The 61,465-nt window shown below is 42.2% G+C and overlaps 3 protein-coding genes across 3 annotated transcripts in view; 2 read left to right on the top strand and 1 right to left on the bottom strand.

The window, feature by feature from the left end:
* Positions 1 to 1,559: 1,559 nt before the first annotated feature.
* itih5 (inter-alpha-trypsin inhibitor heavy chain 5) lies at positions 1,560 to 22,259 on the top strand. The gene is made up of 14 exons (XM_034163151.1): positions 1,560 to 1,698; positions 1,774 to 1,818; positions 2,446 to 2,609; positions 2,722 to 2,820; positions 3,833 to 4,113; positions 4,181 to 4,353; positions 4,893 to 5,009; positions 12,305 to 12,476; positions 12,562 to 12,877; positions 14,597 to 15,273; positions 16,376 to 16,429; positions 18,580 to 18,696; positions 18,787 to 19,164; positions 19,246 to 22,259. The coding sequence occupies exons 1-14, from the start codon at positions 1,600 to 1,602 to the stop codon at positions 19,503 to 19,505; spliced, it is 2,952 nt and encodes a 983-aa protein (XP_034019042.1). The 5' UTR covers positions 1,560 to 1,599; the 3' UTR covers positions 19,506 to 22,259.
* A 21-nt stretch (positions 22,260 to 22,280) lies between these two features.
* Positions 22,281 to 41,247, bottom strand: tmem110l (transmembrane protein 110, like). Its single transcript, XM_034163172.1, has 8 exons — positions 41,044 to 41,247; positions 35,279 to 35,327; positions 33,318 to 33,413; positions 33,117 to 33,238; positions 30,800 to 30,912; positions 29,704 to 29,787; positions 29,062 to 29,190; positions 22,281 to 23,195 (listed from the first exon to the last, which is right to left on the bottom strand). The coding sequence occupies exons 1-8, from the start codon at positions 41,204 to 41,206 to the stop codon at positions 23,076 to 23,078; spliced, it is 876 nt and encodes a 291-aa protein (XP_034019063.1). The 5' UTR covers positions 41,207 to 41,247; the 3' UTR covers positions 22,281 to 23,075.
* Positions 41,248 to 57,501: 16,254 nt separating this feature from the next.
* sfmbt2 (Scm like with four mbt domains 2) overlaps positions 57,502 to 61,465 on the top strand; it is a 74,972-nt gene continuing 71,008 nt past the window's right edge. The window contains 1 exon segment of the mRNA XM_034163179.1: positions 57,502 to 57,686. The gene's annotated coding sequence lies outside the window, so the exon portion shown is untranslated.

Here is a 61,465-nt window from a genome sequence, read left to right as displayed (position 1 = left end):
AAGCAGAAACATCATCAGCTGAAAACTTGAACAGATATTTACTTAAAGTATGTGTTTGGACAATATCGACGTCTGAGGGTTGATATCTTATAAGAGTTATTTACTTTTATGTCATAGCTAAAAAAAAAAGAATAATGCAGCCAAATAAAACCACAGTGTTAAAATTTATTTTTAATTTAATATTAAATGTTTGTAAATGGAATACACTGCAAACATGAGCATTAATTTGTGATTATTGAATGACGTCACGAAACAATTATGAAGTGTAACGTCACATCACGTCCACACGGTGGCGACAGAGTCTGCGTGACGAAGTCTCACATGCTGACTGAATTTAATCATTTAGATCATTTTTATTTTAGCAAAGTTAATATTTTGGTCAGTGGAAGAAAAAAAAAGTCCGTCAGACGTCACCATCAAAGTGTTTTGAAACAAATTACTTTCTGGTGGAAAAGCGTTTCTTAAGTTAATTTTCTGAAACTGGTTCATGAAGTTTAAAGTTATCGAGATGCCACAATGTGTCATAGCTAATTAGCATGTAGCTAACACAAAAACATTGTTTACATGAACAACAAATTCAGCTAATAAACCAATTAGCTAAAACTAAGCTATTTTATGACCCTTTGAGGGAAGCTTTCTTCAGATTAACAGAATCTAAATAAATTAATAATTAATTTACAGAATCCATTTGCTTATAATTAGTTGTCATAGTCGCCATTTTTGGTTGGAAACGTCATGATTCCCCAAAAACAAGCAGATAAAAATGTTTCTGTGCCTTGTTGGTTAAGAATGATGCAAATTATTGGTTAAGAGCATTTTAAAAAGGAATAGTTTGTACCATCTGTCATGCTTAGTCACAGGGTAACATATGTCACACGTCATAGAATCCAATGGGCGTCAACCTTGTTTGACCTTTACTTTGGAGACCAAGCATTCAGCTATTCCATTTATTAATCCTTTTATTTCAACCAATAATTTGCATCACTTTTTACCAAAATTGGAGCAACTTTACCTTTTGACCCCTGTACAAACTGAAATTCATCTTTGTCACCATTCTTGCTGTTTTTACCACATAACTCCTGAACATTTAGTCATAGATAGTCCAAACTATACCTTTTTGGAATCGTTATGATCAGACAAACAATGATGGAAGGATTTTTAAATTTTGACCCCTGTGTAATTCTTCATTGACCCCTGTAGCTCATTAGAGGTCAGCTCCAGGATAGCTCCATATCTGGAAATAAACTTTAGTTCATTTAGAATGTGTGTGCCAATTTCCATGCTTTTATCACAAAAACAGTTGTTTTGCTATGCCGCACCACTGTTAGTCAAATGCACTATGTTGGTCAAGACTCAAGACTTTGTCATGATGACATGACTCCACTCTCATCAGTGATTGGTGAAACAGGTGTTCTTGGTTTGTTTCCACAGTCCCAGCCTCCCCTACACCTCCTTTCTGTAAACGGTGAACATTTCAGTTTGTAGGAGTGAGGGATAATTCCGACGGCCGTGAAGGCAGCAGCAGCAGCATCGTGGGAGTGGGTGTGTCCAGTCACTTGAGCTCCGTGGACTCGCTGAAGTTTGCAGACAAGACTGAAGATGCTGCTGCTCGCTGCGCTGATCTGCTTCAGTTTGGGAGTCCTGGGACAAGTGGACCAGAACCGGTTTGGAGAGGAGAGTTTTCCAGACCTGGACATGGTGAGGCGTTTAAAGACCCTCTGCTTTTATTTCCTAAGTGTGATATTTTGTCACTGAACGTTTTGTCATCTTCAGGCTACGCGCAGAATCATCAGGCAGCTCAAGACCATCCCGACCAAGGTACCCCCATCACTTTAATCCAGTCTGAAACCGATTCAACGGTTTTAAAACATCCACTCAAAGATCATTTTACATGTTGATGGTGACCTTTGACCCACTGATCTTAACCTGTGCATGAGCCAAAGGAATGAAAATGCACAAGACTATAAAAATTAAAAACCTTCATCTGTATTATAAATGATAAATATATGATCGTGTTTCAAAGTGGTTTAATGTCACTTAAAGTCTGGACAGTGATTTTAAATGGGATTATCTTCACTTCGTGAGGACAGTTTCAATGATTTTTAAACAGGTTTGAAACAATTTAACGGTTTATTATGGGTGTTCAGTCAAAGTACAGCATTTAAATCATGTTTGAAGAGGTTTAAAACACTTTATACTGCCTGAGTGAAGCCGTTTGAAACCAGTGAAACTCTGTGATCATCTGTAATTTAAACCCACCTTGAGACTTTTAATATGAGATCCAGTGTAAAACTGAAGTTTAAAAACACTTCCTGTTTCGAGCAGTTTGAACCAGTGAAACTCTGATTGTCTTGAATTGAATCCGATTTGAGGCGTTTGTGTCCCGGCCGTCTGTCTGCTGGTGACGTTAGTGGTTCTGACATGTGAGCTGTTTCTTCTGAGCAGGAGACCAAACCGCACATCCAGGAACTGTCCATCAGAACCACCATCATCTCCCGTTACGCCTTCACCGCCGTCTACTGCGCCATGCTGAACCGCCACTCTGCCGCCGCTCAGGGGGTCTTCCAGTTTCCCGTCCCCGTGGACGCCTACGTCTCCAACTTCACCATGTAAGAGACAATGTTAAACCGACTCACATCTACAAAACAGGAGCTGATGAACAAATGAATGTTTTAAAAGTCACCCAAAATATAATCATTGACCTCTGACTCTGTGAACCAGGATCGTCGGAGGACGTGTCTACCAGAGTGAGGTCAGGCCGAAGGAGAAGATCAAGAAGGAAAACGACAAGCAGAAGAACAAAGAGTCGAGTGATGAAAGGTCAAAGAAAAAGGGTTGCCTCATAATTACACAGAGCCTAAAGCACTAACCGTCTCCTGTGTCTTAACTGAAAAAAGTACAAAAAATAAGAGACAGAAGTATGACCTTGAGCTTCAGCAGCCCCCTTTTTATCCAAACATTTTTACTAAGAAACACCAACTGCTTCCTGTCTTTCTAACTGAAAAAAGTATGAGATCAGAAACAGAAGTATGACCTTGAGCTTCATTAACGCACTAATTTATTCAAACATTTTATAACTTTCTAAAATAAAGCAACAGTAACTTTATTTCATGTGTCCTTGAACTGAAAAGTACCAGAGATCAGAAAGAGAAGAATGACCTTGAGCCGTAATAGCATCCTAGTTTATCCCAAGATCCTTAAACTTTTTTTACTAACAGTTTTTGTCCTAACTGAAAAAAGTACAAGACACAGAAGTATGACCTTGAGCTTCAGCAGCACCCTAATTTATCAAAACATTTTAAAACTTTTTAAATGAAGCAACAGAAAATTTATTTCATCTGTTAGACTGAAAGAACTAAGTGATCAGAAACAGAAGTATGACCTTGAGCTTTAGCAGTACCCTAGTTTATGCCAACGTTGTTAAACCTTTTTTTTTTTACCAAGCAACATTATCTTTGTCTCTCTTGTGACCTTTAACAGCAGAACAGGTCACAAGGTTAAAGGTGCTGTAGGTCAGAAACAATGGTTTGTCCATGTTGAGCTTTAACATTGTCCTAATACCTAGAAAATAAAGGCCAAAACTAGCAGCATGACCATGAGCTTCACCTCCATCCCTGTATACTCAAAATATGTAACCATAAACAAAGTGATTTATTTTTTTAAGGATAAAAAGGGCAAAAATTGCTTATTGTAGGCGGGGCTAATCTTCCTTTTAGGGGTTTGAGTCGACATTCACATCACATGGTTTTAAAATGAGACATTTGTGCTAAATTTAAAATAAATGAATACAAATGTATTGTACTAGTTTCTGTCACCGTGTCGCCCCCTGCAGCCCTGAGTCGGAGGTGGAGGTGTTCAGGATGGCGGTCAGTATTCCTGGGCGCAACCGGGCCCTGTTCCTTCTGACCTACGAGGAGCTTCTGCAGCGCCGGCTCGGGCGCTACCAACACGTGACCAGCCTGAGGCCACTGCATCTCGTCAGCCGGCTGAGCCTGGACGTCACCATCATCGACCACGCCCTCATCACGCACCTCGAGGTGCTACCACTCCGCAACGGCAGGACCAACAGCGCCACCAACAGTCCATCTGGGTCTAACGCACCCAAGGCTGCAGGTTTATAGATTTGTTAATATGTCATCATTTTCAGTGCACAGATCAAAGCACTTTTGTCTTTGTGCAGCAGCCAAACCTGAGCCGCCCGTAGGCACTGTGATTCAACAGGAAGACAACATCTGCAAGATCACTTTCAGCCCCAACATCGTCCAGCAGGCCAGGATCGCCACCAACGGCATCCTGGGAGACTTTGTGGTCCGCTATGACGTCTACAGGGACATGGGGATAGGGGACATCCAGGTGAGCGCACCTGTGATGTCATCAACAAGTCATCTGCACATGTTTAACGTAATGATGGACAAAAACAGAAACCATTGAGGTCTTCTGTTGCACCCGCCCACCTGTTAGTCATTTCTTCTCTCGCTCAGCTGCAGCTGATCGCACACCGTCATTTACTCCAACTGCAGTCAGACTCTAAAATACCTCAGAATGTTTTTAGCACCAGAACCACCTGCTGATTTGCACCATTAACTATGTCTACCTCACCTTTTTGTGCTTTATTACAGTTTTTCCTGTGCAATAATTTTATCATTTGTATACATACTTATACTCACTTATATTCTATTTTCGAATAATCTGTTCGCACCAGTTTTTATGCACCCAGCAAACACTGCAGTTTACTTTAGTCAACTTTCTTTAATCTACACGTTTCTCATTACGACTGTACGACTTTTGCTGCTGCAACAAGTGATTTTCCCCGTTGTGGGATCAATAAAGTTGATCTTATTTTAGCTGATCTCACAGTCTGCTGCATAACTGCAACTTCTCATCTTTTTTAGGTTCTAAATGGACACTTTGTGCACTACTTTGCTCCCAAAGACCTTCCTGTGGTCCCGAAGAATGTGGTGTTCGTCATTGACACTAGCGCCTCCATGCTGGGGACCAAAATCCGACAGGTACCCAAACCCGTTTCCTTCAGGGTGTCGCTCAGAATAATCAATCAATCAATCAATCAACTTTTTTTTTATATAGCGCCAAATCACAACAAACAGTTGCCCCAAGGCGCTTTATATTGTAAGGCAAGGCCATACAATAATTACGAAAAACCCCAACGGTCAAAACGACCCCCTGTGAGCAAGCACTTGGCAACAGTGGGAAGGAAAAACTCCCTCTTAACAGGAAGAAACCTCCAGCAGAACCAGGCTCAGGGAGGGGCAGTCTTCTGCTGAGACTGGTTGGGGCTGAGGGAAAGAACCAGGAAAAAGACATGCTGTGGAGGGGGGCAGAGATCGATCACTAATGATTAAATGCGGAGTGATGCATACAGAGCAAAAAGAGAAAGAAACAGTGCATCATGGGAACCCCCCAGCAGTCTACGTCTAAAGCAGCATAACCAAGGGATAGTCTAGGGTCACCCGATCCAGCCCTAACTATAAGCCTTAGCGAAAAGGAAAGTTTTAAGCCTAATCTTAAAAGTAGAGAGGGTGTCTGTCTCCCTGATCTGAATTGGGAGCTGGTTCCACAGGAGAGGAGCCTGAAAGCTGAAGGCTCTGCCTCCCATTCTACTCTTACAAACCCTAGGAACTACAAGTAAGCCTGCAGTCTGAGAGCGAAGCGCTCTATTAGGGTGATATGGCACTACGAAGTCCCTAAGATAAGATGGGACCTGATTATTCAAAACCTTATAAGTAAGAAGAAGAATTTTAAATTCTATTCTAGAATTAACAGGAAGCCAATGAAGAGAGGCCAATATGGGTGAGATATGCTCTCTCCTTCTAGTCCCCATCAGTACTCTAGCTGCAGCATTTTGAATTAACTGAAGGCTTTTTAGGGAACTTTTAGGACAACCTGATAATAAAGAATTACAATAGTCCAGCCTAGAGGAAATAAATGCATGAATTAGTTTTTCAGCATCACTCTGAGACAAGACCTTTCTGATTTTAGAGATATTGCGTAAATGCAAAAAGGCAGTCCTACATATTTAATATGCGCTTTGAATGACATATCCTGATCAAAAATGACTCCAAGATTTCTCACAGTATTACTAGAGGTCAGGGTAATGCCATCCAGAGTAAGGATCTGGTTAGACACCATGTTTCTAAGATTTGTGGGGCCAAGTACAATAACTTCAGTTTTATCTGAGTTTAAAAGCAGGAAATTAGAGGTCATCCATGTCTTTATGTCTGTAAGACAATCCTGCAGTTTAGCTAATTGGTGTGTGTCCTCTGGCTTCATGGATAAGCTGGGTATCATCTGCGTAACAATGAAAATTTAAGCAATACCGTCTAATAATACTGCCTAAGGGAAGCATGTATAAAGTGAATAAAATTGGTCCCAGCACAGAACCTTGTGGAACTCCATAATTAACTTTAGTCTGTGAAGAAGATTCCCCATTTACATGAACAAACTGTAATCTATTAGACAAATATGATTCAAACCACCGCAGCGCAGTGCCTTTAATACCTATGACATGCTCTAATCTCTGTAATAAAATTTTATGGTCAACAGTATCAAAAGCAGCACTGAGGTCCAACAGAACAAGCACAGAGATAAGTCCACTGTCCGAAGCCATAAGAAGATCATTTGTAACCTTCACTAATGCTGTTTCTGTACTATGATGAATTCTAAAACCTGACTGAACCTCTTCAAATAGACCATTCCTCTGCAGGTGATCAGTTAGCTGTTTTACAACTACCCTCTCAAGAATCTTTGAGAGAAAAGGAAGGTTGGAGATTGGCCTATAATTAGCTAAAATAGCTAGGTCAAGTGATGGCTTTTTAAGTAATGGTTTAATTACTGCCACCTTAAAAGCCTGTGGTACATAGCCAACTAACAAAGATAAGTTGATCATATTTAAGATTGAAGCATTAAATAATGGTAGGACTTCCTTAAGCAGCCTGGCAGGAATGGGGTCTAATAAACATGTTGATGGTTTGGATGAAGTAACTAATGAAAATAACTCAGACAGAACAATCGGAGAGAAAGAGTCTAACCAAATACCGGCATCACTGAAAGCAGCCAAAGATAACGATACATCTTTGGGATGGTTATGAGTAATTTTTTCTCTAATAGTCAAAATTTTGTTAGCAAAGAAAGTCATGAAGTCATTACTAGTTAAAGTTAATGGAATACTCAGCTCAATAGAGCTCTGACTCTTTGTCAGCCTGGCTACAGTGCTGAAAAGAAACCTGAGGTTGTTCTTATTTTCTTCAATTAGTGATGAGTAGAAAGATGTCCTAGCTTTACGGAGGGCTTTTTTATAGAGCAACAGACTCTTTTTCCAGGCTAAGTGAAGATCTTCTAAATTAGTGAGACGCCATTTCCTCTCCAACTTACGGGTTATCTGCTTTAAGCTACGAGTTTGTGAGTTATACCACGGAGTCAGACACTTCTGATTTAAAGCTCTCTTTTTCAGAGGAGCTACAGCATCCAAAGTTGTCTTCAATGAGGATGTAAAACTATTGACGAGATACTCTAACTCTCTTACAGAGTTTAGGTAGCTACTCTGCTCTGTGTTGGTATATGACAATAGAGAACATAAAGAAGGAATCATATCCTTAAACCTAGTTACAGCGCTTTCTGAAAGACTTCTAGTGTAATGAAACTTATTCCCCACTGCTGGGTAGTCCATCAGAGTAAATGTAAATGTTATTAAAAAATGATCAGACAGAAGGGAGTTTTCAGGGAATACTGTTAAGTCTTCTATTTCCATACCATAAGTCAGAACAAGATCTAAGATATGATTAAAGTGGTGGGTGGACTCATTTACATTTTGAGCAAAGCCAATAGAGTCTAATAATAGATTAAATGCAGTGTTGAGGCTGTCATTCTCAGCATCTGTGTGGATGTTAAAATCGCCCACTATAATTATCTTATCTGAGCTAAGCACTAAGTCAGACAAAAGGTCTGAAAATTCACAGAGAAACTCACAGTAACGACCAGGTGGACGATAGATAATAACAAATAAAACTGGTTTACTTACTGGTTTACTAATAATCAGAGTCTGAGTACTTTGGGGAATTGGGGGGGTAATAATAATTTGTTATTTTTGGGGATATTGAATTTAAATCTTTTGTTTCTTTGTACAAGGTTTATTTTTTTATTGTTTTGCTGTTTAATTTCAAAGTGAAAAATTTCACATAACTTTAGAAATTTCCCTTTTTTTTTTATTAAATGTCATAATTTTCACATTTGATAGCCGTTTTGCTAAAGTGATGTAGTTTATCTGCAAAGTCTTTTTTGTCATTTGTTTTTGTGTTTCGTACTTAAATCACGTAGCGTCATGACGACTGTGCAGTTTTTAACATTCGCAGTTTTATAAAAGTCAGCTTTCCATTAAATACTTCTTGTGTTCCAGACGTGGAACATTTAGACACTGAAACACTTTCTATAACACATTTGGCGACTGATAAGCCATATTTAAAAAATGCTAGCATAATTAGCATATGTGGTAACGTGTTAGCAGTTAGCAAGAGCTTCTGCTGTTAGCATAAGTGACTGAACCCAGGGCCGTATATAGGAATGTGAAAGGGGGGTTCAAATCCTTGAGTTGGGGGTCCAGTGGGCCGCAGGGCCCCCGGTGGGGTCGAGGGGAAGCAGAAGCTTTTTGAGGATTTCGAGGGGTAAAAAGTTACATAAATTTCATTTGAAACCCAAAATGTATCATTTTAGGAAATACATTTTTATATACAAATAGTCCTTGCTTGGGACTGGATCAGTTGCCATAAGAACCACCCAGGAAGAACCAAGATAACATTAATGCAAACTTTATACCTGCCTGTCAGTTGCGAATGATGCAGCCGACAGGTGTGAAAAAACTCACGCATGCGCACGAAGGTTCAAGCTTGGCTGATGCAAGCGCACGTGATTCAAATCCATATAGTTTTTGCAAAAAATAAAAAGGTTGGATAGTTTTCTAACAGACCTCGTATTTAGCGGTATTAATATTCACGTTTACATTATGAATATGTACGTATATGTACGTTATGTATTAAAATAGCGGTATTTAATTTGGCGACCTTGTTTAACTCGCGAAATTCGCATAATAAATCCCACGCGAATATTTGCACCTTTACAGTATTTGCAACAGGAAGCAGAAGCTCCTTTATTTCTCAGCTTATACATACAAACATGTTTTTACAAAGCAGACAAGTGTAATTGTGTGTCTACATGGGTATTTACAAGCCTATTAATGTGTTTGATATCAGAGGAGGACAGGGACCAGGGAGCAAAAATTCTCAACCCCCATGGGAAAAGTTTATCTAGCAGTTTCCCCTTTCATCACTTAAGGGATTACTCTGGCAGAGGAAATTGAAACTTGAGGGTGTGTGATAATAGCTGTGTAACAGTTAGTGCTTGTTGCTTATTATCAATGAAAAGAAAATACACAACGTTGATATCCAGATCAGAAAAAAATCAGCAGAATTCCTGGGGGGGGGGTGTTTCAGTTGAACCCCCTGAACCCCCTCTATATACTTTCCTTTTCGCTAAAGCTTATAGTTAAAGCTTATAGTTAGGGCTGGATCAGGTGACCCTGAACCATCCTTTAGTTATGCTGCTATAGACTTAGACTGCTGGGGGGTTCCCATGATGCACTGTTTCTTTCTCTTTTTGCTCTGTATGCACCACTCTGCATTTAATCATTAGTGATTGATCTCTGCTCTCTTCCACAGCATGTCTTTTTCCTGGTTCTCTCCCTCAGCCCCAACCAGTCCCAGCAGAAGACTGCCCCTCCCTGAGCCTGGTTCTGCTGGAGGTTTCTTCCTGTTAAAAGGGAGTTTTTCCTTCCCACTGTCGCCAAGTGCTTGCTCACAGGGGGTCGTTTTGACCGTTGGGGTTTTACATAATTATTGTATGGCCTTGCCTTACAATATAAAGCGCCTTGGGGCAACTGTTTGTTGTGATTTGGCGCTATATAAAAAAAATTGATTGATTGATTGATATACAGGCATGGAGCTAAACGAGGTTGATGCTAACAGCTGCCGTTTTCCTGTCAGCCGTCAAACGCACCACGTCAACAAAATAATATTAAAGGGACTAAAATATTCAGCCGCAGCTCGTTCGCGCTACGAAAAAAGACTGCTTTAAAGTCGTAGTTTAGAAATGGCAAGAAGGAACTTAGACTGGAACTGCAATTAGTTCCTGGTGTAGTTTGGTTCACTGGGCAAGAGAAAGTACTGAAAACCAGTCTCCCTTTGCAAAGTGTGTTTGAGTAAATCTGAGAAACCAAAAACCACAAGGGAGCTGAAAGCTCAGATTTGAGGGTTAGCGGTCATAAGATGGTGCTAGAAACACCTCAGATTATCTTTCCTTCAGATCTCATCTGAACCGATGAAGTCAATGTGCGTTCAGTGGTTACAATAAAAACACCTCTCAACCCTTTCTGGATCCAGTTCCGGACCGCCGCCTTCAGGTTTCATAGAAAGCAGTTTCGGGAGCATTTATCTGGTTTTGTAGGAAATGCGACACCGGCCTCTTCACGCTCTCAGAGCTTTTCCTCCATCTGGACCACGGCGGTAATCCCCTCCAGGCCTCGGCACTGAACTCTGCAGCTGCCGTCAGGCCAGAAGCAGAAACTGAAAAACAGATTTGGAAAACATAGAGCACAAGGCTGTGCTGTGAGGGAGGAAGGTCAGAGCAGATGGGTAATGGAACGTTAGAGACAACAGCACCCTCGACCCCTCGGACCGCCCCCTCCCAGCCAGCCTCCAGCCCCCAGCAGTCTTCAGCAACAGAGCAACAAGTGTGTTTGATGCAGCTCCACAATAGAGGATTTGACTGCAGGTCAGTCAGTGGTTCTGACCCCCACGGGACTCGGATCAACCCCCCAGCACCAAGTCGTAGTTCAGCCCACAGGAGATGCTACGATAGCAGAAAGCTTCAGGACGCAAAAGCAGAAAGAATTCAGAGCCCAAGCAGAAGTCTTTTGTTGGATTTTGCTGCTGCGGCTGAAGAAGTCATCGTCTCCACAGATGAATATTTTTGGGTTTAAATCCCTTCATGCCTTAATCACAGTTTTAAAACCAAAAGTCCTCACTGGACTTATTGGATAATTCGACCCAATCCAAAATGTCCTCAACCAGTCAGAACTCCACCAAAGCTAACGTCTACTTACAGTTTCATCCAAACACGTCTGTTTTTCCTGTTCACACTCACCATTAAATAGGTTTTCCATCAGTGAGCCTCGTCAGCTGGACCAACCTGACTTTGGTCCCAAGTTGGGTCTCTATGTCCAGGAGTCTCACGACCTACAACAGAAGGCGCTGACAGGAAGTTAAATCCAGCTGGAGATCTGGAAGGATGTTCTGGTGCCACATTCACCACACTCCAGAACCACTGTGGGTCCTGGATGGCAACCAGCCAGGCAGACAACCAATCCATCCACGCTTCATAAAAGTAGCTAACCAGCTGTTGCCAGGGTCCTCAACAATGAGGCACTCACGTGCTGGATGATGCCCAGAGATCTGATGCTCCCTCAGTGTCAGTATTGCACCCCATCTTGGTCTCCCTCAGGAACCAGTTGTTTGCCACAAAGTCATTCTAGTGGTACTCAAAGATCCTCCATAGAGACCTAGTAGAAGACATCTAAAACATCTACAAGACAAAGTCATCACCAGTTAGTGCCCAAGTCTCACAACCACAGAGTAAGACTGGAGGCACCAGGACCCTAAAGACTTGGTCCTTCAGTCTTCTGCAAACATATCATCATCACCAAACACCTGTGTCCAGGAACTCAGGGATCCAGAAGCTCTTCCCAGGTGTCTGATTTCTAAAGAAACCTGACCTGAAATCAGTGAATCTCTATAAGAGTTTGACACTTTAACCACAAACGGACACAACTGACAACTGAACCAGAACCCAGGAAGTCACTGAAAGCTGCATCTTGTAAGTTTTAGCCACATCAGATCTTTGTGACATCATACAGCTACAAAGAGAATTCTACTGGAACAAAGAAAAACCTGTCGAGTCAGACTGAGGTCAACTCTTTACTTGAAAACCAGTTAGACACAAAATCCAGTCATTCATTGTAAGCTGGAAACCATGTTTCGAGTTTCAGTATCTCGAAATGGCAGTAATCACATGACAACCACATTTAATTTAAAGAGAGTCTGAAGTGACCCAAACCTGACCTGTAATCCAACCTGAGTCCTTGTTGAAAGCCGATAGTTAACCTGTAAGGTAAACCTGTTGACCGGTCACAGGCTCTGAAGGAATCAGCCCTCTGAGGTGTTCTGGGGTCTTTCTCTCTCAGACTAAAGAGGCTCTGTTCACCATTCTGAAAGACCTGCGTGCTGGTGATCGCTTCAACTTCGTCAGCTTCTCCAACAGGATCAAAGTTTGGCAACCAAATCGTCTGGTACCGGTTACACCACTCAATGTTCGAGACGCCAAGAAGTTCATTTTCATGCTGGTGCCCACTGGAGGTGAGACACTTTTTTCTTTTCTTTTTTGCAGAAATATAAATGAATGTTCTTCAAATATTCATACAAGCAACAATTTCCAATGCAGGAACGAATATCGACGGGGCCATCCAGACCGGCTCCTCGCTGCTCCGTGAATACTTGTCTGGTCCAGATACCAGCCAGAACCAGAACAGCGTGTCCCTCATCATCTTTCTAACGGACGGACGGCCAACAGTGGGAGAGGTCCACTCCACTGCCATCCTGGGCAACACTCGCTTAGCTGTGCAAGAGAAGTTCTGCATCTTCACCATTGGGATTGGGAATGATGTGGATTACAGGCTGCTGGACCGCATGGCTCTGGAAAACTGTGGGATGATGAGACGCATCAATGAGGAAGAAGATGCCAGCGCCATGCTCAAAGGGTAAGAGCGGGTTTCCGGTTGGCCATTGTCTCTGGATCAAGACCACATTGAGAGTTTTTGCTTGTTCACAGACCAGTCCTAGGATCAATCCTAGGACTGGTCCTGTTCCTAGAACTGGTCCTATTCACCAAGCTTCTGTCAGGTTCATTATTGAAAACTTTTTTCATACAATTTGCTAAAACTACCCATTGTTGGAAACATGAAACACTTTAAGGAGTCAGACGTTCCCAGATATCAGTGAAGAACCAATTTGTCTATTGCACTCCAAAAGGAAATGACCGAAAACCGTCCTTGCAATCATAAAGCAGGATGGCATCACATTGACGTCAAGGAGAATAAAAAATGTTTATTTTCACTTTGATGACTGAAAGTAAAATCTAGAAGTGAGGAGATACTAAACAGGTCAGAGTTCAGATCTCGAGTCCTTTGTCCCCAGTACGAAAGGAGTCCAATTAGCTGCAATTAATCCCTTGGCGTTCCCTCTCCGGCACGTCACTCCATCTCTCATCTCGCTACGAGCAAAAGCAGACTGCAAATGTGACCGCGATGACAACTTCACGTTAATCATCAGCCGCCCTCTCCCCCCTCCAGACCTTTACCCACAATCCCCCGCTTTCTCTTCCGCACACGGACACATGAAGTGTTTGTTCAGTTCAGCAGGAATGCCTCAGTGTTGTGAAACCACGTTTGATTATGTGGGCGTAGTGAGCAGATCGACGGCGCACATAATAACCGCGGCCTTGCTTGAACAAACACGTAGGTTTTAGAGGTGAAGAGGTTCAGATGGCGAGAGGACGGTCGGTAGCCGAGCAGGTTCACGGTCCAAAGGCGGCTCGTTTAAACCAACACAGATGTTTTCTGGTCATTCACACACGCAGCAAAAGAACGCAGTCGCTCCAAGCTAATCATCTTTAAACGTACTCCAGCACCAATTAGACAGAAAGCAACAGGTAACCAATAACAAGCAGATCACAACTGTGACAAAAGTGCAGAAAGTGTTGTTTAGCATCCTCACTATCAACAGGTTTTTACTCCTACAAACAATTAGCACAGAGCTAGAAATGACGCACCAGAGCAAAAATGTTATCCGTGTATTTTGTCACGGTATGACTGTAACCGGACTCCTGTATCCTGTGTCACTGCACTGTCAATACAATAACATTCCATTTTTTGTGATCGTGACCCGACAGGCTGCATGTGCAAAAAAACTGGAAACTGCTGAAGCTAATCACTGGATAAAAACAGTTAACATCCCATCTGCTAATTTAAACAGTTTAGTCAAATGCAGTCTGTGTGTTGGAGCTTCAGATCACCAAACCTGATGAACTCACATCACAAAACATCGATTATTTACTTGCAAATGAGCTCAACTAGCTTTTGAGTTAGCTGCATGCTAAGTAGATAAGCTAGCTGGCTTGGTGAGCGATTGTAGTGACTTGGCGCTTTTAGCTTGCTTGCTATCAAGCACATAATTAGAAAATGAAGAAGAACCCAAGTCCTACACAGGCCCTGAGGATCGTTGGTGCAGGTAGCTGTTTCCAGACTGTCGCGTAAACCGGATGAGGGTCTACGACCCCCCCTGGAGGAGACGCCAACCCAACGCAGGTTACTTCCTCCTGATACGACTGCTCCTTTAGAGACATCGCAAAAACACTTCTGTTGTAATGTGATGGTTACGAGTGCAGCCGTTAACCGCTACAGCTCCTTCTTGCTTTCTAGGTTCTATGATGAAATCGGAACCCCTCTGCTGTCCAACATCAGGATCAACTACACCGAGGACTCTGTGGAGTATGTCACGCAGCATCTCTTCACCAACTACTTCAATGGTTCCGAGATCGTCATCGCCGGGAAGCTGACCAACCAGAGTGCCGACTCGCTCCACGTCCTGGTTACAGCCACCAACAATGACAAGAGCGTCATCCTGGAGACCGACGTGCCGCTGCGGCACAGACAATCGGAGACACAGAAGCACGTCAAGGAGGCGGCTGCAGCGATAGCAGCCAGTGCCAAGGCACTGGGGTCAGAGGTTAGGCAGAGTTTAGGGATCACTCTAAACTCAATAGCACAAGACTTTGTGGAGCGCGTCTGGGGATTTCTGAGCATCAAGGAAGGGCTACGGTCACGCCTACGCAGCCAAACCAGGAAGGAGAGGGAAGACCACACCCAGCAGGCTACCAATCTGTCTCTGTCCTACCACTTCCTCACCCCCCTCACCAGCCTGGTAGTGGAGAAGCCAGAAGTTCTGGATGAGGGCACCATGGCTCAGGAACCCGCCCTTCAACCATCCACTGATGACACCGCCCCGTCAGCCAATGAGGTACCAGAAGACCTGGTAGAAGGAACGCCTCAGGAACTTGCCGAGAAGAAGCCAAGTTCAGCCCCAAGCAACACAAAGGGTGAGGTGACGTTCTGCCAGGTCTGGTTATTTTCCTTAAGCCCGACTAGATCTCTGGTAAAGAGGCTGCAACAAATACACAAGAACTAAACCCGAGCGTCCGTCACTCTGTTCATAGACTCCTGTAAGAAGTTAGTACTAATAATGACAAAGGCTTGATTTTTCAGTATACTAGTGACAGGAACTTCCAAACTAGTTAAACAAAAAAAAAAACATGACTTCAACTCTGGAAAATACGGTAGCAGTCATACTGAATAAAAGTGTTGAACTCCATGAAAATACAAACATTTCAGAATTAACTTTCAAGACTCCAGTCGTGTCCGAGTTCCTTTTCTGCAGCAGGTTGAACTCTAATGTTCTAAAGTGCTTCTACTCAGAAAAATGTAGACAAGTTCATATTTGCACAGCGAGCGAACGGCTTAGGATTCATTTGATGTATCAACGTGTCTGAGGCACATTATTGAGATATCAGAGACGTTTAAGGACCATTTCAACGCACACTGTAGTTTGTTGTGTGTTGTGTTTGAGTTCTGGAGATGGGATTGTGAGGGGACAATACAGTTCCTGGGATCCACAGTACTGCAAACAGTTGACTTTAACCTTTTGACAGACAGCTGGGAACACGTGAGATTTAAACACTGAGTTTGAGAAGAACAGTAAAGGACACAAAAACGCAGTGAGAAGCATTCTTCAGGAGAAACCCATCAACAGACGTCTGACAGAACAAAGGTGATATTTTACCTCTCGTTGCTGCAGTTTCTCATATGGAATTTAAGAATTTAAGAGGAAGTGTTGAACAATGGTAGCCAAGTGACTTAGGGGAGGTGATGGTCTAGTGGTTAAGCGTTGGGCTTGAGACCAGAGGATCCTCGGTTCAAATCCCAGCCTGAACAGAAAATCACCAAGGACCCTTGGGCAAAGTCCTTAATCCCCTAGTTGCTCCCAGTGTGTAGTGAGCACCTTGTATGGCAGCACCCTGACATCGGGGTGAATGTGAGGCATTGTTGTAAAGCGCTATGAGCGTCTGATGCAGATGGAAAAGCGCTATATAAATGCAGTCCATTTTACTCATGGAGGAAAAATAAATATTAATTTCCTTGCAGGTAAAGTTGAGAGGAGACCAGTCAAGAAATCCATCACCATCTCCAAAACATCAGGTGACCTCATCGACACTCACATCGATATTATAATAGCAGAGTGGCTCCTCTCTCTCTCTCTGTGTGTGTGTGTGTGTGTGTGTGTGTGTGTGTGTGTGAGTGTGTGTGTGTGTGTGTCTTTAATCATGCAGAAACTGGAGAGAGCTGACATTTGCCGTTTGCTGTGCTTATGTATTTTGGGTCAAGGATGAACACTGTGAAAACAGAAAGTTGATAGGACTAATACTTTTGGAGAAATTAGCCATTTTAACTAAGTAGTAAACAATAGACATTGTGATACAATGCACCATGGGAGTTTGGGGTTTTAAATGTTATTGTGGTTCATGTTAAACACTCTTGTTAGTGTTATGATTTGTTGTGTTTTGTAGTTCAGTTGATTTAGTCAGTTTAGTTAAGTGTCATGTTGCCAGTACCATGAGTGAAACGTGTATTGTGTTTGATGTCTTCCTCCACAGTCTCCATTTGTGTCTAAAAACAGAAGCACCTGCTTGCGGCAGAATGCAGAAAAAAACAAGAACCTCTGTGTGTGTGTGTGTGTGTGTGCGTGTGTGTGTATAACTTCAATCTCGGACAAACAACACAGCTGACATTTGCTGTTTGGAATGTTTATGTATTTTGGGTCAAGGGTGAACAGCACCAAAACGGAATGTTAACAGTACAAATATTTTTGGAGAAACAAAAGATATTAACTAACATTGCCAATTACTTTCTGGACTTGCACGCATTCCAGCAGGGGGCAGTAAATCATCTATATATTAAAAGCGCGAGTATGTGCGTGATTTTATTTAGTAAGTTCAATGAAAGTACATAATATAATTGTAAATACATTAAAATTACATGGATGGCACAAGAAAGTGAAAACATTTATTTCCATTGTGGTCCATTTAAAAATCAAATGATGAAATAATAAAATATAATAACTGTGTATATGATAAGAACCTAAACAATTTATAAATACATTAAGAAAGTAAATTAACATTAAAAAATTATGTAATTAACAGGAAATAAAAGGGTTGAGTTCTTCCTCTAAAACCTGTTGAGGTCTAAGGTTCTAAAAACATTCCAACTCCCTTGAAAAATGTCAGCTACCTATTTTATAAAACACGACCCAATCTAGAGCTTGTGGATCCCCACGGACAACACGCTAGTATGAGTTATTCTCTAAACATTTATAAGTCATGTCCCTCTGTCACGAGCACAGTGAGTGATGAGGTGAGCAGGAAACGTCCGAGTCCTTCGCTGTGGACAGTCTGTAATTTGGACGTTAATCAGACAGGTGGCAGCGATGACACAGATGGTGAGGAGAAGAAGGTGGAACGCAAAGGGTCTAACTGAAATACCAACACGAGAACTACGTGACACTTAAGTATTCATGCCCACGCTGATGAAAGAGTGTGCACGCACCAACATGCTTCGGAGGCTAAAGACAGGCACAGATATTTGCTAATGGCCCCGTCATTACCGCTACTCTGTTATCTTCTCTGAACATCTCAGCTGCTTCTCACAGGAAAGTCCAACTCGAGACAAACAGAGAAGATCTGCAAGCAGGTTATAAATCTGTGTGTGCAAAGTCGGCAGAACTCAGGATGTCAACATTTACACACATTCAAATTTGATAGTTTCCACATCAAGGGATTTTGTCAGTTACGAGCACTTCAGAACGTGGCCCTCACCACGTGTGTCAGCACGGACCCACTTAAATCACCAAGTAAAACTCGCTGCTGCAGTGTCACCTTTTCTAAAGTTGTACCTGTGAGATAGAATCATGAGCCCCCCCCATAAAAGTACATGTACAAAGAGTGATTGAAAAGTTTTGAGCCCGACCAAGAAAAAAACCCCACAACTCACTTCACAACAGGTCTCGTTTTTCAACATAATCCTGTGGGGGTCCACCCACTTTATCGGGTATCGCTGCAGGGACTTAATGCCGTCCTGGAGAACCACACCCTATTTTTTCTGGGTCAGGCAATGCCAGGGTAAAGCCACACCCCAAATTTGAAGGCAATGAGGCACAAAGTAAAAAAAAAAAAGCAGGTGGATTTAAACCATTTGATTCTTGTAGGATCAATGTCAAGGAAAAGCTGTTTGTTAGATTTCAACAGATGCACAATGAATGTTCTCTAAAAGGTCTTCAACTGCCCCTCTCACAGTGGACGGAGATCCTCATTTTGTCGTTGAGGTCCCCCTCAGTAAACTGACCGTGTGTTTCAACATCAACGGCGAGCCCGGGCACATCCTCCGCCTGGTATCTGACCACGAGTACTCAGGTGAGTCTGGAAGCGCCACTCAACACCTTAAAGCATCATTGCGCTAAATCAAGGTTAATTAAAGTCTCCGTTTCTGTGGTGCTTCTCCAGGGGTGACTGTAAATGGGAAGCTAATCGGAGCTCCGCCCCCAGTGGGCAGTCACAAGCAACAGCGGACCTACTTCAGCACCATCACAATCGTGGTCGATCGTCCCAAACGAGCTTACATCGAGGTGGCCCCAAAGAGAGTCGTCCTGGACGGGCAGGATCGCATGGTTCTACCTTGTCACTCCACGGTTGCCGTGGAAAGCGGCGCGCTGTCGGTGGCCATTGTGGGGAAATCCAACGTGACCGTGAGCATCAACGGGAACATTACCTTTGTCATTCTGCTGCACCAGTACAAGAATCCAGCTCCCTATCAGAGAGACCATTTAGGATTCTACATCGCCAACAGCAAGGGGCTGTCGCCCAACTGCCACGGGCTGCTGGGTAGGTTTTAATGGGGGGGTTTGTCATTTGTTACGTCAAACCTGAGACTAAAGTAAAAATTCTATTTTCTTCTGCTTTCAGGTCAGTTCCTCTATGAGGTGGTCGGACGGGCAGAACATACAGAACCAGGAGATGTCAAACTGTCGGCGTTTCTGAAGGTTAAAGACCGTTCGGTGCCCGTGACGCTGAAAAACAGGCGGATTTATGGCGGAACAAAGAATGTGGACTGCTGGTTCGCCAGGAACAATGCAGCCAAACTGATAGACGGACAGTACGAGGACTATCTGATGCCACATATGTTTGACACAGGGGCATGGCCACACAGTACAAACCAGGCGTGAAACATGACCTCCATGTTTAAAAAAATAAAACAAAGGTCATGTCAACACATCTAAAACATTTCAGTTACTTCAACAAAGTTTAAATATATTTTTGTACCATTTGTTGGCCTTTTTCCTCTGTTGTACCTTTAAAAACTTTACACAATGCAGGTGGTCAGTATGGACAAGTCGTCCTCCAGGACCCACTGGACCAGGGGCCTCATGTACAAAGCGTGCTTACACACAAAAACCTGGAGTCCGTCCGTCTCCATGTGCAAATGTATCAAAACTAATGTGAGCGTGGAAATGTGCGGTGCCTCACGCAAAAATCCTGGCTGTCGAACGCACATTTCTACAGCTATTGCTCCAACGCCAACTCGTAGAGGTGATGCTGGGAACAGCTAATAGTGTGACAACATGAAGTCATCAGAGTGACATGCACATCAGAGACACACTGATGAACAATTAACACACCCACGTGTTTGCAGTTATGTGGGTGGATATAAAAACATGCGCAGCGTGATGTGGAAAATGGCGCTAACAGTGACCGCGTTAGCATCAGAGAACCTTCTAAATGGTGCAATCCAACGTGAGCGTGTATTCAGGGAACGCGACGCTTTACTTACAAATGACAAAAATTGGCTCACAAGCTGATTAACTTTACCAAGGCCACTGTTACTGGAGTTGTGCGCAGAACTGCTGCTGGCCCAGAGCACAATACAGCAAGGAGCCAGGGGTTGTCTGTGCCCACACAGGTGCTGCCCATGCTGGGTTTCCTGGCAACAAGGGCATTCCAGTGGGAGCTGGCCAATCAGTCAGGAGTGTGCCAGTCAACATTGAGCTGAGTCATGCCAGCTATGTGGAACACAATCATCCGACTGTCATCCAGGTACATCACATTCCAACATTAAAGCACAATTTGCAGTGAGAGACGGTTTCCCTCATGTGATCAGAGCTATTGATTGCAAACATATTGATATAAAAGCACCATCACATGATGAATTTTTTTAATAGGAAACATTTTCATTCCATCAATGTTCAAATCATATGTGATGCACAAATGCGCATCAGGCTGGAGGCTGCACAGTGTGCAATAGTGGGGGGGGGGGGGGCGCGCTTGGTGGTTAAGTAATTTATTCGCGTAATTGTTCCGAATAAAAACCAGCACAAAACACATTTGGGCATGTGCCTGTTAAAATGTTTTTTATTATTAATTATTAATGTGTTCTTTTTCATGATGGTGGAACTTGAGATGAGCTTCTTAACGAGGCCCCGACTGTGTTCAGTATTTGTCAATAAAAGTGTGTGTAATGTTAATGTCACACACTCTCAGCCACAGTGCACCGAATATCTTTACTTCAGTGTGTGTGCAGCTTAGTTCAGCATTTACACACACAAACGTACTTATTTAGTTTCTGTTTTACATGACAGCGAGCTGAGAAAACAACGATTTAACCACAGCTTTGTTTTTGCACGTTGTCTCTGAAAGTTTAATTTTTACACAAAACAACACAGAGACGATGGCGGGTGTCAAACACACAACACTCCACACTTACGGTGAATACATTTGCATATTCAGATAGAGGAGTTTGGTGCATATGCGCTAAATTCCATGTTCAGTGGGAAGTACAAACCGAACATGCGTGGATTCATGCCTACGCACACTTTGATACATCTGAATATATTTGTGCTTACGCCAGATTCAGGGTTTTGGCGAACGCCAACTTTTAGTAGAAAGTCAACGCAAGTCTTTGTACATGAGGCCGCTGGACTCCGTGTGAGACTGTGACATCAACACAGAACACAACATAACCCAGTGAGCAAGGTCGATCATTACATCACCGTGAGAGTGGATCTGGTCTCCTTCACGTGTCACGGCGGGAAAATGATGAGTATGTTATTACTTTGTACTTGTAAATAAAACATTTTATTGTACCTTTTGAGGGGTTTTGCATCATTATTTTTTATTATTCTCTGCCGATCCGGGTCGTGGTGGCAGTCGACCAGTCAGCTCAGTCCACACTTCCTGATCCTGTTTATTCCTGAACTCTTGCTGGGGGATCCCAAGGCGTTCCCAAACCAGCTGGGAAATCTAATCCCGCCATCATGGCCCGGGTCTTCCCCAAGTCTACAACCATCAGGCTCCCCCCAAAAAATGTGGACTCAGTACAGCGAGTGTACAGGGTTCAGTCCTCTGTCCAACGGGCTGGGGATGGGGCAGACGTCCACATAATTATAGTTGGAGGACAACATTAGATTTTCACACACCGCCAACATGATGTCACGTGTTGAAGGTGAACTGGAGATGCACCTGGTTACCATAGAGACCGTCTGGGTTAACCAACCTCCTGCTGCCCATGTACACACACACACACACACACACACGTCAAACATAAACAGAGCTCCACAGTCTTGTTATCAGTGGCCCTGCCCACACAGGTGCGCTCCCGGCCAGGTCGTCTGTCATCACGCTGCCTCGTCCGGCCGCCGCACGAATTTAACACCAAACACCTGCTCGTATGTCAACTTTATTGGCAGCACAGATTACAGATACATTCATTAAGAAGCACTGTGACAGCCTGCAGGGGGCGCTGCACCGTCTCAGTCTGAAAGACTTCATTTATATAAAATGTATTTTACACAGGATGTTTGAATAAAACAAAACTGTCACAAACAGCTTTTAAACCAGGAGAGTGGAGAGGTGTTCCGGGCACGACCCACTGGGAGGAGGCCCTGGGGAAGACCCAGGACACGCTGGAGGGACTACATCTCTTGGCTGGCTTGGGAACGCCTTGGGGTTCCCCCGGAGGAGCTGGGGGAGGTGTGTGTGGATCGGGAGGTCTGGACGGCTTTGCTTGAGCTGCTGCCCCCACGACCCGACTCCGGATAAAGTGGAAGAAAATGGATGGATGAAAAATACATTTAACAGCTGAAAATCACTGATGTGTTAAATCAACACGCAGCTGCACACCTGCTGAGTGAAAACCAGAGACGGTAACGTGACGGCTCTGTTCTCGGAAACAACACCCCCCCGTTTGGACTTGGCTGTAAAACGTCCTGCACCCCAACATCAGCTAATCCAGATAAAATAAATGTGCCGTATGTTGTCAGAATAAACATGAAAGTAATCAAACATCAGCACCTTCTAAAAATCAAGATTTCTTTATAATGTGAATCACCTTAAAAAAAAAGGCAGCAAAGTGCAGCAGCCAAAAAAAACGTGCAGGAAGGACGGTCAGCATAAAAAACCAGTGCAGTCTGTTTGGACGTTCGCTCTCTCTGGATCAGGATACTTGATAAATGAGTCTGTGGAGCAGCATCAGGCCAAACCCAGTTCATCCTATTTTCTTCTGCACTTTGATCCTGGTGCACCTGCTCGCGTCCTATCAAAGACATGAGCACTGCTTTGAACCATCAACACCTTTATGGATCGATGCAGCTGTGCTCGACGCGTCACATCCTCAGGTTTTTTGAAGTCCTATAATTCTGTCTTTGGGCAGCAGTAATCAGACACGCTGACCTCCAGCTGGTTCAGGGTTTCAGCCATTTCTGCCTGTGAGGTTCTTGTGTGTTGGTGTTTGTCACCTGGGTCTAAACCGCCACCCAGCTCGGCCGCTCTGGTCCCAGTGAATGCTGCACCTGGACGACCGGTCCCACACCCAGCTCCTCTTCCCCCTCTGAAGCCTCATCCGTCTCCGTGGCCAGCAGGACCTGAGAGGAGGACGAAGACTGTCAGATGCAACAAACCAAAGCTGAACTTCTGCATTTTTAACCTGAAGACATGAAACTTTAAATCCTGGAAGAGCACCACATTTATTCCGTGGATTCTGCGACAATGTGACCTGCTGCAGGAACGCTGACGTCACACCAGAATTCATTTGGGAAAAGATTCATTTAATTTTCAACCTGATTTGGGCCAACTGTGGCACACATGTAAGTGAATTCCAGATTTGCCAAGGTGCAAAGAGGTCAATCATTTGGGTGAAGGCCAAGATCACGGGGGTCAAAGTGCTGCAGCCCTTATGGTCTTCATGCCCTGGCTTCTAGTGTTACAGTACTCGAGTCTGGTCTTTGTGAACTGAATAAAGTGACCTTCATGTTCCCACCGTCAGGAACCAGAGTGGGCCGTGGCTGCAGCTTCGGACCTTCACACCCAGTAAGACTCATCATACGAGCCGCTGCTCCTCCTCTGCTTTCCATAACATCAGCGGGTGCACACCGATCTCTAAATGTCACTTTTATTCCCGGGATGAAGGCCTGATTCATGGCTGCCTGGCAGACGACCAGTGACAAAGACATGAGTGGGAGGGAGGGCGGCACAACCCCCCCACTCGCCGCACTGTGACCCTCAGTTTTCTTTGCTGCAGAAAGCAGCCAGAAGCCCGAATCACAAAACAGAATGATTCATGCGTTCAGATAAAAGCATGAAGGAGAAAAAACGGCACCAACACTTGACTCTTCAAATACTCCCATCATGAGGTCACTAAAGTTTTCATGAGCTAAATTCTTCCCACATCTTCATTATGGTCATGATGTCATAGAGGAAGTGCACGAAGTGAATCATCCACTCAGGCAGAGAAGTTCTTCAGCCGCCACCAGACAACCTGCAGGAACTTTAAATCTGAATATGTTTCCATAAGTGTGGATTGTTAAAAATAATGTACTTTGAAAGTTTGAAATGCGTTAATGACTCATGTGACTTTGATCTCTGGGTGCCGGCGGTGCAGCGGGATACACTACATGTGGGTCATGTGGGCACAAAATGGCAAACAGTTGAGCAGATTTTCACCAAATCTGGGTGGAACGTCTCCAGGTCAGTAACCTGATCAAAAGGTTACCAAAAATATACACATAAAAAAAAAACCCCAACAACATTTACCAGGATCTCCCTGCAACAAATATGTGAAACCAGTAAGGCGACATTAACAACACACAATACTGCTGCTGAGATATGTAGAAATGACTATTGTACTCAGACAGCACAGTATCAGAGACATGCACAGCGTACACGTCACCCCGCCAATGACCTACAGCATCTGCTCAGGGACCAGGGGCCTCATGTACAAAGCGTGCATAAGCACAAAAACGTGGCGTACGTCCAATTCCACGCCAACGTTCAGATGTATCAAAGTGAAATGAGCAGTGCGTCACACAAAAATCCAGCCTGGCGTCTGCAGGTTTCTACAGCTACTGTTCCTCTGCTGACATGTAGAGGTGACGCTGGGAACCGTTAATAGTGTGAAAACATGAAGTCATCAGAGTGACGTGCACAGCAGAGACACACTGATGAACAACTAACACACCCACGTGTTTGCAGTTATATGGGCAGATATAAAAACGTGCAAATAAAACTTTTTTACACAGTGATACATTAATTTGAAGATGGAAAGACACAGCGAGTCAGACACCAGAAAAACTTCAATTATTAAGTTGTCTGCTTTTTGTGAACAAGCAGGAGAAATTTCTGGGATTGTTCCAAAATCATGACACTCCAACTACATGAAGCTCGGCATTTTGAAGCCCATCATCCAACTCAACCACTCACTTATGGTGTCATATTTCATAACGTAGACATCAAAAACACCTACGGACACAATTTTAACAAGATCTAAGAAACTTCAACATGTTCACCACAGCAGTAGCATAAAGTTGTGATGGGTCCAGCAACACCGATGCGTCAAGCTCATGGAGCAAAACCCCATGTCGGCACGCATACCGCTTTAAGAAAGTCATGTGACAGATACAGGAACTATTTTGAACTGACAGTGACGCACCAAAGTGTGTTTAAAAGGAAGCGTATCTGTCAACACTTCTAGACCCCTGATTTAAATCACTCGGGTTCCACAGTTCCTCCAAGTGCAATGAGGCCACCAATAGACTGTGTTCAGAATGAGCCCCAGCCGGGACCATCTGCACCCACTTCAGGCATGTTATTCAGCATTATTTGTTTGTTGTTTGGAAATCATGTACTAAAAATGCCAATTTTTTGGTTAGATGACCTTTGGTAACATCTCGACATCGAAGTGGGCAGGCAGACCAAAAGTGCCACAGCTGATGCCATCCAGGAGGTACAGAGATACCTGGCAGGATCCTCAGATACTGGGACAACCAAAAGACAATCTATCCAAACCTCTTCCGGCTTTCTTTACAATTTCTCTGCACTCCAGCCTCATGTGTGCCATGTGAGCGGGTGTTTTCTACAGCTGGTGAAATTGTTTCACAAAAGCGTAACAGACTCAATTTCAAAATGTTAGCAAAACTTACTTTTTTTTTGAATAAAAATCTGTAAAACATAATCCCAGTCCACAAGCATCCTCATTCACAACACCTTCACTACCTTCACTTAGATGTTCACATTATGATACATGATCACATTATTTATTGACTGTATCTAAGAATATCAAAGATTTTAAAATTACATGAAGATATGAAATAATACAATGACTTAAATTATATTATTGTATATACAAGGTCATCAAATCAGTGTCAGTTGAGAGTGTCAACTAGGTTGCCTGTAGGGATTTTTAAGGTCCAGCAGGTGTCAGTATTCAGTGACAGCATCAATACAGTTTGGCAATGTGTCGAAACACTTCATGATGCCTCGTCGACCCATCACTAGCATAAAGTATTGTAAGCTACAGAATAAGGACATTTATTTATCAGTATATTTTACCCAGAATGCACTGCATTGGAAAAAAAAAAAACGCACGGCGCTCTACAGGGCTGAAGGGTGGGTTGCACATTCATGATAAGTTTATGGCAAATAAAATCTCCCTCTCTGATATTTCCCAGCAACTAGGAACTTTGACATGATGGAACCCTTGCATTGATATCTACTATCTGTCGCATTATGTGTGGCGCACAGTTATCACTAAGCTCAAGCGTTATCCTGGTAACAACCAGATGAGTTCAGAAGTAGAAGTTACTACGGTAACAGTGAAATTGATGTTAGTGACATTGTTGGAATGGAACCCTCGCTTAGAAAGTTGCAACTTGTCAAAATAAGCGACGATTTGGCTTTATTGCGTTTGCTGGAATACCCCTCTGGACATGTTGAGGTAAAAGTTGTTGTTTTTGACTTTATACATGATTTGAACTGTGGTGTAATCAACCAAGTCCCAGAAATTGAAAATATGTCAGACAAATAATGGGGTTTGTTGGTTCATGGTCGGGTTTACCACTAATAATTCTTATGGCTTTCTTTTACAGTAGAAATATTGGTTTTGTATTAGTTTTGTGTGCGTTTCCCCAAACCTCAAATGAACAGGTTAGATATGGAACAAGTAATGAATGTTGCAAGAGGAATTCTTTTGCTTTAGACGGGACTGCAATGGCTTTAGACATTTTAGATTTAACATAACTGATGTGTTTTTCAGCTTAATTTGTTATCAATAAAAACCCAAGAAAATTTGTTTCAGTTACAAATTCAATTTCTGCTTAAATTCCTGGACTTATTTCCAAATATAGTACGCTTAGTTTGACCAAAATGGAGCGAGTTTTGTTTGAATCAAACCATTGTTTAAATTTCTTTCATTTCTTCTCCATCATGTCCAAAAGCTGTCCCAAATGATCCCCACTACAAAATACAGTTGTATCATCACCAAACAAAATACAAGTCAGGAACTTGGAAACCAAACATACATATATATACATTACATTATATATATATATATATATATATATATATATATATATATATATAAGAAACAACAATGGACATGTGATCTTCAAAATTTATCCCACATAAATAAACATACTGATACCTATTGTATAAATAACTATCCACTTATATGCCAACCCCCCAATACCATACTTCTGCAATTTATTCAATAATAAGGCATGATCTATGTTGTCAAATGCTTTTGTAAATAAAGTATTTCTTATTCTCAACTGCATTTGTAATTTGTTCAATAAACTCAATTAAAGCCAATGAATCAAATCAAAATCAAATCAATTTTATTTATATAGCGCCAAATCACAACAAACAGTTGCCCCAAGGCGCTTTATATTGTAAGGCAAAAGCCATACAATAATTACGTAAAAACCCCAACGGTCAAAACGACCCCCTGTGAGCAAGCACTTGGCGACAGTGGGAAGGAAAAACTCCCTTTTAACAGGAAGAAACCTCCAGCAGAACCAGGCTCAGGGAGGGGCAGTCTTCTGCTGGGACTGGCTGGGGCTGAGGGAGACTAAGTACATGATGTTTCGCTATGAAATCATTCAACCACCTTGCAATTATCTTTTCCAGCATTTTAGAAAATTCTGAAAACAGTGTACAAATGGAACATGCTTGGATCCATGCGTAGGCACACTTTGATACATCTGGATATTTTTCTGAGTTTTAGCGTACTCTGTGTTTCAGAAGGAAATCCACATCTTTGTATATGAGGCTTCTGCTCTGACAATATTTAAAAAGCTTGTCCACTTGAAGAAAGAAGTCAGTCCGATACGATCTGATCAGTCTGGTATTTATCCCTGGATGGACGGGACACCAGTCCGAAGCCGCTTACTTTCCCAGCTATGACCAGTAGTCATTTACAGACGGGTGGACTGGGACACTGCAGATGAAGTGTTGTGTACAAGGACACGGACGGAGTTACTGCAAACCTTAAAATTTCTTCCACTGCCACAGTAAAGGCGTCTGCTGAGAAGCACAACACAAGCTGTTCTCTTAAAAAAAAAAGAAAAAAGAAAAAAAGACTTACTGTGGCAACAAGTAGAACCGAGTCCAAACTAATAATAAGACGCTCAGATTTCTCACAGTCATCAGAGGGAGTGAGAAACTTCCCTTAAAGAGAAAGTTAACTAACATTACACACAAGTCAAACCCAGTTCCCAAAAGTGCAGCAAATATCACAAAAACTGCACATGAAACCAAACTCACAGTATCAGAGTTCCAGAATGGGTCATTTGGGGCCAAAACCATCAAAAATGAGGAAACTGGAGTCTGTAGGGACTAAAAGCAGAGGAACCGTCTGACTCAGTGCTTCCTGGACTTGGTTCATGTCGCTCGTTCCACGTTTGATCAAGTGTGAACAGAAATGATCCGTATGGTGCCTCCACCAAAACAACAGGTGCAGCTGGAACCCAGTGAGACCGTTCGGGTCCGAGACCAGAACAAAAACAAACCCTGAGCATGGGGGAGGTCTACTCTGGGAAGCTGGACCGAGTCTCCAGCCCTGACAAAGTTCTCCACATGTACCTGCTGGAACCACAGCTGGTTCCTCAAGTCTACGGTGTCACAGCTTTTGATTGGCTGAGCACTCCTGACTTGGTCAATTAGCAGTGGGCGGAGCATAGAGTTTAAACATGCAGAGCAGGTGATCTCCTGGAGCACGTCTACTGGGAAGTTACTGTCAGAACCTTTGAAAAATGTGACACTGGGTCAGAACACAGAGTGCTCGTGTTCAAGTCTCGTTTGAGCATTTCAGCAAAACAGTTTTTGGTTGTTCTTCAACAGAAGACACAGAGATCTAAAGTGGGAGGAGTTCTGATGACATCACGTCAGAGACAACCTGAACCAGAGCGTTTATGTTCCGTGTGCAGTTCTACTACAATGGAACCGCTGTGTTCTTACCTGTGATTCTTCACCCGTCACGCAGGGCAGCGAGCTGGCCTTCATGGCACCATCGCACGAGTCCTCCAGGTACTTCGTGGTCTTGTACCTTCTCATTGTCAGGCTGTCCACGACCCAGAACATGATGGCCTACAGGGGGTGCCAGAGAGCTGCTGATTTTCAGGAGTTTCAAACCGACATTTTCTGATTTGCAGCAGAATGAATCAAACTGCATTGTCCAGATTGTGCAGATAAAATTAAATTCATTTCTTATACAATAACAGAGGACAAAAAATATTAGTGCCAAACACACAGAGGACGCGTGTTCTGAAACCCGTTAATCTTAATTTGGTAATTCTGTGACTCACTTTCTCAACACAAATGTTAAAACCCTATTTTTAACTAATTAATACCATTAAATTATACAGATGATTGAATGTGGAGACTTTTTCCAGTGAGCACAAGAAGGTGGTGAGGTCTCTGCAGGTCTCACAGCACCTTCACAGTAGAAACGTTAATTCAGCTTTCACCACGTTTCATACGGTCAGAAACTCTCATGAGGCTCTGCAGCGCCCTCTAGTGGATGTTTTGTTTAATATTCACGGATGGATTCACAGACAAACGAATGTGCGTTTCCTACAGCAGAGACGTGATCCGACTTACGTTGACCATGAAGGGCACGACGAGCATCACCAGCACCAGCTCCACCTGAGGGTCCGCGATGTAACTCAGCAACACCTCCTGCAACTACAACAAGAAGGAAACGCACGCGGCTTCAGCATCTGGACCGACACCAGCACACAGAGGCCACGTAGAACTAAAGCAGGTTTTAATCGGAGACACAGAGGTCGTCAGCGGGTTATTAACACCAACAAAACATTTATCTAACGAGGCCTCGACCGGGACCGTAAGGTCCAAAGCTGCAGACACGAACCAGTTCTGTCAAAAACAGCACTATTATCGTCAACCCAAATATTTAGAATCAGTTTACTGAGACTTCGGTTCCTGCCAAAGCGCAGAGGTCAAAGGTCGTGGAGTCGGTCACTGAACAACGCCAGGTCAAAAACAAAAACCACTTCCATCTGGGAATACCAGAGGACACAGAATATAAACTGCCTTTATGTATATTTGAAGGACACCTGTTGCCATGGTAACGGGGCATTCCAAACAAATATGACCCAGAAGAATTTCATGAAACCGCAAACTTTCTATTAGGTCAAAAAGCTGCATGATGCCAAAAACATTTATCTTCCACTTATTTATTCTGCTGCTTAAATTTTTTTTTTTTTTTTAACATTTAAATGCCATAATAAAGACTAGCGTTGCTAATGCTACGAGCTCAGCTCTTCATTTCAGGAGATTCTTTTTTTAATTAGTGTAAACGGTACATTTTTTAAAAAAAAAGGCCTTTTTTGAGTTCAGAAACTGTGTATTTGTTCACTGATATACAGAGTGTGTTTATCACATTTTGGCTGTGCCTGAAAATTTGGAAAGAGAAGTACAATATTTGGAAGGGTTAGCGGAAAAAAAAGAGCTGATTTAAGATGAACGGCGCCCCCTGTCACTCATACTGACAGTAAGCCCACAAGCAGTATCAAATTACAGCATTAATCTCAAAAATCAATCAGCAGAATAATCAAAAGTTAAAAAACTCCACAACACATAAGTAAACATTTTAGGCAACATTTTCCACGGCAGCGGGTACGATGATGTCACCAGATGCCATATTTCCCATAGCTCCTGAACACAGCAGTCTTACTTTGGTCCATCCGGGGACGAGCAGCACCAGGCTGATCACACCTTTCTCCAGAACCATCATGAGCAGGTAGATGCCGCACTGACCGAGCCACGCCCCCGCCTGCGGAGGGTCACCTGGGGGGGGGGGGGGGGGACATACCAAACCACACAATCATCAACGCATTACTCTAAATTAAATGTCAGCATTATATTCTCAACTTTTTAAAATAAAGTTATAAAGTTATAATAATAATAATAATAATAATAATAATAATAATAATAAAAAAATGGTCTGAGCTGGAAGTCAAATTATGAATAAGTGGGTGGAGCCAAATCATAACACTGGGGTCATGTGCTTTAAGGCTTATCTCAGCATGATTACCGAGAGACAAAAACCTCAAAACAAAGGCTGATTTAAGAGTTCAGCTCGGCAGAGGTGGTGAAGTGGGTTTAGGTTTGGAGACACCGACCCTGCACCAAAACATCAGGGATTCGATTCCTACTTCAGACATTTGCTGCACTCGTGTGCTCACTTGCCATTCTCCATTTACTCTGTTGAGTTTTTTTTATATTAAATGTGCTGCATTTTAGGTGGATTCCTCTCATATTTGAGTTCTCTGTAATAATATAAATCTAAAGGCAGAAGAAACTGACAACTGTTAAAGAAGGACGAGGACAGAAACAAAAAAAAAAAAAAGAACACAAGTGTCTCCAGAATCATCATCGGACTCCATTCTGTCCTGAACACAATATTTCAAAAATAATGTTTCTGTGAGAGAAACTTTTAAAGGATGATAAAGAGTAAAAACAAAAGCCCCACAGTGAGAGCGTCTAATCACCGACAGAGTTCATCCGTGTCCAAATCCACCGGGAATGTTTCCCAACTGCAGATGGAATTTCTGGCTCGTCTCCTTATGAATGTCCAGTCAAACAACAGCGCCCCCCAGTGGAAGAACACCACACCCACACTACTGCTTCAACAGACATTTAAAAATGTAGTAAACTAAATTAATAAAGAAGTGTTTTCACGATGCCACGTGTGAACACCGCCAGTGTATTTTACACCACAGGTCAGTGTGTTTGGAGCATCAAAGCTCAAACTTTAAGGACTTTGTCCTCACCGTCCTTGCTGATTTGCAGGATGGTGGCATCTGACGTTTTCAGGTTGAGCTTTTACACGTTATGTGCTGAGACATTTCCTTTACGTCTTGGAATAATTTAGTGAATAAAAACTTATTTAACTTCTTGAAATGTGATGATCTGCTCCCGTTTTAATTTGAAGTTGAAGATGTTTTACACTGACAGCAGACAAGTTTAAAAGAGGTTCCACTGAGACAAAAAAAAAAAAAAAGACTTTCCAAACTAATAAACTGAGTAAGTTTAACTTGGTTATCAAGAACCATGTAAATAGTTCTGAACTTTGAACTGTTTGGTTATAAACTTGAAAATTAATATGCAACATAATTTGAAGACTGAGAAGCTTTGAAGTTATTTTTTGCATTTTGCATTTTTTTTTTTTTTTTTTGATTTTGTGCCAAATCAGTATCTGCTCTTGTGTTTGGGCCAAGCTGCCATTCTCCTGTTAAATCGTCATGCAGCAAATCGAGGACGTCCACATCGTCCACACTTTCAGCTCATTACAAATAAAAGCATCCCTTCAGGGGAGACTTGTGCATAAAGTTACTACATTCACAATACAATAAATAAGTGTACAGTGAAAACAAAACCACAGTAAAACCAGAAGACAAAAATATTTTCACAGTTATAGGCAAAAAAAAAGTATTTCTTGGATTTCAAGTATCATCCATTATTCTCTGTCCTGCTCTGTCCTGTTAAGGATCACTGGAATCTCTCCCAGCATCTACTGCTATGAGCTACAGGTTCATCATCACATCCACAGCAGCCTGAACTCAGGGTTCTTAATCAGAGTAATATCTCCACCTGCTGAACATTTACCATTAATGCAGGTACAATACAATTTTACCATCAAACAGATGTAGAGTGCATCCTCCAAGTCGCCCCACCCTCCGACCGGTTAATTGTAAAGAAAATTTATTCCAAAGCTCAAGAATCTAAGCCTGGGTCCAGATGTTGTCTTTGAGGCAGAACAAGCCACAGTGATACCTAATGTTTAAACATTCCCATCAGTCGAAAGTGAAATGCAGAAAAAGATCCATCAGTCATGAAGAACATCTAAAAATGATGACATGTCAGAGGAGGACTAAGCAACGGGGACATCTCGGTTAGCAAGTCCCTCCACATGAGACAAAACCGTGCATCATCACAGTTCTGGGGGAAAAAAAACAAAAAAGTTTTCAAAAAGTACCTTTCTCACTCACCGTATTCACCGAAAGTGAGCAGCGTCCACTGCTTGAGCTCCACCAGCTTGGACACCAGCTTGATGGTGATCCAGATGACCAGCATCCCCAGCGTGGCGTCCAGCAGGAAGTTGATCAGGTACCTTTAGTAAAAGAGCAAACGTGTTCGTTATGTGAGGAGCTGCAGCTCGCGGCGGCGCGTCTGTGCTGTTGGCGACTCACAGGGAGCACGAGTCCTCTTTGGTGAGCGTGGACAGGAAGACGTTGGCGAAGTGGACAAACAGAGCGCCGATAGCCTGCTTGGACGTGTCAAAAAGCCTGTGAAAGATTAAATGAATGCGCTTGAATCCAAAGTGGACAATTTTACTACAAGTTCATTTCAAAATGTCCCAACAACAGAACAAAACCTCAGCGTGCGTGAACAAATCGTCATCAAGAGCAAACTGGCCAAAACCAGACAAAAGCCCTGTTTCTGAAACTATGGCTGTGATGTATCATTATCATATGAATAAGATGGTCAACAACGCAGGAGTATTTTGACACTCAACTCATACGAGTCATCAGGGCCCCACTGCACAAAAAGGACTCGGTCATCCAGGATCAATGACCGAGCCGAGTTCAACAAATCCAAATCAGGATCAGTCAGGCTCAACCGGCTGCTCAGAGACCAAGACAGGATGAGCGGACACCCAACCAACGAGCCAGGTGACACCAAGCCTGGGTCAGGACCCCGACATTGATCACAGATTCACCGATACAACCAGAGTGGCGTACTTCTCCCCAGCAGGAGACTGAAGTCCTCACAGAGGCTGAAGAGGACAGAAAGGAACAAAGAAAGAAAGACGACACCGCCACAGTTATAAGACAACGACAGAAAGCAAAGTAGTGCACAAATACACACCCACTGCTCCACTGAAACCACAACAGTTACAAACCAAATAGTTAATGTGTATTTTATATGTGGTCTGTGGGAACCTGTAAATTATCTGATAATATTCTAAAAGTCACCATTTACCTAAAATAACTGGACTTAGTGATCACAGGTGTTTAAATGGTGACTTGAATGTTGATAACAGTGTGCAGTGGAACAACTACTGGTTTCTGTTTGAGGGACGACGGTGTCAACTTCCAAAACCTCAATGTGCCGCAAACTGTGAATTATCAACAAACCATTAATAATTTTGCCACAAACTGTTAATAAAATATCCCACAAAACGTTCAGTTTAAGTCCTTTACGGATGTCAATTTACGGATTAATTACTTCAGGAAATCTCGATTGCAAACCTGATCTCAGCAGACGTACTGTATTTTCTTTGGGGGGGCACGACACTCGGTGAGGTGAGATCGGAGCGAGCTCTGGCTTCTTAGTGTCAAGTGGGCATGACCCACTCTAGGGACCGCGGCAAGTGGGGAGTCTGACTGGGGCGGTCCACCTGTCAAACAGTAACGCGCTCGAGTCGAGGGGTGGTGGTGCGAAACCCCGCGGTGCACTGACAATGAGGGAGCGCACTCATGATCCCACAGATGGAAGCTTCACACCACTGGTTCCTCAGCCAAGCGCATACAGCACCAACCATGAAGAAATTCACATTTTACGAGGCCCGTGTTCACGTTTTGCAGTATTCACATTTTGCAAGTCGCGGTTTGCAGGTAATTCACAATTTGCAGCTGATTCACGTTTTGGGGGTTAACAGAATTAAACAGGTCCTGGCACAGCCTGGTCTGGAGCAGCTCCACAGACTGAATCTCCGTGGAGTCTTATGTCAAAACATATCCCACTTTCCACTATCCTGCTTTTGTGCCACCAGATCACGGATACATTGAGCCAGGATAACCACAAAATCCCAGCTTAATCCCTTATCCTACATTTGTGCAAAGGGGCCCAGATCTCACTTTAGCCTTGAATGTAAACAACCTCCCTGCAGTTACATCCGGCTACCACCAGATGGTGCAAAAAGCACTTAAGTTAGCAGAAAACTGACATGTTCATCATTACAATCATACAATCCTAATTTGAAAAGTATCACTTGAATAATTCTTGTAAATTTAACCACAAAAATTTTACAAAATTTGGAGAAAAAATAAGACATTTTTCCTCATTTGTGACAATGGTGTTTATTCCAACAACGTTTTCTAAATGATTAAGTTCAGTGTTAATTTCTAAGAGAAGAGATCATTCTGACCAGATCTTCCACGGCCGTCTGATTCCTACAGGCTCCCGAAACCGCTTAACTGGAACAAACACACAAAGATCAAATCAATCAATCAATCAAGATTACAACAGAGAAACACGTGAGCATCTGTGCAGTTTGACCTCTGCGTGGGGCGCCGTACGTCCCACAGCAGCAACGACGACGACGTCACGTCATCATCGTTTCACGCTGCTCCTCCCTCAGCAACCCCCAAGGTCAAACTGTGTGAACCCGTACAATGGACCCAGATCCAGGTTTGTGCTAAATACGCATTACAGCTGAAACCTTTAACCTTCTCACGGGTATTAATGTGGGAGTTCATCTTTTTCCAAACAACTTCCTGACTGCTGCCAAGGCTGGTCTGATTTTACCCACAAGTCTGTCGTTGGATTGTTCTAAATCTAACATCAATCCACACAAAGTCTGAGAATTTTGAGTCTTACCCGGAATAAAAACCATTAAAGGTCCAGTCACATGGCATTTAACGAAGGGCAACGAAGCCCAAACAAAACAAAACAAGGACTTTCATTGACCTTGAAGGTTTTCATTGAACCTTCGCACAGCTTCGTTCCTGCAGCTGGCGTTTCAAAAATTTGAACAAATGACACGTCCGTATTTCGTTTTGCTGTTGTTCTTGATAGGATTTTTTTTTTTATTGTTTGCTTAGTTTTTGTAACGTCAGCGTTTAGTTTGACTTCATTCAATCATCTGAATGTTTTCAGACAGCGCAGAAACCGATTTGTGAGTGCTGCTGCTGCGTTCGTTTACCGTCGGAAATTACAGGGCAAACTCAGCGTGTTTGCTTGGATTTTGTTTTTTTTAATCTGGGTGGGTGGAGGGGTCAGCTTCACTGGGCTCAGGCACCTTATATAAGCCAGAATTAATGTTGTGTGGATACAATGAATTATTTTACCAAAAATAAAATGAGAGCTACATTCCTGCTACAAGCAACTGCTGAATTTGAAACACAAACGTTGTGTAATTTCTGACGGTACTTGAATGCAGCGTCAGCAGCAGCTCCTGCATGTGCTTATTTTTTATTAAACAATATGAGTGTAGGAATGACAGTCCAGCCCTTCTGTACATGTGCAACAGGTAGATGATTCAGATGATTATATAAAGAGCTGTTCTGGAAGATAGAATTCACACTGTGGATCAGCTGCTATTTCTTATCCTCTGCTCAAATAAAATAGATGATGATGAGATGATGATGATCATCCACCAGCTTTTTTTTTATTATTAATTGGCGCAAGATGAATCGCGCAGCATGTCGTCAGTCTGAACCAGACAGTGAGGATTCTGATGATGAGGGAGATGATCCCTCTTTTGTTCTGGACAAGCAACCAGAGCAGATGGATCCACAGATGTGCACACAGATCTCCACAGTGGGTCAGATTGCGTGCTTCTGTTTGCAGTTTCTCCAGGGCTCAGGCGCTATGAGCTCCGTCCCAGCGCCAAGTCCTGGAACACAGAGATACAGACACACACTGTTCCAGCAGTGGCTCCAGGTGCGTTCTGTTTAAAGCGTGAACAATGTTAGCATAAAGCAGCAGACAAATGTGGATTCTGCAATCAATGTGGGCCCTTCCTCTCTAGTGGGCGAGCTATTTATGCTCAACATTAAATGCAGATATGCCTTACATATTTATGCCCATGTTCCACAAGTTATGAATACAGACAAAACATAGTAACAACATTACGGAATCCTCACCAAAGTCCAAGTGAGACACAAACCGAAGCAACAAAGGCCAAGACAAAGATGATCAGGATGATGCAAGAATACATCTACAAATATAAGCAACAGGTTGGCCATCATCGTGTCCCACAGCAGCCTGTACTCAAGGTTCTTGAAATTAAGCAATATCTCCACCTGGTGGACATTTACCACACAGGTACAATCAGATTTTGCCAACATCTCCACTGTATGTGTGTTGTGTGTGTGTGTGTGTGTGTGTGTGTGTGTGTGTGTGTGTGTGTGTATATATATATATATATATATATACACACACACACACACACACACACACACACACACACACACACAGGAGATGTTGGCAAAATCTAATTGTACCTGTGTGCAGGTATGTTGACTGCAGGAATGTCAAACAGAGCTGTTGCCTGTGAAGTGAATGTTCATTTCAGTGTGTGTGTGTGTGTGTATATATGTATATATGGACCAGGATGAGAGAGGTGGACTCGACCATGACCGTGTTCAGGGCTGAAGGACTCTGCTGCACAAGCGTGTGCGGTAACCACAAACAGCAGCTCCATGCGTGACGTGCATCAAGGCGCTTTGGGGGTTTAGTTTCTCGTTAATAAGTGACAGAGTTGACGTTGGATCTCATTGATCTGAGTCTTGGTCTGTTTCTAAAATACTTTGCTGCATCAGCCACAGTGACGTCTGCTGCTTGATTAACGCTGAAACTCAGTCAACCTTTTAATCGACACACAAACTAGTCATCAGGTCAGACTGCAACCACACACGTACTTCTGTCTTCACACTGTGTCATGAAGTCAAACAAATGAGGACATTTTTGTGCCTCCGTTAGCAGATTGTCTCACAGCTTTTTAGCTGCAGCTATTTATTTATTTATTTTCAGTCCAATTCGATGGAATCTGCAAATTTAGCTGAAGAATCGTTCAGTCACGGTGAGGAAACATCAAGTGCCAGACTCTGCGATACCTGCTGAAGAACTGTTGATTTCTTAATTCAAGAATAACTTTTTCTGTTGCACGAACTCCAAAATATCTGACTGTGACACAAACAGGTGATCACATGACCTGTGAGATGAAAGCAAAAAAAAGTCAACTTTAATACAGGTTCAACATCAAACAAAGAGCCACGGGCCGCTCCAGTTTCTGGGGTTTGTACGGACTCATCACACCTTTAGAATGTTTCTGCAGCAGCAATGGATAAACTGCTGAAATCACCAACATTCCCGAGTCAGCTGACCCCAAGTCACAAGATCGTCATCATTCAGGTCTGCTGCTCCAGAAAAACAGCTGCTGGATACAAACACTCAGCCTCTGAGGGAATTTGGTCTTTTTAAAATCACTCTTGTCTGATTTTTTTCACTTATATGTGAATTTCTCTTGTTCATGTCATTTTGTAGAAATGTGCTTTTTGATTAGCCAGATGACATCCAGCAGCTGCTGCTCAAACTCTCTTAACTGATGTTCACCAGTTCAGTGAATCTTCACCTCAGCTTTCAACAAACAGAAAGTCGTGTTTACAGCTGTTTTCTACCTGTTACACGTTTAGTCAAGAAGTAATAAAAGTGTAAAATTTCCACATCTGAGAAGCCAATAATGTTTGAAGACTCTGAAGGCCTGTGTGTTAAAAGACAAAATAAACAAACAAACAAACAAACAAATAAATAAAGCCATCATCATACGTTGATAAACGTTGAGGCAGAAATAAAGTGGTTCAGGTTGGTTTGTTGTCTATATTAAGTTCCATCATGTTCTTGTCATGACAAAACTGTAAAATACTAACAGTCATTATGGAAATTGGTGTAAATCTGTCAGAGTGGGAGATCTTTTAGGTTTATCCCGAATATAACTGATTAGAGCCACAAATAAAACCCCAAGTTACATCAAGGTACGCTGACGTCATGTAACTTAATTTTATTTATTTTTTGAACAGCAAGAAAATTTGAAACTGGCGAATTTTGCAATGGAAAAAAAAAAATCCCCAAATGTCGAAAATAAGAAGAATTTGAGTAGTTTTTTTATGTTGAAAGTAGCATTTTCTCACACAAAGTGCACATGTTTTTAAGGTAGTTTGATGGGCTAATTAGTCACATCTTATACTTAACATGCCCATATATAGAGGGGGTTCAGGGGGTTCAACCAACCAATCCCCCCGAGAATTCTGCTGATTTTTTTTCCTGCTGATTTTTTTCTGATCTGGATATCAACGTTGTGTATTTTCTTTTCATTGATAATAAGCAACAAGCACTAACTGTTACACAGCTATTATCACACACCCTCAAGTTTCAATTTCCTCTGCCAGAATAATCCCTTAAGTGATGAAAGGGGAAACTGCTAGATAAACTTTTCCCATGGGGGTTGAGAATTTTTGCTCCCTGGTCCCTGTCCTCCTCGGATATCAAACACATTAATAGGCTTGTAAATACCCATGTAGACACACAATTACACTTGTCTGCTTTGTAAAAACATGTTTGTATGTATAAGCTGAGAAATAAAGGAGCTTCTCCTTCCTGTTGCAAATACTGTAAAGGTGCAAATATTCGCGTGGGATTTATTATGCGAATTTCGCGAGTTAAACAAGGTCGCCAAATTAAATACCGCTATTTTAATACATAACGTACATATACGTACATATTCATAATGTAAACGTGAATATTAATGTTGTGTGGGCTGCCAGAAGAGGAGGTACTGCTGGCCCACCACCAGAAGGCACCCTGCCTGAAGTGCGGGCTTCAGGCACGAGAGGGTGCTGCCGCCTCAGGAACAAGCCGTGGTGACAGCTGTCACCCATCATCCGTGACAGCTGTCACTAATCAACACATCTGGTATAAAAGCAGGAAGACACCTCCACCAAACTGCCGAGATATCATCTTCATCTGGAGGTAATATCCTCAGCCTTTTGTAAATCTGTTTATTGTGAGTGTTTGCAGGAGAACCGGTCATTTTTGAGGAGGCTGTGCAAGACGGCGCTCCTTTTCAGCTGAGACCGCTGCAACGCGCTGAGTGAGAGGTGGAGGTGGCATTCCCACCAGTGTTACTGGGTGTTCACACACCCACCCTTTGACTGTCTTTTGCTTTCTGCCAGCAGTACCAGATCCGACACGCCGGGAAGGTGGCCACCTGGGGACTCCGGGACTTGGCGGCTCCAGTATTCCTCGGGTTCAGGTGGCGGTGGAAATTGTGTGGTTCCGGTTCGTTTCCAGACGGGCGTCTCCTATCGTCAAGCCTGCCCACACGACACCTTTTATTAATTGACTGTTGCACATTCTGATTCTGCTGTTTGGTTGTGACATTCACACCAGTAAAGTGTTATAATTTGACTCCTTCCATTGTCCGTTCATTTACGCCCCCTGTTGTGGGTCCGTGTCACTACACTTTGCCAACATATTAATACCGCTAAATACGAGGTCTGTTAGAAAACTATCTGACCTTTTTATTTTTTGCAAAAACTATATGGATTTGAATCATGTGCGCTTGCATCAGCCAAGCTTGAACCTTCGTGCGCATGCGTGAGTTTTTTCACACCTGTCGGCTGCATCATTCGCAACCAACAGGCAGGTATAAAGTTTGCATTAATGTTATCTTGGTTCTTCCTGGGTGGTTCTTATGGCAACTGATCCAGTCCCAAGCAAGGACTATTTGTATATAAAAATGTATTTCCTAAAATGATACATTTTGGGTGTCAAATGAAATTTATGTAGTTTTTTACCCCTTGAAATCCTCAAAAAGCCCCCCACGAGAGCGTTTCCCCCCGATCCCACTGGGGGCCCTGCTGCCCACTGGACCCCCAACTCAAAGATTTGAACCCCCCCCTTTCACATTCCTATATACGGCCCTGCTTAATTAACGTAATTACAGAAAAACAAACTACTTTCGAGACAAAATGACAGTCTGAAGTTTTACGTTTGACCAAAACTGCGATAAGCGAAAAACTTAATTATCACATTTATTAACGGGATTCAACGGCCACGTGGACACCGGCAGCTTTTAACAAGTTACTGACTTTAAAGAGAATTAACGGACTTTGGGGTTTAGATACTCACACATCAGCGTGCTGAAGGCGACCACAGCCAGCAGAGTCTGGATCAGAACCCCGAACCGGTCCGTCAGAGCCCCGTTATCACAGCCGTGAGGTCCCACGGACCCGGACACGTTCGACACGTCAAAAAGTCTCTTTACAAAGAAAACCCCGCTGTGCGTGTCCATAGTGACACGAATAAAATGAAACAAACCCACCGGAGACTAAACGGTTCTCTGCAACTGTGGAGGGAAAAAAAAAAAAAAAAAAAAAAAAACCCACGCAGAATTTCAGCCAAAACACGCTGTGCAGAAAAACAGAAAGTCACGATGCGAAAACAAAGCAGCTACTTATCAAGTTACCACTTTTAAACGAGAAAAAACACACTTCCTGTGGACGTGTTTCAAAATAAAATACTTCCGATGCAGCATCGAGAATAACTGGAACAAAAAGGCTCCAATCTTCTTTTTTCTCTCAGATAATTTGGTCTATTTTTAAACATTCCCCTTTAAGATCCTTTTAAATAACAGAATATTTTAGTATGTCATTTTAAGGAGTCACATCAGTTTTTTCAGTAAACTAAAATAAAATCAGATTAAATCTGGTGTCCAGAAATATAGAACGATATATACAATGAGGTGGCTCATACAGTCAGTCGATCAATCGATCAGCTATTCTGTGAATCTGCACCTGTTGCTTCAAATGTAAATGAGCCTCACAGACAGTGGAACACTCAGTGGGCGTGTCTCACAGCGCACGTAGGAGTCCATAAAAGGACTTCCGTGACATATGTCACAGAAGTCTAAACCAACCTCTTACTGGCCTAATTGCTGATAATCTTGCAGTATTTTCCTGATGTACACAACCTTGATGATGTCCAATATAAATCAGCTGGATTTATCTCCAAAAGGTAAAAACTAAAAATATGACCACTTTCAAAGGACATTTCATACTTATTAAAAAACAAACAGGTGCTGTCTTTTTCTGGCTAAAAACATAACTATCTCACGCTGCAGTTAGTTGTTATCTGAAGGTCTGACTGATGTTAAACTGAGCCAGTCTGTTTTTAGTGTAAAATAGTGTCAAGCCGGTTAAGAGCAGAGAGTTTTAGTCACTTTGATGTTTTTGTTTTTTTAAGTTGAGGTAAAAACAGGGGATCCCAAGTAGAGTCAGCTGCTTGAGACCCCCCAAGCTCGCGGCGGCACGACTCCAGTTGCAGCGGCCTTCATCCACTTTACCTCAATTCGGATGACGGACTGCTTCAAATTTAGTGCACATAAACAATGTCAAATGTATATGTGTTGTCTTTAATCTGATGTGTGCCATTATTACAGTAAACAAGTAATAATTGTGGATTAATTGCTGTATCTTGTCTGAGGTAATTGGAGTGTAAACAGAATTGCTCTTTTTTGGGATCAATAAAGTTATCTGAAGTACTCGTATAGTGTCTTAAAACCATTTAAACCTGAATATCAGACAGTTTGAAAGCTTGCGACCGCTTCATTAATTCACAACTAAAAAACTCAAACCAGAAAATATCGAAACCAAGATCAAGTAAATTAAATAAGCACTTTATGTTGCAACATAATCATTTAAATTCTTCTCTGAATTTATCCTCACAGGCATCATTTTGTGCCTTGTGTGTCACAGAGAGAAGAGGAGGAATAATCCTCCAGCTCCAAAAAGATCCTTCTTCAGCAGATTAATGGAATAAGACTTCAACCATCTGCTCCACAACCACTGTCCCCGTCAGTCCTCCTGCCTCCATCAGGCTTTGATCTGGTTTTAATATCAAACAGAGAATCCAAAGTGCAGAATGAAATTCACTTTTACACCCCAAAATATATCTTCTCCTGCTCTGTCTCATCATCACATGGTGGCCAGGGGGCCAAATGTGGCTCCACAAAGTGTTGATTTGTGGTCCTAACATGTTTTCTTGCTGTGTTTCTCCAGAATTTTTTATAGTTACCATAAACGGGTGATTCTTTAACTACAGGCACTATTGGCCTTGTAAATGTAATTTCCACCACACCATTGCCTTACAATATAAAGCCCCTTGGGGCAACTGTTTGTTGTGATTTGGCACTATATACATGTGCTCTGATGTCACTGTTTATCTCCATAGAAATTACAGTGTTGTGGTGGAAATTACGGCAATAGTGTGGGACAACTACATTTTGTTTAAAAAAATCACAACAGTTGTATGACATTGAATACCCCAATTATGTTTTGATTATTTTACTGATATTTTATTCAGAGATATTTTAAAACATTAAAAAAAACATTTCTTTACCATTCATTTTTATCATTGAAGATCAAAAGTCTGGGTGTGGGACAAGCACAAAACGGCAATATTTGCATATAATGATGCTGAAAAAAGGTGAACAAGTCATCATAGACTACTAGAACAAATTTCTTAACACACTTTCATTGTAAAGATAACTATAAAAGTGTGAAATTTCCCCTTTTTTCTGTTTTTCATACAATATGATCAAAGGACATAATAAGTGCCCGTAGTCTAAGAATCACCCAAATGTGGTTCCACATTTTTTTGAGCAGATTACTTTTTTAACTTAAGTTAGCAGAAAACTGACATGTTCATCATTACAATCATACAATCCTAATTTGAAAAGTATCACTTGAATAATTCTTGTAAATTTAACCACAAAAATTTTACAAAATTTGGAGAAAAAATAAGACATTTTTCCTCATTTGTGACAATGGTGTTTATTCCAACAACGTTTTCTAAATGATTAAGTTCAGTGTTAATTTCTAAGAGAAGAGATCATTCTGACCAGATCTTCCACGGCCGTCTGATTCCTACAGGCTCCCGAAACCGCTTAACTGGAACAAACACACAAAGATCAAATCAATCAATCAATCAAGATTACAACAGAGAAACACGTGAGCATCTGTGCAGTTTGACCTCTGCGTGGGGCGCCGTACGTCCCACAGCAGCAACGACGACGACGTCACGTCATCATCGTTTCACGCTGCTCCTCCCTCAGCAACCCCCAAGGTCAAACTGTGTGAACCCGTACAATGGACCCAGATCCAGGTTTGTGCTAAATACGCATTACAGCTGAAACCTTTAACCTTCTCACGGGTATTAATGTGGGAGTTCATCTTTTTCCAAACAACTTCCTGACTGCTGCCAAGGCTGGTCTGATTTTACCCACAAGTCTGTCGTTGGATTGTTCTAAATCTAACATCAATCCACACAAAGTCTGAGAATTTTGAGTCTTACCCGGAATAAAAACCATTAAAGGTCCAGTCACATGGCATTTAACGAAGGGCAACGAAGCCCAAACAAAACAAAACAAGGACTTTCATTGACCTTGAAGGTTTTCATTGAACCTTCGCACAGCTTCGTTCCTGCAGCTGGCGTTTCAAAAATTTGAACAAATGACACGTCCGTATTTCGTTTGCTGTTGTTCTTGATAGGATTTTTTTTTTATTGTTTGCTTAGTTTTTGTAACGTCAGCGTTTAGTTTGACTTCATTCAATCATCTGAATGTTTTCAGACAGCGCAGAAACCGATTTGTGAGTGCTGCTGCTGCGTTCGTTTACCGTCGGAAATTACAGGGCAAACTCAGCGTGTTTGCTTGGATTTTGTTTTTTTTAATCTGGGTGGGTGGAGGGGTCAGCTTCACTGGGCTCAGGCACCTTATATAAGCCAGAATTAATGTTGTGTGGATACAATGAATTATTTTACCAAAAATAAAATGAGAGCTACATTCCTGCTACAAGCAACTGCTGAATTTGAAACACAAACGTTGTGTAATTTCTGACGGTACTTGAATGCAGCGTCAGCAGCAGCTCCTGCATGTGCTTATTTTTTATTAAACAATATGAGTGTAGGAATGACAGTCCAGCCCTTCTGTACATGTGCAACAGGTAGATGATTCAGATGATTATATAAAGAGCTGTTCTGGAAGATAGAATTCACACTGTGGATCAGCTGCTATTTCTTATCCTCTGCTCAAATAAAATAGATGATGATGAGATGATGATGATCATCCACCAGCTTTTTTTTTATTATTAATTGGCGCAAGATGAATCGCGCAGCATGTCGTCAGTCTGAACCAGACAGTGAGGATTCTGATGATGAGGGAGATGATCCCTCTTTTGTTCTGGACAAGCAACCAGAGCAGATGGATCCACAGATGTGCACACAGATCTCCACAGTGGGTCAGATTGCGTGCTTCTGTTTGCAGTTTCTCCAGGGCTCAGGCGCTATGAGCTCCGTCCCAGCGCCAAGTCCTGGAACACAGAGATACAGACACACACTGTTCCAGCAGTGGCTCCAGGTGCGTTCTGTTTAAAGCGTGAACAATGTTAGCATAAAGCAGCAGACAAATGTGGATTCTGCAATCAATGTGGGCCCTTCCTCTCTAGTGGGCGAGCTATTTATGCTCAACATTAAATGCAGATATGCCTTACATATTTATGCCCATGTTCCACAAGTTATGAATACAGACAAAACATAGTAACAACATTACGGAATCCTCACCAAAGTCCAAGTGAGACACAAACCGAAGCAACAAAGGCCAAGACAAAGATGATCAGGATGATGCAAGAATACATCTACAAATATAAGCAACAGGTTGGCCATCATCGTGTCCCACAGCAGCCTGTACTCAAGGTTCTTGAAATTAAGCAATATCTCCACCTGGTGGACATTTACCACACAGGTACAATCAGATTTTGCCAACATCTCCACTGTATGTGTGTGTGTGTGTGTGTGTGTGTGTGTGTGTGTGTGTGTGTGTGTGTGTGTATATATATATATATATATATATATATACACACACACACACACACACACACACACACACACACACACACACAGGAGATGTTGGCAAAATCTAATTGTACCTGTGTGCAGGTATGTTGACTGCAGGAATGTCAAACAGAGCTGTTGCCTGTGAAGTGAATGTTCATTTCAGTGTGTGTGTGTGTGTGTATATATGTATATATGGACCAGGATGAGAGAGGTGGACTCGACCATGACCGTGTTCAGGGCTGAAGGACTCTGCTGCACAAGCGTGTGCGGTAACCACAAACAGCAGCTCCATGCGTGACGTGCATCAAGGCGCTTTGGGGGTTTAGTTTCTCGTTAATAAGTGACAGAGTTGACGTTGGATCTCATTGATCTGAGTCTTGGTCTGTTTCTAAAATACTTTGCTGCATCAGCCACAGTGACGTCTGCTGCTTGATTAACGCTGAAACTCAGTCAACCTTTTAATCGACACACAAACTAGTCATCAGGTCAGACTGCAACCACACACGTACTTCTGTCTTCACACTGTGTCATGAAGTCAAACAAATGAGGACATTTTTGTGCCTCCGTTAGCAGATTGTCTCACAGCTTTTTAGCTGCAGCTATTTATTTATTTATTTTCAGTCCAATTCGATGGAATCTGCAAATTTAGCTGAAGAATCGTTCAGTCACGGTGAGGAAACATCAAGTGCCAGACTCTGCGATACCTGCTGAAGAACTGTTGATTTCTTAATTCAAGAATAACTTTTTCTGTTGCACGAACTCCAAAATATCTGACTGTGACACAAACAGGTGATCACATGACCTGTGAGATGAAAGCAAAAAAAAGTCAACTTTAATACAGGTTCAACATCAAACAAAGAGCCACGGGCCGCTCCAGTTTCTGGGGTTTGTACGGACTCATCACACCTTTAGAATGTTTCTGCAGCAGCAATGGATAAACTGCTGAAATCACCAACATTCCCGAGTCAGCTGACCCCAAGTCACAAGATCGTCATCATTCAGGTCTGCTGCTCCAGAAAAACAGCTGCTGGATACAAACACTCAGCCTCTGAGGGAATTTGGTCTTTTTAAAATCACTCTTGTCTGATTTTTTTCACTTATATGTGAATTTCTCTTGTTCATGTCATTTTGTAGAAATGTGCTTTTTGATTAGCCAGATGACATCCAGCAGCTGCTGCTCAAACTCTCTTAACTGATGTTCACCAGTTCAGTGAATCTTCACCTCAGCTTTCAACAAACAGAAAGTCGTGTTTACAGCTGTTTTCTACCTGTTACACGTTTAGTCAAGAAGTAATAAAAGTGTAAAATTTCCACATCTGAGAAGCCAATAATGTTTGAAGACTCTGAAGGCCTGTGTGTTAAAAGACAAAATAAACAAACAAACAAACAAACAAATAAATAAAGCCATCATCATACGTTGATAAACGTTGAGGCAGAAATAAAGTGGTTCAGGTTGGTTTGTTGTCTATATTAAGTTCCATCATGTTCTTGTCATGACAAAACTGTAAAATACTAACAGTCATTATGGAAATTGGTGTAAATCTGTCAGAGTGGGAGATCTTTTAGGTTTATCCCGAATATAACTGATTAGAGCCACAAATAAAACCCCAAGTTACATCAAGGTACGCTGACGTCATGTAACTTAATTTTATTTATTTTTTGAACAGCAAGAAAATTTGAAACTGGCGAATTTTGCAATGGAAAAAAAAAAAATCCCCAAATGTCGAAAATAAGAAGAATTTGAGTAGTTTTTTTATGTTGAAAGTAGCATTTTCTCACACAAAGTGCACATGTTTTTAAGGTAGTTTGATGGGCTAATTAGTCACATCTTATACTTAACATGCCCATATATAGAGGGGGTTCAGGGGGTTCAACCAACCAATCCCCCCGAGAATTCTGCTGATTTTTTTTCCTGCTGATTTTTTTCTGATCTGGATATCAACGTTGTGTATTTTCTTTTCATTGATAATAAGCAACAAGCACTAACTGTTACACAGCTATTATCACACACCCTCAAGTTTCAATTTCCTCTGCCAGAATAATCCCTTAAGTGATGAAAGGGGAAACTGCTAGATAAACTTTTCCCATGGGGGTTGAGAATTTTTGCTCCCTGGTCCCTGTCCTCCTCGGATATCAAACACATTAATAGGCTTGTAAATACCCATGTAGACACACAATTACACTTGTCTGCTTTGTAAAAACATGTTTGTATGTATAAGCTGAGAAATAAAGGAGCTTCTCCTTCCTGTTGCAAATACTGTAAAGGTGCAAATATTCGCGTGGGATTTATTATGCGAATTTCGCGAGTTAAACAAGGTCGCCAAATTAAATACCGCTATTTTAATACATAACGTACATATACGTACATATTCATAATGTAAACGTGAATATTAATGTTGTGTGGGCTGCCAGAAGAGGAGGTACTGCTGGCCCACCACCAGAAGGCACCCTGCCTGAAGTGCGGGCTTCAGGCACGAGAGGGTGCTGCCGCCTCAGGAACAAGCCGTGGTGACAGCTGTCACCCATCATCCGTGACAGCTGTCACTAATCAACACATCTGGTATAAAAGCAGGAAGACACCTCCACCAAACTGCCGAGATATCATCTTCATCTGGAGGTAATATCCTCAGCCTTTTGTAAATCTGTTTATTGTGAGTGTTTGCAGGAGAACCGGTCATTTTTGAGGAGGCTGTGCAAGACGGCGCTCCTTTTCAGCTGAGACCGCTGCAACGCGCTGAGTGAGAGGTGGAGGTGGCATTCCCACCAGTGTTACTGGGTGTTCACACACCCACCCTTTGACTGTCTTTTGCTTTCTGCCAGCAGTACCAGATCCGACACGCCGGGAAGGTGGCCACCTGGGGACTCCGGGACTTGGCGGCTCCAGTATTCCTCGGGTTCAGGTGGCGGTGGAAATTGTGTGGTTCCGGTTCGTTTCCAGACGGGCGTCTCCTATCGTCAAGCCTGCCCACACGACACCTTTTATTAATTGACTGTTGCACATTCTGATTCTGCTGTTTGGTTGTGACATTCACACCAGTAAAGTGTTATAATTTGACTCCTTCCATTGTCCGTTCATTTACGCCCCCTGTTGTGGGTCCGTGTCACTACACTTTGCCAACATATTAATACCGCTAAATACGAGGTCTGTTAGAAAACTATCTGACCTTTTTATTTTTTGCAAAAACTATATGGATTTGAATCATGTGCGCTTGCATCAGCCAAGCTTGAACCTTCGTGCGCATGCGTGAGTTTTTTCACACCTGTCGGCTGCATCATTCGCAACCAACAGGCAGGTATAAAGTTTGCATTAATGTTATCTTGGTTCTTCCTGGGTGGTTCTTATGGCAACTGATCCAGTCCCAAGCAAGGACTATTTGTATATAAAAATGTATTTCCTAAAATGATACATTTTGGGTGTCAAATGAAATTTATGTAGTTTTTTACCCCTTGAAATCCTCAAAAAGCCCCCCACGAGAGCGTTTCCCCCCGATCCCACTGGGGGCCCTGCTGCCCACTGGACCCCCAACTCAAAGATTTGAACCCCCCCCTTTCACATTCCTATATACGGCCCTGCTTAATTAACGTAATTACAGAAAAACAAACTACTTTCGAGACAAAATGACAGTCTGAAGTTTTACGTTTGACCAAAACTGCGATAAGCGAAAAACTTAATTATCACATTTATTAACGGGATTCAACGGCCACGTGGACACCGGCAGCTTTTTAACAAGTTACTGACTTTAAAGAGAATTAACGGACTTTGGGGTTTAGATACTCACACATCAGCGTGCTGAAGGCGACCACAGCCAGCAGAGTCTGGATCAGAACCCCGAACCGGTCCGTCAGAGCCCCGTTATCACAGCCGTGAGGTCCCACGGACCCGGACACGTTCGACACGTCAAAAAGTCTCTTTACAAAGAAAACCCCGCTGTGCGTGTCCATAGTGACACGAATAAAATGAAACAAACCCACCGGAGACTAAACGGTTCTCTGCAACTGTGGAGGGAAAAAAAAAAAAAAAAAAAAAAACCCACGCAGAATTTCAGCCAAAACACGCTGTGCAGAAAAACAGAAAGTCACGATGCGAAAACAAAGCAGCTACTTATCAAGTTACCACTTTAAACGAGAAAAAACACACTTCCTGTGGACGTGTTTCAAAATAAAATACTTCCGATGCAGCATCGAGAATAACTGGAACAAAAAGGCTCCAATCTTCTTTTTTCTCTCAGATAATTTGGTCTATTTTTAAACATTCCCCTTTAAGATCCTTTTAAATAACAGAATATTTTAGTATGTCATTTTAAGGAGTCACATCAGTTTTTTCAGTAAACTAAAATAAAATCAGATTAAATCTGGTGTCCAGAAATATAGAACGATATATACAATGAGGTGGCTCATACAGTCAGTCGATCAATCGATCAGCTATTCTGTGAATCTGCACCTGTTGCTTCAAAATGTAAATGAGCCTCACAGACAGTGGAACACTCAGTGGGCGTGTCTCACAGCGCACGTAGGAGTCCATAAAAGGACTTCCGTGACATATGTCACAGAAGTCTAAACCAACCTCTTACTGGCCTAATTGCTGATAATCTTGCAGTATTTTCCTGATGTACACAACCTTGATGATGTCCAATATAAATCAGCTGGATTTATCTCCAAAAGGTAAAAACTAAAAATATGACCACTTTCAAAGGACATTTCATACTTATTAAAAAACAAACAGGTGCTGTCTTTTTCTGGCTAAAAACATAACTATCTCACGCTGCAGTTAGTTGTTATCTGAAGGTCTGACTGATGTTAAACTGAGCCAGTCTGTTTTTAGTGTAAAATAGTGTCAAGCCGGTTAAGAGCAGAGAGTTTTAGTCACTTTGATGTTTTTGTTTTTTAAGTTGAGGTAAAAACAGGGGATCCCAAGTAGAGTCAGCTGCTTGAGACCCCCCAAGCTCGCGGCGGCACGACTCCAGTTGCAGCGGCCTTCATCCACTTTACCTCAATTCGGATGACGGACTGCTTCAAATTTAGTGCACATAAACAATGTCAAATGTATATGTGTTGTCTTTAATCTGATGTGTGCCATTATTACAGTAAACAAGTAATAATTGTGGATTAATTGCTGTATCTTGTCTGAGGTAATTGGAGTGTAAACAGAATTGCTCTTTTTTGGGATCAATAAAGTTATCTGAAGTACTCGTATAGTGTCTTAAAACCATTTAAACCTGAATATCAGACAGTTTGAAAGCTTGCGACCGCTTCATTAATTCACAACTAAAAAACTCAAACCAGAAAATATCGAAACCAAGATCAAGTAAATTAAATAAGCACTTTATGTTGCAACATAATCATTTAAATTCTTCTCTGAATTTATCCTCACAGGCATCATTTTGTGCCTTGTGTGTCACAGAGAGAAGAGGAGGAATAATCCTCCAGCTCCAAAAAGATCCTTCTTCAGCAGATTAATGGAATAAGACTTCAACCATCTGCTCCACAACCACTGTCCCCGTCAGTCCTCCTGCCTCCATCAGGCTTTGATCTGGTTTTAATATCAAACAGAGAATCCAAAGTGCAGAATGAAATTCACTTTTACACCCCAAAATATATCTTCTCCTGCTCTGTCTCATCATCACATGGTGGCCAGGGGGCCAAATGTGGCTCCACAAAGTGTTGATTTGTGGTCCTAACATGTTTTCTTGCTGTGTTTCTCCAGAATTTTTTATAGTTACCATAAACGGGTGATTCTTTAACTACAGGCACTATTGGCCTTGTAAATGTAATTTCCACCACACCATTGCCTTACAATATAAAGCCCCTTGGGGCAACTGTTTGTTGTGATTTGGCACTATATACATGTGCTCTGATGTCACTGTTTATCTCCATAGAAATTACAGTGTTGTGGTGGAAATTACGGCAATAGTGTGGGACAACTACATTTTGTTTAAAAAAATCACAACAGTTGTATGACATTGAATACCCCAATTATGTTTTGATTATTTTACTGATATTTTATTCAGAGATATTTTAAAACATTAAAAAAAACATTTCTTTACCATTCATTTTATCATTGAAGATCAAAAGTCTGGGTGTGGGACAAGCACAAAACGGCAATATTTGCATATAATGATGCTGAAAAAAGGTGAACAAGTCATCATAGACTACTAGAACAAATTTCTTAACACACTTTCATTGTAAAGATAACTATAAAAGTGTGAAATTTCCCCTTTTTTCTGTTTTTCATACAATATGATCAAAGGACATAATAAGTGCCCGTAGTCTAAGAATCACCCAAACGTGGTTCCACATTTTTTTGAGCAGATTACTTTTTTAATTCATGTTATCAGTCCACTTTGTGTCGCCACATGTCAGACGTTTGTACGCTGTCCTGCTTTCATCACTGAGCTTTTCCTTAAGCCTCACTGTGAAGTGGAAAGAAGCCACCTCTGTCTGTCCATCCGTCCGTCTGTCCTTAGGGACGTCTTCAAAATGTAAAGTACAATTTCAATTGACCACAAAGAGGTGCTGACGTCACTAAGGCTTTGTGTTGGTTCTGGATCAGGACTGTTCCACTTCTCAGGAGCACAAGCAGCTGTTTTGGGTCTCACATGTATAACTGAGTAATAATATCTGCATTAAAAAGGAAACTCAAGCATAATTGAGTTGGAATAAACAGCATCTAAAATTCCTCCGTGTGGGTGGTGCGTGTGTGACGGAGGCCAGCAGGAGGCGCTGTGCATGTGGTCGTCAGTAAACCTCCCTCTCCAATAGCTAAAGGACTGTAAATGGACTTTATTTACATAGCGCTTTTCCATCTGCATCAGACGCTCAAAGCGCTTTACAATAATGTCTCACATTCACCCTGATGTCAGGGTGCTGCCATACAAGGTGCCCACTACACACCGGGAGCAACTAGGGGATTAAGGATCTTGCCCGAAGGCCCTTAGTGATTTCCGGTCTGGCTAGGATTTGAACCGAGGATCCTCTCGTCTCAAGCGTTGCTAGGCGTTGCCTGAAGCTTATAAAGCGCCCGGTGTGAAAGGCCCTCAATGATTTAACCACTAGACCATCACCTCCCAGATTAAATAACAGGCTTTTAATTTGAGGCCTCGAAGACACACACAAATAGTGAAATAGTGAATAAGTGTGTGTGTGTGTGTTTGCACAGCAGTTCTGAAGGAGATCTTTTATACATTCAGAGAAAGGCGGCGCAGCGCAGCAAGCAGTCACGCACACTGTGCCAGAAAGTGAAACTGTTCAGCTTTCCCATGAAAACGCTCACTAAAAATAAATGTTATCAGAGTTTTTGGCCTTGGAGGAGAGACGGTGAGCTTTATCAGTGCAGCTGCAAAGCAAGGTTACATAAAGACAATAAAGTTTAGATGCAAAAGTTTTAGGCAGGCTAGCTGTCAGGCAAAATGAATCATTTTGACATGACACATGACAAAACTCTCTGGCTCCAAAGCCAGAGCCTGGGTTTTAGTCTTCTGGTTAGAGTCTTCGCCTCCCATGCTGGAGATCGTGAGTTTGCATCACGAGGGGAGCGAGTAGGAGGAGTCAACACAGAACAGAGAGCGTACAAGCTGCTCCATGTGCCAGAACCACGCTGACAGTCAAATCTAATGAACAAACCTTCATTAGAGTTGGTGATGCAAGAAACTTCCAGAAGATCAGCAGTGTCTCTCCCTCACCTAAATCACTTTTATTCTGATTTTCTTCTTCGTGCTTGTCTGCATTTAACCGCTGCTGCAGATACTTTTGCTGGTTTCCAATCATAAACAGGTCTCCATCTGTACCTAATAAAGTGGCAGGTAAGCGTATCAGCCACCTCTCCCTGGAAAAGCAGATCCACAATCTCAGTTTCTCTTAAATATTTAACATCTGAAATGTTTGAAATTGGAGTTTATGTTTTATTTGTTTTACATATTGTCTTTTTTTTCCCTTTATCACATCAGCAAAACACTGTGACTCATAAAGTTTGGTGATGGTGGAAGAACACAGTGAATGTTCTGGAGGGTTTGTGACGTGCACTTTGATCCGGTGACTCTGTGCGTGTGCATTACTGCAAAGTTTGGTGTCCATTTTCTTTTAAATTGCATAAATCATTTTACTTCCTCTTTTAAAGACAAATTTCTCCAACTATAAACTGTCTGCTGACATCATCACATGCACAAAGCATCAGGGTGCATCTCTGCTCCTGTTGTTTTCTGACACGTGCACGTTCATTTTTCACAGTCATGTCATTTAACACACAGGCAGACGTGTTGTTGACCCTCAGGAGTCCTTGGTGATGTTTCGTGTGATTTCCAGTAAAATAAGCCGGCTTGAGAACCGTTGTGTGCACGTCTGGTGATTTAGATGTGGTTTCACTTTCACTTCCACCGCAGCAGCAACAGTTTATTTCAGCACAACCGTCTCCACATTTTCCTTATAAACAGTCCTCTATATTTGAACTTTGACCCTTTGAATGTCTTTGGGTGTGGAGTTCTTTGGTGGAACTAAAACTTCAGGGTGCTGTCTGAGGAGAGGCACCGCGCGCTGCAGCCACTAGAGGACGCTGTTGACTGACCGACCGTCTCTATAGGGATCATAAACTAAATGCTTTAGGAATAGTTACACGTCAGTGAAATTTAATTGATTTAAAGTGAAAAATCCAACATTATCTACAAGTATATGGTTGAATGTGAAGCAGACAGACAGACTGTTTGTAGATGGAAAATTCCTGAACTACTGATAACCTGGTCAATCCATTAATATTTCACTGTTAAATAATAAACAAAAACAAAATAGCTGTTTGTTTGGGCACAAATGAATAAAGAGCTATAGAATTTTTCTGATACATTTAGAGTTGTAAGTGCAGTGAGACATCAACCCAGTTGTGGAACAATCAACCCGGTCTCCCCTATACTCCTTCACAGACCTTAACTTGTTTTAAAGGGACATTGCCCGATTCAAACGAAAATAAAAGTCCAGAGAAAGACAAAACACACATCTGGAAACTGAAACACTCAGAAAGCGACTGCTGGCATTCTTTAAAAAAAAAAAACTTACAAAACAATCTGCAACATTATCAGTATTTTATTATTTCCAGGTGGAAACCACCTGGACAACTGAGAGCCTACACAGAAATATTTTATTATTATTGGATTTACAGACAATTTCTTTACTTCACTTAATGTTTTTAAAAGGCAAAATGATTAGGTATTTTTTTTTATTCTGTTATTTTTATTGTACTAAATGCAAAAATGCACTTAAGTGTTCTGACCAAACATTGCGCGCACACACACACACACGTGTGTGTGGTGTGCTTTCAGTTATGGGCTCGTTACGCTCTTATTTCCAATGGCAACAGGTACAGAAACGGGTCATGTTTAAGAGACTGAGAAATCTGATTTTGAGTTTTAGATTCAGTTTGTGTTATATTCTGTTCCTGATTCACTTAACTTGATTTATGTTCAGTTAGCTCCAGAGGAAGTTAGAATCACTTAACTTGACAAAATTTTTTTTTTTTTACATTCAATGAGTTATTCAGTGACTGAAAGATGTAAATATTTATCCAGTAGGGGGCAGATTAGTGCTCTGTCCTTATCTTATTGGCTCTCCAGGTGGAGCCTGGAGCCTGATTAACTTTCTACCTTTAACTTTGCACTTGAATGTTAATTTGACCGTGAAGTGAGATTTAGCAGAAGGTCTTCATCTCTGGACGAGGTGAAAGAAGAAGCTTTTTGAAATGTGACATTTGAGATCACACATTCAGCACCTTTAGAAAGGAAAATTAGCATTTTTGACAAATGACAGAGGGCTACAAAGTGATGAGCTCATAAATAAGAAATCACTTATACTGATGATCAAATCCCATTGACTGGATTAAATAATGTAGAACATGCAGACTTTATGACACAATTACCATTGTGTTCAATAAAACAGAAAGAAAATACTCATCTGACATTGAAGAAAAAAAATTTTTTTAAATATTTGACAGACTTCTGTGCAAAAGTCTTAGGCACAGTTCTTAAAAAAACCTAATAAAATATGTCCAAATGTAAAGTATCAAATCTCTTATATGTGACTAAATTTTACTTCTTAAATTGATATTGTTGGGTCACCAACCAAATGGATTTACAAGAACAACTTATTGATCAACTCGTTCTTCATTGATTGTTTGCTGTGCATGAAACCTGCAAACTATTCAGGTTTTTATTTATCTGAAAAATGTTTACAACTTTATTAATAAAAAGGAAAAACCTAGAAGGGGATGTGAAGCTCTCACATCTCCACCCAGGACAACACTCCACTCCTCTGCAATAAGCATTTCAAGCACAATTTGCTGCTGTACAGCATTTGAATCAAGCACAAAAACATATCGTCTTTTTTCTGCTGGAGCAGAAATCAAACCATCTACAGCTTCTGGTCATTTAATTCAGGGGGTTTAACAAAAATATCACAGGGCTTTTGCATACACCATCCTGCCATTTATCAGAGCTCATAAGTAATTGGAAAAACTCTATATAAGGATTATTTTGATACATATAAGCCAGTTTTCTTAAATTAAGTTTTCTTTTACAGCCAGCTTTCTTAAGAGAAGTCAGGAGATGGTGACATGAACATCTCCAAGTCAGTGAATATGTCTCATCTATCAATCATTAGGAAATACAAACAGGATGGCATTGCATGTTACATCTGTCTCGAGTAAATGTGCAGGAAGGAGACTCGTGAGGGAAGCCATCAAGATGCCCATGATAGCTTTGCAGGAGTTAAAGGCTTCTGTGATTGGAGACACTAGGGATAGTGCAAGTTTTGCCTGTTGCACCAACATCACAGTGCAGTGGAAGAGAGGAGGATTTTCCTGCAAGAAAACACATCAAACCAAAGCTCAAGTTTCCCATGTGCCTTCTAGCAAACTGCTGCTAAATTTTCACATCTTCTTTTGAAGAAAATCCTTCTCTGTTCCACTCCACCATGACTGGTGATGTAACACACAGTTTCTCCAATCACAGCCACAGAAGCCAACACATCCTTCTGAGTTGCCACAGGTGTCTTGGTGGCTTCCCTCATTTGTCTACTTCACTGTGCCACTGCACCATGAAACTGCATAAGGTCTTGACTGTACCAGGAAAAATTACAAAAATGGTGTCACTGATCACCTGATCAACTGCACATTTATGATCCCGCGTTTGAAATGAACATATGGAAATCACAAACGTGGTAAATTACTGAGATACAAATAAAGAACCAGCACGTTTGCATGTGTAAAACATTGGCACAGTGCTACATGGTATAGACAGAGGAACCGTTTTGGTAGGGGCAGCGGCCAAGTGGTTTGTTTCAGTACAGAAGGTTCCTGGTTCAAAACCCACCCCTGCCACATTTCTCCATGTAATATGGAGCTTCAGGAAGACCATCAGGTGTAAAACTTGTGCCAAATTAACATGCAGACCCACCCTGGATCTGCTGCCTGAGTGAAAACAAGCTGAAGGGACTTAACTTACCCTCAAAGCAGGAGCAGAACCTAAAAAGTACATTTTTAATGTCAGTGGACATAACAGTGTGATAAATGATTTGTTAATGACATACTGTTTATTACAGACGTTTGCGGCAGACAAACTTTTTGGCACAATCGGAGCGGCCGCGTGACGCGCAGCCCCGGTCTCCCCCGCGCGCCCGCGTAGGCGTGCCCGAATTTAAGTTCCCTATTTATAACCGACTGAAGAAATATTTGTTGTCTGCTGCACTAAAAGGTCAACGAAGGAGTTGGCTCGGAAATATGTGTAGATGGTTTGTTTTTCGGACATGCGCAGAGCGGAGATGCCATATTGGAAGAGGAGCAGCTGAAAGACGGCGCTCGGTTCACGCGGACGGAGAGAAAAAAACACGGAGGTCTCGAGGAAGCAGAGGTGAGCGAGAAAAAAAAAACCCAACAACAACACTTGTCCAGGTAGGACAGGTGACGCGGTGGACGGCTGTCACGTCCGGACGTGGGCTTTGGTGTGTTTGTCTAAAATAATGGTGAAGCTCTCGAGGCGCTTTGCGTGGAAACGACTAAATAATCTCGAGCTCTGACGAGTTTTTTAAAGTGTGTCACGCGCTGCAACTGTCGCCTCGCGCGCCGTGTCGAGGCGCCAAACGTTTATTGTGGAGCTTAATTTATAATGTAGATTTATTTTGTTTAATTAATAAAAATAACCAAACGATTCCTTTTAATGTTGCCTTTATATACGTATATATAAATAAACGGCGTAATTTCGCTGCCGTGAGAAGTTGCTGTGGGCCTGTAGGTGAGTCATGTTGAGATGGTTTTGGGCTTTTTTAGGTGCGCAAAAGACGCGGAAAAATAAGAGACACCGGACTGTCCAAATGTCAAACCGCTGTCAACATGGCGCTGTGCGCGAGGACACCGAACTGCGCCTCCGACGGTTTGAAGGAGGAAAAAACACAACGGCGGCTCGTACCGGGTCCGGTTCGGTTTCTTTTAGTGGACCCACGCGACCTTTAATGAATTAAATCCGAAATGTGCCGCCGGCGAGTCCGTGGGAGTTTTTTTCCGCTGCAGTTCCGAGTGTGCAAAGTACATGACCGGAGTGGCAGCGTGAACCTCCTCCTCATGTTCACCTCCTCATGTTCTCCTCCTCATGTTCACCTCCTCATGTTCTCCTCCTCCACCTCCTCATGTTCTCCTCCTCATGTTCACCTCCTCATGTTCTCCTCCTCCACCTCCTCATGTTCTCCTCCTCATGTTCACCTCCTCATGTTCTCCTCCTCATGTTCACCTCCTCATGTTCTCCTCCTCCACCTCCTCATGTTCTCCTCCTCATGTTCTCCTCCTCATGTTCTCCTCCTCCACCTCCTCATGTTCTCCTCCTCATGTTCACCTCCTCATGTTCTCCTCCTCATGTTCACCTCCTCATGTTCTCCTCCTCCACCTCATGTTCTCCTCCTCATGTTCACCTCCTCATGTTCTCCTCCTCCACCTCCTCATGTTCTCCTCCTCATGTTCACCTCCTCATGTTCTCCTCCTCATGTTCACCTCCTCATGTTCTCCTCCTCCACCTCCTCATGTTCTCCTCCTCATGTTCACCTCCTCATGTTCTCCTCCTCCACCTCCTCATGTTCTCCTCCTCATGTTCACCTCCTCATGTTCTCCTCCTCCACCTCCTCATGTTCTCCTCCTCATGTTCACCTCCTCATGTTCTCCTCCTCCACCTCCTCATGTTCTCCTCCTCATGTTCACCTCCTCATGTTCACCTCCTCCACCTCCTCATGTTCTCCTCCTCATGTTCACCTCCTCATGTTCTCCTCCTCTTCACCTCCTCATGTTCTCCTCCTCCACCTCCTCATGTTCTCCTCCTCATGTTCACCTCCTCATGTTCTCCTCCTCCACCTCCTCATGTTCTCCTCCTCATGTTCACCTCCTCATGTTCTCCTCCTCCACCTCATGTTCTCCTCCTCATGTTCACCTCCTCATGTTCTCCTCCTCCACCTCCTCATGTTCTCCTCCTCATGTTCACCTCCTCATGTTCACCTCCTCCACCTCCTCATGTTCTCCTCCTCATGTTCACCTCCTCATGTTCTCCTCCTCATGTTCACCTCCTCATGTTCACCTCCTCCACCTCCTCATGTTCTCCTCCTCCACCTTCTCATGTTCTCCTCCTCATTTTCATCGACATTTCCTCTTTCACTTTGATCCAAACAGCTTGTTTTATTCTTTGATCATACAAACAGAAGAACCTGACCATCTGATTCTTTTTTCCATTTACAGTGGCACAGTTTCAGGAAATAAACTCTCCCCCCCTTTTTTAAAAAAATTGTAAAGATGAAGCAGATAATTGGATTTAATTGGTCGTATCTGTTTAAGTTTTTAGATTTACTTCAGACAACAAAGCAGTTGAGGGTAAGAGATGTCCGGGTTGGAACCACTGCCCATCAATATGGTAAATGGACTGCATTTATATCGCACTTTTCCATCTGCATCAGACACTCAAAGCACTTTACAATAATGCCTCACATTCGCCACGATGTCAGGCTGCTGTCATACAGGCAACCACTACACACCAGGAGCAACTAGGGGATGAAGGACCTTGCTCAAGGGCCCTTAACCACTAGACCATCACCTCCCCTATATATGTTTTTAACCATTTAGATGAAAGGAGGATTAAAGGTAAAGAAAACTTTCTTTTCTAACTAGATGGACACTGAGTTAAGGCAGAACAACTGGAACTTTGCTTTGGGATAAACATCATCAGTAACATCATCATGGTTGCAGAGCTATTTCACAGATCCAGATCCTAATCCAGATCTGGATTTTCTTTCACAAGTTTGTGCTTTGTTACATATAACACACAGTTCCAATCAAAAACAATGTTGTTTTTGTGAAAGAATACTTGAACTAGACCACGTCAAAGAAAGGGTAAAACACACACATAATGGAATTCTTCTTGATCATTCCAAAAAGATTCCTGGATATATATTTTTTGTGGAGATGAAATGAAAACATCAAAAATGGATAAAAGTGCTTCCTGGACTTAGAAAGAGTTTGATCTGTTCTTTGGATGAGAAATGTTCAGATGTCACAAAGGACACATGCTGTCAAACTTTAAAAGGTCCTTATTATCACGGCTCAGTCATTAAGGCCACGTGCCTTATAACTAATAAGTGTTATTACTATTTATTATTATTTTAATTTTTTTTAGGTGCTCTAAATGAGAACGGTGCCTCCTTGAGACATAAACGTCACATCCAGCACCAGAGCACTTCTCTTTTTTGTGACTGCACCTACTGCTTGAAGTTGAAAATCTCTGAACTTTTCAGAAAGGCACTGTGATGTCACTGCAGCGGCTTTTCAGGAAACCAACCAGATGCAACAAAACCTGTCACTCTCACAGAAGTTTGTTTTATTGTTTCTGTCTAAAAACTGATGTGACATAAAATCTATCACAGCAGTAAAGCTAATTTATGAATAGTAAATTGGACAGATGAGATGTTCCTGCTGAGGGTGAGCGCTTTTTGTTTTTATTGCTGCACATAAGATGGTCTTTGGCTATTTATTGTTGTCATAAAAACAACAGTTCTCATTTATAAGACAGCGCTGAGATGAAACACTTCTCAATGCCCTCTGTGTTTTTCTCACAGAAAAACAAAACCCGCTGTACGGACATGAACCCTTAAACCTTCAAATCTCCAACATGTCGCAGCATCAGTCCATCGGGTACTCAAACAGTGTGTGTTGGAGTTTCCTTTGGTTTTGAACAAATGAAAACATTTTGTGTAATCCTCCTAAAAGATGAACATCACATGACCTCACTGGAGGACGAACCTTCTTTTTTCTTTTTTTAAATTCAGGACATTGTTACAGTTGTTTTCTTTCTCCACCATCAACATTTTTGTCTCATTGTTGTCAAAAGTCACTTTTGACAACAATGAGACAGTTTTGTAAATTTCTTTGGTGAATATAAAACATTTAGAAGGTGGGAGGATGTGCACCTGGTCTTTATGGACCCAGATGAGTGGGACAATTTGTCCCCTAGTGGAGGTCTGCGCTTCTCTCTCTCTCTCTGCCTCTCTCTCTCTCTCTCTCTCTCTCTCTCTGCCTCTCTCTCTCTCTCTCTCCTCTCTCTCTGCCTCTCTCTCTCTCTGCCTCTCTCTGCCTCTCTCTCTCTCTCTCTGCCTCTCTCTCTGC

The sequence above is a fragment of the Thalassophryne amazonica genome, chromosome 22, assembly GCF_902500255.1.
Source record: "Thalassophryne amazonica chromosome 22, fThaAma1.1, whole genome shotgun sequence".
NCBI classification, from domain to species: domain Eukaryota; kingdom Metazoa; phylum Chordata; class Actinopteri; order Batrachoidiformes; family Batrachoididae; genus Thalassophryne; species Thalassophryne amazonica.
This window is presented reverse-complemented; position numbering and strand designations above follow the sequence as displayed.

What these genes read in the sequence shown, in the direction of transcription:
- itih5 (XM_034163151.1), top strand. Translation starts at nt 1,600, where the DNA reads ATGCTGCTGCTCGCTGCGCTGATCTGCTTCAGTTTGGGAGTCCTGGGA. An exon ending in TGGGGACCAAAATCCGACAG is followed by an intron (nt 5,010 to 12,304) that starts GTACCCAAACCC and finishes TTTCTCTCTCAG; the next exon opens with ACTAAAGAGGCTCTGTTCAC. An exon ending in AGCCCCAAGCAACACAAAGG is followed by an intron (nt 15,274 to 16,375) that starts GTGAGGTGACGT and finishes ATTTCCTTGCAG; the next exon opens with GTAAAGTTGAGAGGAGACCA.
- tmem110l (XM_034163172.1), bottom strand. Translation starts at nt 41,206, where the DNA reads ATGGACACGCACAGCGGGGTTTTCTTTGTAAAGAGACTTTTTGACGTG. An exon ending in AAAGAGGACTCGTGCTCCCT is followed by an intron (nt 33,239 to 33,317) that starts GTGAGTCGCCAA and finishes CTTTTACTAAAG; the next exon opens with GTACCTGATCAACTTCCTGC. An exon ending in TCGTCCCCGGATGGACCAAA is followed by an intron (nt 29,788 to 30,799) that starts GTAAGACTGCTG and finishes TTCTTGTTGTAG; the next exon opens with TTGCAGGAGGTGTTGCTGAG.